At 52.3% G+C, this 50,970-nt stretch overlaps 3 protein-coding genes across 6 annotated transcripts; all 3 read left to right on the top strand.

Annotated features, from left to right (window-relative positions):
• The first annotated feature begins 3,743 nt into the window (after positions 1-3,743).
• On the top strand, positions 3,744-8,653 carry SBSN (suprabasin). The gene is made up of 6 exons (XM_054697107.1): positions 3,744-4,807; positions 5,165-5,251; positions 5,306-5,875; positions 7,534-7,599; positions 7,697-7,741; positions 8,569-8,653. The coding sequence occupies exons 1-6, from the start codon at positions 3,806-3,808 to the stop codon at positions 8,590-8,592; spliced, it is 1,794 nt and encodes a 597-aa protein (XP_054553082.1). The 5' UTR covers positions 3,744-3,805; the 3' UTR covers positions 8,593-8,653.
• A 10,004-nt stretch (positions 8,654-18,657) lies between these two features.
• Positions 18,658-32,742, top strand: DMKN (dermokine). Of its 2 annotated transcripts, XM_037517952.1 has the most exons (21): positions 18,658-18,740; positions 18,996-19,196; positions 19,307-19,366; positions 19,573-19,623; positions 19,792-19,989; positions 20,619-20,675; positions 21,035-21,097; positions 21,326-21,376; positions 23,144-23,206; positions 24,487-24,531; positions 25,451-25,507; positions 25,634-25,681; positions 25,871-25,918; positions 28,247-28,303; positions 28,615-28,662; positions 30,178-30,225; positions 30,345-30,386; positions 31,345-31,410; positions 31,739-31,774; positions 31,881-31,928; positions 32,442-32,742. In XM_037517952.1, the coding sequence occupies exons 1-18, from the start codon at positions 18,687-18,689 to the stop codon at positions 31,402-31,404; spliced, it is 1,251 nt and encodes a 416-aa protein (XP_037373849.1). In that variant the 5' UTR covers positions 18,658-18,686; the 3' UTR covers positions 31,405-31,410; positions 31,739-31,774; positions 31,881-31,928; positions 32,442-32,742. The 2 variants fall into 2 exon arrangements, with proteins under 2 accessions (XP_037373849.1, XP_054553096.1); XM_054697121.1 differs by lacking the exon at positions 20,619-20,675 and having other exon boundaries at positions 31,345-31,434.
• A 417-nt stretch (positions 32,743-33,159) lies between these two features.
• Positions 33,160-43,419, top strand: KRTDAP (keratinocyte differentiation associated protein). 3 transcript variants are annotated; one of them, XM_037518020.2, is made up of 7 exons: positions 33,160-33,290; positions 38,676-38,747; positions 41,538-41,576; positions 41,672-41,713; positions 41,871-41,915; positions 42,997-43,044; positions 43,262-43,419. In XM_037518020.2, exons 1-7 carry the CDS (start codon positions 33,261-33,263, stop codon positions 43,295-43,297), a joined length of 312 nt encoding a protein of 103 aa, XP_037373917.1. In that variant the 5' UTR covers positions 33,160-33,260; the 3' UTR covers positions 43,298-43,419. The 3 variants fall into 3 exon arrangements, with proteins under 3 accessions (XP_037373917.1, XP_037373919.1, XP_037373918.1); XM_037518022.2 differs by lacking the exon at positions 38,676-38,747; XM_037518021.2 differs by lacking the exons at positions 33,160-33,290; positions 38,676-38,747 and adding an exon at positions 40,189-40,277.
• The last annotated feature ends 7,551 nt before the right edge of the window (positions 43,420-50,970 follow it).

Here is a 50,970-nt window from a genome sequence, read left to right as displayed (position 1 = left end):
GTGACCATCTTTCCAGGTCCCTGAATAGGCTTCTACACCATTAAAACAAAAACAAAAACAAAACAAGGGCCTCCCTGGTGGCACAGGTGGTTGAGCACAGTGCTGTGAAGCTGTCCACAGCCTCTGCAGTGCGGGTTTGATCCTGCATGGCCAGGGAGATTCCTATATGGCACAGCAGACCTCTCCTGACTCCCCTGCTGCTCCCCTCAGCAGTGTATTTCAGTCAGTCTACCTGATCTGTTCCCCACTCTCTCTCTGGGGAATCTTCTCACCCTCCCACACCTCTGGCCTGTACCCCAGTTCTTGTATGCATGAATAAATAAATCTTAAAAAACAAAAAGAGAAATGAAAACAAAACTGATAAAAACAAATGGCAGGGGTCTCCCCGTTGGCGCAGTGGTTGAGCGCTGGGTTGTGAAGCTGCCCGAAGCCTCTGTAGCGCTGGTTCGATCCCCGGCCGCCCAGGTGAGGGTCCCACATGGCGCGCAGACCTCTCCTGCTGCCCGCTGCTCCCCTCAGCAGTGTAACTTCGTCAGTCTGCCTGCTCTGCTCCCCGCTCTGGCTCTGGTGAATTCTCTCACCCTCCAGCGTTTCTGACTGTACCCAGTGCTTGTATAAATAAATAAATAAATAAATAAATCTTTAAAAAAAAAAAACAAAACCAAAAACCAAAAAAAAAAAAAATGGCAGGTCTGAATAGACCAGTAACAAGTGGAGAAACAGAAAGAGTTAAAATCTAGGGGCCTCCCTGGTGGCGCAGGCAGTAGAGCGTAGCGCTGTGAAGCTGTCCACAGCCTCTGCAGCGCCAGTTTCGGAGCAACCCACGTGGCGAGCAGACCTCTCGTGTCTCTCCACTGCTCCCCTCAGCAGTGTATTTCGTCAGTCTGCCTGTTCTGGTCCCTGCTCTATCTCTGGTGAATCCTCTCACCCTCTTGCGCATCTGGCCTGTACCCCAGTTTTTGTATAAATAAAATAAAAATGAATCTTTAAAAAAAAAAATCTCGCCTCCCAGGGACTGAATCCCATCCGATCTGGGTGGCTGCTGGGTGACATTTGTAGATGCACAGGGAGCAAATATTTGACAGTCTCTAGGAAAGCTTGCAGATCCCAAGCAGAGTTGGGAAGCCCGGTATACCGAGTTCTGGGTAAGGCGTGTGCTCTGGGGTCCTGGGATTGGCAAGGCACCCACTTCTTTCTTGGGAGTGCTTTGGGGGAGCCTTGAGGCCTGGACTAGTGAAACTACCTGGACTCACAGAGGGAAACCAACACAGTCTCTTTCCCCGAACCAGCAGAAGATGGCCAAGCAAGGCTTTTCTGGGCCAATCTCATGCCAAAGTTTAGATGGGTTTAGATGCCAAAGTCCCAAATCAGTCTCGGCAAATGGAGCACCGAGGAGAGGGGCTGAGGCTGGCGGGAGTTGGAGCAAAGCACGGAGAAGAAAAGAGAAGATAGATAGGGCCTCCCCTGTTGGCGCAGCGATTGAGCACTGGGCTGCGAAGCTGCCCGCAGCCTCTGCAGCACCGGTTCGATCCCCGGCCACTGGCAAGGGTCCCACATGGCGCGCAGACCTCTCCTGCTGCGAGCGCTGCTCCCCTCAGCAGTGTGCTTCATCAGTCTGCCTGTTCTGCTCCCTGCTCTGGCTCTGGTGTATTCTCTCACCCTCCCGCGCTTCTGACTGTACCCAGTGCTTGTATAAATAAATAAATCTTAAAAAAAAATGAACAATGATTAAAAAAATTTAAAAAAAAAAAAGAGAAGATAGATAAAGATGCCCCACCTCTCAATCTCAGGGAGGATTAGGATTCTGAAGCTCACCACTCACCCCTTCCACCCAGCAATCGCCTGGCCTGGGAAACTCCCTCGTTTAGGCACTGGACAGGGGTAGAAAAGCCACACCTGAAGTTGCCCAGGCATTTGGCCGTGTTCCTGGAGCATGAAACTGGGAAACAGATTCGATGAGCTCAAGCTTGGAGAGGTGGCACTACTTAGTCACCTTGGTAAGCAGAGACTGAGAAGGCAGAAGCTCCTGGGTCTCGGGGCCTGGGTGGAGCCAAGTGTCCAGGCTCGAGGGTGGAACCTTGGGCCCCCCAAGGGGAGTGGGCCTTGTCGCCTTTGAGCAAAACCTGAAAACACGTGCAGATTCTCACCACACCTGGACACCTACACACATACCTAGCCACCCCCGCTTGCCCACACCCTGCACCGCGTTCCTTCCTGACTGGCCTTCCCACCAGCAACCCCACCTCCACGCCCCTCTCTGTCTCTCCCTTTGGCACCAAAACCCAAATATCTTTCACCCTTGCACCCAACTGTATCCACCCACTGACTCCCGTTCTGTTCTCAGCCTCCCTCTAAATTAGCGCCAGATAGGTCTGCTACCCCAGGCCTGCCAGCCGCCACCCGGCCCTCCTTCCAAGGCCCTCTCCATGCCCAGGCCACACGCTCAATTGTTTCCCCCGCCAGCCTGGGCCAGTACGTCCTCGCTTGGGGCTTCAGGTCCGGACTCAGGAGGCCCCAGGGGGAGGTGGGCAGGAGGATAAGCTCTTGGCCCCCAGCCCAGGTTCTGACTGAGTCTCCTGCTGCCCTGGGTCTTCGGCCCCTCCCCAGGGCTGCCTCAACCGGCTTTTCAGGAGACTCTGCGTCTGTCCCAGCTCATGGCAATCAGCCCCCTGCCCTTGCCCAAGGGCTGGGAGGCAGGAGGCAAGGATTGTGCGAGGAGAGTGTGATTCTCGGCTCCCCAAACAAGCCGCAGCCCTCCCCCGAGAGTCCCTAGTCTACTCTGGCGACCCCAACACCCTTCCCTCCAGCACCCTATGAGACTCGGGCCTGGGCTCTCTTTTCTAATCCACCTGTTGGTTCAACCTGTAAATATTCACTAAGCCCCAGGCAATGTTCTAGAAGCTAGGGATATAGCAGTGACCAACACAAACATGGGCCCTGTCCTCTGGAACTTTACAACCTAGTAGGTGAGACAGACAATCAAAAGACAATTTGGGGGAAGAGCTATAAAACAAAAGGGTGATATCACAAAGTATAACTGGGGAATGGCTAGGGAAGTAGTTTTGCTTGTTTGTTTATTTTTTGAGAAGGTGACATTTGAGCCAAGAATAGAAGGAGCCAATCGTGTGAAGACTGAGCTCTGCATCCGAGGTAGAGAGAGCAGGAAATGCAAAGGCCAGGAGGCAGGAATTAGCTCAGTGTGTTTGAGGCCCAGGGAGAAGACCTGTATCCCTATGGCTGGAGGAGGGAGGGAGGGAGGGAGAGAGAGAGAGAGAGAGAGAGAGAGAGAGAGAGAGAGAATGGTAAGAACAAGGCCTGATGACAACCTTGGAGTCCTCCCTTCTCCTGATGACCCTCCCCATCTTTCTAGACTCTCATTGCTGGGTTAGTTGGATTCTGCGATCTTCTGAGTAGGGTGAAGATGTTGAAGAACCAGGCTGGACCACAGGGATGGAGGCTGATTGAAGGCGGGGTTGGAAGAGAGGAGGCCTGGCTAGTGGGTGAGGAATGAAAAGAGGCGGTGGTTGGAAGGGCAGACATCTGGGCTCTGGGGTGGAGGGCCTGAGCTGAGAAGGAGTACAGGTGCCATGTGAGTCTTCTCTATGCATGACTCATCCTCTCTTCCTCCTCCTCTTCATTGCTCAACCCAAATCTCTCTGGGAAACACCTCCCTGACTAGGGACCAAGTCAGTGCCTTACAGGGGCAATTGAGTCATGAGGGGTGGGGCTAGGCAGAGAGGCGGAGGATAAATAGCAGCTTTGATTCCCTGCCTCCTCTCTGCATTCTCCCCACCTTCCCAACAACATGCGTCTTGCCAGTGTGGTCAGCTCCTGCTGCCTCCTATTGCTACTGGGGGCTCTGCCTGGATGGGCAGCCAAAGATGACCCCCTGGAGAAGGTCATTGAAGGCATCAACCGAGGGCTGACCAGTGCAGAGAGAGAAGTGGGCAGGGCCCTGGAAGGCCTCAACAATGGAATCACTCAAGCTGGAAGAGAAGTGGAGAAAGTTTTTAGTGGACTTGGCAACGTGGGGAGCCAGAGCGGCAAGGAGCTGGACAAGGGTGTCCAGGGGCTCAACCACGGCTTGGACAAGGTAGCCCATGGGATCAACAATGGTGCTGGACAAGCCGGAAAGGAAGCAGAGAAGTTTGCCCATGGGGTCAACAGCGCCGCTGGACAGGTTGGGAAGGAGGCAGACAAAGTGATTCAGGGGGTACATCATGGGGTGAACCAGGCAGGAAGTGAAGCAGGGAGGTTGGGCCAGGGGGTCCACCATGCTATAGGGCAGGCTGGGCATGAGGCAGGAAGATTGGGCCAGGGGATCCACCATGCTGCTGGGCAGGCTGGGAACGAGGGAGGGAGGCTGGGCCAGGGGGTCCACCATGCTATAGGGCAGGCTGGGGATGCGGCAGGGAAGTTGGGCCAGGGGGTCCACCATGCTGCTGGGCAGGCTGGGAATGAGGGAGGAAAGTTGGGCCAGGGGGTCCACCATGCTATAGGGCAGGCTGGGCATGAGGCAGGAAGGTTGGGCCAGGGGATCCACCATGCTGCTGGGCAGGCTGGGAACGAGGGAGGGAGGTTGGGCCAGGGGGTCCACCATGGTATAGGGCAGGCTGGGGATGCGGCAGGGAAGTTGGGCCAGGGGATCCACCATGCTGCTGGGCAGGCTGGAAATGAGGGAGGGAAGTTGGGCCAGGGGGTCCACCATGCTATAGGGCAGGCTGGGCATGAGGCAGGAAGGTTGGGCCAGGGGATCCACCATGCTGTAGGGCAGGCTGGGAATGAGGGAGGAAAGTTGGGCCAGGGGGTCCACCATGCTATAGGGGAGGCTGGGGATGCAGCAGGGAAGTTGGGCCAGGGGATTCACCATGCTGCTGGGCAGGCTGGGAACGGGGGAGGGAGGTTGGGCCAGGGGATCCACTATGCCGCTGGGCAGGCTGGGGAGGAGGCAGATAAAGTTGGCCATGGGATCCACCATGCTATAGGGCAGGCTGGGAGAGAGGGGGACAGAGTAGTCCAAGGGGTCCATCCTGGATTCAACCAGGTAGGGAACCAATTTGGCTCAGAGGTGCACTATGCTGCAGGGCAGCCTGGGAGAGAGGGGGACAGAGTGGTCCAAGGGGTCCATCCTGGGTTCAACCAGGCTGGGAAGGAGGTGGAGAAGTTTGGCCAGGGGATGCACCATGGTGTTAATGAGGCCTGGAAAGAGACAGAGAAGTTTGGTCAGGGGGTGCAATACACTGCAGGGCAGGCTGGGAGAGAGGGGGACAGAGTGGTCCAAGGGGTCCATCCTGGGTTCAACCAGGCTGGGAAGGAGGTGGAGCAGTTTGGCCAGGGGATGCACCATGGGATTTACGAGGCTGGGAAGGAGGCAGAGAAGTTTGGTCAGGGGGTGCAGCATGCCGCAGGGCAGGCTGGGAAAGAGGGCGACAGAGTGATCCAAAGCGTCCATCAAGGAGTTAACCAGGCTGGGAAGGAGGCAGAGAAGTTCGGTCAGGGGGTGCACTATGCCGCAGGACAGGCTGGGAGAGAGGGGGACAGAGTGATCCAAGGGGTCCATCCTGGGTTCAACCAGGCTGGGAAGGAGGTGGAGCGATTTGGCCAGGGGGTTCACCATGCTGTTGAACAGGCCGGAAAGGATGCGGACAAAATGGTCCAAGGGTTCCATGATGGGGTCAACCAGGCCGGGAAGGAGGCAGAGAAACTTGGCCAAGGGGTCCACCAAGCTGCTGGCCAGGCTGGAAAGGAAGCGGAGAAACTTGGCCAAGGTGTCCACCAGGCTGCTGGCCAGGCCGGGAAGGAGGCGGACAGGTTGCAGCAGAATTTTCATAATGGGGTCCACCAAGCCGGCAAGGAGGCCAACCAGCTGCTGAATGTAGGTGAACAGGGGTGGGGAACTGGGGTAAAGGGGCTGGGGGAGGGAGAGGTTACACTGGGGGCCATTTGTGGAGCTCATGCAGTAAAAGAAGCTTGGAGGGCTTCGTAACTGTGTCCTCCTTTTTCCTCCTCATGTCCCTTACAAAGGAGCTGGTGGGGAGGTTTATGCTGTCTTAATCACAAAGCCCCGTATCATACAATGCGAAAGGCACCCAGTCCCATCCTTGAGCAGCTGCCCGCTTAGTGGAGGAGGTATAAAGAGAGGCACATGGGTCTCCCCGGTAGCGCAGTGGTTGAGTGCTGGGTTGCGAAGCTGCCTGCAGCCTCTGCAGCACCGGTTCGATCCCCGGCCACCAGGCGAGGGTCCCGCATGGTGCGCAGACCTCTCCTGCTGCGCCCGCTGCTCCCCTCAGCAGTGTACTTCGGTCCTTCTGCCTGTTCTGCTCCCTGCTCTGGCTCTGGTGAATTCTCTCACCCTCCCGCACTTCTGACTGTACCCAGTGCTTGTATAAATAAATAAGTAAATCTTTTAAAAAAATAAAAAATAACGAGAGACACAGGAAGCTTCTCTTGGTGAACGGGAGACAGTTGCAGAGGCCAAGCCTATTCTAGCGCAGAGGGGTGTTGAGCAAGCCCAGAGCACAGCATGAGGTCGAGGACTAGCTTTTGGAGATAAGTCCGGGTCTGTTTCATCTTCATAACAAGCCTGTGAGGTAGTCTGGGTGAGGATGCTGACTCCTTGATTCTTAGATAAGGAAACAGAAGCTTGGTGAGGTCTGACGGGGTTTGCCAAGGTCAGGTGGCTGGCGCACAGCTTTGGTGAAAAGCAAGTCAGCGTTCTTTTTCTTCCGGCTCACTGCTTCCTCAGAGGAGACCTCCTGGAGGATCTGGGATCCCCATTTCTGTGCCAGGAACAGACCTGGGAAGCCGGGAGAAGCCAGCAGTGACATTCATAGAAGAGCAGGCACCAAGTCGGGGATTATGGGGACAGGAGAAGGCTGACCCTGGCCCGCCTCAGCCCCTGCTCTAATCTCCCTGAGGAGTCTTTGGGACGCCATCTTGAAGACTGGCGCAGGCCTCAAAGCCCAAAGCTGCATAGGCTGCAGGGTGGGGAGCCAGGCTGGGGGGCAGTAGGGTGGGGAACCGGCCATGCAGAAAGCGTGCAGGGGAGGAGAGAGGCCCCTGGGACAGACTGTGAGAGGCCAGGAGTGGGTGGCTTGTTACGGGATTTGAAATCTGTGGTAGTAGCGGGGAGGCCCTGCTGAGTATCTGGAGGCAGGATTATGGCCAGGGAGCGACCTGCGTGAGAGAGTGGCATGTATAGAGGGGTGCATTTGAGGTCAAGGCTAAGGTCCTGGTATCTGCGTGGCTACTTTTAGGTTCTTTGCAGTCAGGCCCCTTCTCAGTGACTGGGAGGATCTCACTAAGTGAAATAAAGGGAAATAGGGGAAGACAGGTCAGTGGGGGGGGGGTGAGGGCAGACATCTTTCCCGACGGTTCTTCCCATCTCAAGCAGAGTTGAGGGCAGAGGTTAGCCTCTGCCTCCCACCTCAGCCCCAGTCACCCTAGAGGGGAGCAGGTGGCCGGGGAAAAGGAGACTTGGGAGAGCCCCCAAAGACTGAGGGGTTGTAATGACGGCCTGCACTTCACCCACAGGGCGGTCATCAAGGCGGATACACCGGCCAGCACGGAGGGGGCGCAACCACAACATTAACATCTGGAGTAAGTCCCAGGGGGAGTGGAGCCCGGCTGGGGTCCTCCTAAGTGGGTGGCGGGATGGGTGGTGCTGATGACTGACTCTCCTGTCCTTGAATTCCAGGCTTCGGCCAACAAGCCCTTCATCAACTTTCCAGCTCTGTGGTGGGTAAGTGCCCACGTGGATTCTATGTTCTGCTCAGTCTTGGGAGAGAGTCTCACACCCCCTTCTCACTGCCTGTTCGCAGACAATGGCACCCAGACAGACTCTCAGCCTAGGCAGACACCCCCTAACCCGTCTTCTAGGCCTGCTCTTTTCTTCACCTTGTCTTTACTGACATATCCGGTGTTCATCTTTTGCATGCCTTCGGTTCCCACCAAGGCAAACACGAGCTGGCAGGAGGGACCTCCAAGGGCCCTGGGGCATCTGGGAAACAGGAGCTGCTGAAATCACCCTTCCCTGCACCCACCTCCTCTCCTCATCACCTCCCAGGCATCCCTCTTGCCCGCTGTGGCGCTGCCTCGCCTGCCGCAGCCATGTGCAGTGCTGGGAACCCTTAGAGCCTGTCCCTTCCCTGGCTGACAGTCTGCCCCTCAGCTGCCCCCTCAGCTGCCCCCTACTCAAGTAGACTGCTGGTGTGCAAAGTCCTAGCTCCTGTTTGCACTGAGCACACCAGCTGCCTGAGAAGAGGACAAAGAGTGGGGGCGTGCGGCAACCCTAGAAACAGTCCGGAGCCCACAGGCACAACCTTGTTTATTCCTAGGCCCTGGAGGCAAATGGACCAGGCTTCTCGGTTCCTACAGGTCCCCCTCACTCCCCATCCCTGGCACCTCTGGGCCCCCACCCCTGCATCTTCCTCCAGATGTTCCTCAGAACACAGAGGTTCCCAGGCCCGAGCAGCCAGGCTCTCTGTGTCTCCAGGGAGTGAGGGCAGAGGTCTCGGTCTTCCAGGACCCCTGCGCCCTGCATTCACTTTGTCTCCTGTTCTCTTCCAGAGCGTCGCCAACATCATTCCCTAAACTGATGCACTGGCCTTGCTGAGCAGACTGACCTTCCTGTGGTTCTATCAGCTGAAATGACTGGAGGAGCTGGGGGTGGGGGAGGGGAAGGGAGCCATAGTTATCTGGTCCCCTAAAGGGGCTGTACTGAGATTTGTGAATAAAAATGACCACTGTACCCTCTCACCATGGTGCGCTGTGCTCCCTAAGAAGGGCTCCGTGGGGCGGAGGGGTGGGGGGTGGCTTGTCTTTTCTCATCGTGCCACTTTGCAGAAGATGCTGGGGGCTCTGAGGCACAGAACAGGCTGAGCTGGAGATTTCAGGCTGCTCAGGTGTGAGAGGGCAGTTGACAGAGACAAGCCAGGCTTCACTGGTGTGAGGTGATCCCGGCACTGGGAGGGACATGTATGCCGGGAAAGAGCCATTCTAGGTCAGGAATGGGATGGAAGCACCAGGGAAGAGAATGACTGAGCCTAGGTGGAGCCCATGGAGGAAGGCATCCTCAATCAAGGGGTGTGGCACCCAAGGCACCCAAGGCATGACAATGGTAACTGTGTTTATTGTGCAATTACTACCTGCCAGGCTCCCTGCAGGGCGCTTTGCATGCATGACCTCACCGAATGGCCCAACCACCCAGTTAAGTAAGAAGTACTGGTATTGATCCACTTTCCAGAGAAGCCCTGGGAGGCTCATGCTAGGTCAGAGTCAGCGAGTGGGGGCAGAAACAGCTGCCAGAGCTGCAGAGGATGTTCTGTGAATACAGGGGCTTTCCTGTCTCATGTAAGTCGTGAGGGGAATCGGTGAATTAGGACGAGAGGAGAGAGACCCATGGAGGGTCTCTCTCCACCATGGGGTGGTGGTCTCCTGGGAGGAGGACCCAAGGCTCAGGGGGAAGGCACAGGGTCACAGGAGTGAGGCAGACTGCATTCTGAGCACCTGCAAGCTTCCAGATTCTACTGAAGACCAGACATACCCTGAACCATTCATGCCTTCCACACCACAAAGGCAGAGTTCCTCTCCTGATCCCCACTGTGGGGATCGATGAGAAAAGGGAAGCTGGGGTGGGGAGGCCCTGGCCAGGGTAACCCATGGAAACCCAGCAGGCCTCTCTATTGTCAGGACCAGGCCCTTCCACAGTGGCCTATGGAGTCTCTAGAATACCTGCCAAGCCGGGGCTGGGTACTGGGTCAGGACCAGGTACCTGGAGCTAGCTGACTTCCCCTCTGGGGCCACATATTCCTCCTATAGAAAGGGAGGCGGGGTATCTGCAGGGCTACAAACATGGCTTTTGGCTCCAAAAATCCATCAATGGTGAGGCCAAAAATGGTAGAAAGCTCCTGCCCTTGGGGAAATAACAGGCTTCCTGGGAGAGGAGACATAAAAACAGAGTATGAAAACAAATGCAAAGCAAGGTATCAATAAAACCTAGAAAACAGGCCAGGGAGGGAGAAGCCTGCTTGAGCCCTGACATTTTATATTCACTGCGTTTTTTCCTCATTGGTATTTTTTTTGTTTTATGCAGAAAAGCAAGAGGTTTCTTGACAGATAAAGAGAAGGACAGGAAAGCACTCTGAGCAGACGGGGTCCGCTCTTGTGGGACAGTATCAGTTCAGTTCCCTCCCCTGGGTTCCTTCCCTCCCCCTGCAAGATTTTATCTTGGGGCCTCCCTGGTGGTGCAGCAGGTGGAGCGCTGCACTGTGAAGATGTTTGCAGCCTCGGCAGCGCGGATTCCATTCCGGCCGGCCAGGGAGCTACCCACATGGCGCAGCAGACCTCTCCTGTCTTGCCCGCTGCTCCCCTCAGCAGTGCACCTTGGTCCTTCTGCCTGTTCTGCTCCCTGCTCTGTCTCTGGTGAATTCTCTCACCCTTCCGCGCCTCTGGCCTGTATCCCAGTGCTTGTATAAATAAATAAATCTCTCTCTAAAAAAAAAGAGACTTAAAAAAAAAAGATTTTATCTTGGGCATTTCACGGCAATACCTGCAGCCCATGGGTTCTGCCATAATGGTCTCCTCTGCTGCCTTTATCACATGTCCATCCACCCAGCACATCTTTGATGTCTTTCGAAGTCAGAGGTGGACATGCGTTCCCCGCGTCTTAACTGACAGAACCGTTCATTCAGACAACTACCATTCAGTGTTGGACGCAGTTTCCTGGGGCCTGGAGTTGTCCTTTCTGAAAAGAGATGCTCCCGGGAGTTATTCTGTGTTCCGTTATGCAATAACCGTAATAAATTATGGTTTTATTTGAATGCGCCCTTCCTGACTGGGTTTGCTTGATGAAGGTCCCAGAAGGGCCAGAGAGATGTGGGGTGATGAGTGTACACTAGTTGGCAGCTCTCAACCCGGGAAGCTTCTGGCAAGGAGAGCTTGCTGGTGTTGAGGGCTGAAGAGGCACCAGCCTGAAGGCTGTTGTGCTGATCTCTGCATGGGACTAATCTCCTTGCCTCTCACCCCAATGCGGGCTCCTCACCCTTCATCTTTGTCTTCACTACCTCGACCAGCCAAGCTGAGCCAAGGGACACCTGTTTCCCTCAAGGGACATGGATCTTTTCCTTCATCGTGTTTGTGACAATTTGTCCTGCTGTGTGCTTCATCTTCATTTTCTTTCTAGACTAAGAGATTCCAGAAGGGAGGTCAAGGCCAGGCACAAACGTCGGGCAACTAGGGAGGGGACAGGCTGTGAGGAGACTTGGGAAGGCCTGTGGATTGAGTGTGAGCAAGAACGAGGCACCAGGGCCTTAGGGGGAGCCAGGGGAGGGAGGAACCCAGAGAGGAGGTGCCGGTTTCTGCCAAAGTGGAAGAACAGGGAGAGGAGTCTGGGCCGCACCCTCTCAGCCATCTTTTATTGGGAACTCACAATGTATGTGCTAAGTACTTGCAGATGTGATTCATGCACTTCACAATCACCCCAGGGAGCAGGCACAGAGACTGCCCCTCACAGGTGATGAAGTCGAGGGTCAGAAGGGAGAAAGTTGACTGAGGCCTCCCAGCTGGCTCAGGGGACCCTAGTCAGGAGTGTGTCCCTGCCATTGAGCTTTGCTGTAAGGTGGCCTGCTTTTGGGGGACCCCTCCAGGAAGAGGAGGTGTGGAAGGGGGCTACTTCAAAATAAGTCCTTGGGCCTCCCTGGTGACTCAAGGGGTTAAGGCGCAACCTATGAAGCTATCTGCAGCCACTCAGCACAAGTTTGACCCCCAGCCAGGGAGCTACCCACATGGTGCAGCAGACCTCTCCTGTCTCGCCCGCTGCTCCCCTCAGCAGTGTATTTCAGTAGATCCGCCTGTTCTGTTCCCCATTCTGCCTCTGGTGAATCCTCTCAACCCCCACCTCTGGCCTGTACCCCAGTTTTTGTATGCATAAATAAATAAATCTTTTTTAAAAATTAAAAAAAAAAGTCCTCTTAAACATGTTCCTGACTTTTATCAGCCTGATTCACAAAACTTGCTGAACTCCAGTGATCATTCACAAAAGCCTTTAATCCTCATACATTCAAAACAAATACAGAATTATGTGATCCCGAAATTCTATTTCTACCTAGATACCCTATGTCATTTAAAACATGTGTCTGCATAAAACTTATACATGAATGTTCATAGCCTCATTATCCACAAGAGCCAAGAGTGGAACACAACTCAAATATCTATCAGTTGACAGCTAAGTGTGATCTGTTTATCCAGGGAACAGGAATAGTATTTAGGCATAAATATGAACAGATGAAATACCAATGCAGGTTGCAACAGGAATGCATCATGCAAACACATAGTAACAGGGAAAGAAGTCAGACGCAAAGGGCCATGTTTGTATGATTGTATTTCTATGAAATGTACAGAAGTAGAAAATCTACAGAAACAGGAAGGAGATTAGTTGCCAGGGGTTAGGGGGAGAGAGAAATGGGAAGTGACTGTGAATGGGTAAGGGTTTCTTTCTGAGATTAAAAGATATTCTGAAATTAGAGAGTGGGGATGTACCCTTTACAATGGTGAATTTTGTGGTGTGTGATTCATATCTTAATCAACAAAATACGTTTTTAAATAAAACAAAATAAGCTTCTGCATTTGGCCCTTGCGGGTGTGTGTGTGTGTGTGTGTGTGTGTGTGTGAGAGAGAGAGAGAGAGAGTGTGTGTCTATGTCTCCAAAATTAAATAGCATCCCAGAAAGTATTCCAACCCAGCACCACCTGGGTGCCCAGCACCACCTAGGACATCCACAGAGAGCTCCTGTGTGCCAGGCACTGTTCTAAGTTCTTTGCATGCTTACCTGATGTAACCCCACAACCCCCCTCACAGTCAGGGAAACTGTCACACAGCTGGGCTGAGAACCTAGGCCACAGGACAGGAGCTGTGGACAAGGTGTACCAGTAAATGCCAGTGTGAGGCCCAGGACCCTGTGGGAGGGAGCAGAGACCACCCAAACCCACCTCCCCTCTACACTGAATTCAGCCTCCTCCCTGGTCTCCGTCTTACCCCCCTGGGCCCCTAGGAACCCTTCCTCCACTCAAAGCCCCCTACTAGTTCCTCTTCCTTCACAAAGTCCTCACTTTGGTCCCCAATGCCCCACGATCTGGCCTGGTTACCTTCCCTTACTCTAATGCTTCTCATTTTCCTGCTGGCTCCTGTCCCGATGGTCTTCAAATACAGTAAGCAGGCTCCTGCCTCAGTGCCTTTGCACGTCTGATCTTTGCTTGGACTCCTGAGCCCAGACAGCCTCGTGGCTCACTTTCCCTCTTCCTTTGGGCCTCAGTTCATGGGTCACCTCTCATAGAGCACTTTCCTGACTGCCCTACTGAAAACACCCTCTCTGTTTTTATTTCTCCACCCCACTTATATTTCTTCATGTTCTTCGCTGCCTGATATTGTTCCAATTCCACCAAAGGAGATTTTTGGTGGTCTGGTTCCATGTTGCACCCCCAATGCCTAGAACCGGCAGAGCAGAGTAGAAAGTCCTTAAATATTTGGTGAATGAGTGAAGTGGTGAATTAGAGAGAAAGGTCCAAACCAGAGGGTCTTGGCTAAGATGTGAGTGAAAAGGATTCCCGGACCTGAATCCAATGTGAGTAAGAGGGGGCTTCCCTACACTGGTGAGTAGGGACACCAGCAGGGCGTTTGAGGATTCAATTTAATTCTGCCACGATCTACCAGGAGGAAGCCTGAGTCCACAGGGAGAGGGCTCCGTCTCACAAGAAGGCCCTGTACTTCAAAGCCAGTCTCGAGCCTCAGTTATTTCCTGTGCTTGCCACCAACCAGCTACAGATTGGAGGTGCCCATCCTCAGGTTGTATTAATTTGTGAGAGCATCTTACAAAAGCCAGGAAACCTGTTTACACAATAGATCCCTAATTTATGACAAAGAATACCAAAGGACAAGAATCAACAGTCAAATGAAGAGATACCCAGGCCAACGGACGGTCTGTCCTTGTGTCCTTCTGTCCTAATCTGGAAGCTCTCTGACCCCCATCCTCTTGGGTTGCTTTGGAGGCTTCATTACTTAGGCCCCATTGATTAAATCATTGCCCACTGACAATTAAACTCCACCTCCAGCCCCTCCCTACTCACCCCTCCTTGGTGGTCTGGAAGTATCTGGGAATTCCAAGCCTCTCATCGCTGGTTTGGTTCTCTTGGCAAACAGCCCCCATCCTTACTTGCTTCCAAAATTCACCTTGTTCACATCACAAAAGACCTGTCTCTCTGGGTAGTTAAGAAATTCCAAGGACCTCAGGGAGATAGGAGGCAGGAACTGTAGATGAAGACCAAATATATGTGAGCAATATCTTTTGGTCAGCTGAGTGAGCAAGTAGCTATTTCTTATCAATCATCTTCAGTGGACATGACAGATCTGTGGATGTTGCCATGTGCTAGAGTGAAGGCAGCAAGGTGATGTAGGAGAAGAAGCTGTTTGGCATCAGAAAGGTCAGGGTGAAATTGTAACCGGAAGACAGGCATTCGGGCCACATGTCACCACTGAATGCCAATAAAGTAAAGACAGGAATTAAATATTTAAAGTGCGCTTTAATCAGACAGCCAGCAATCTGGAAGAGGGGGCTTAACACTGTAAAGAAGCCGCCTTCACCTTTCATTTCAGCTGGCTTTTTTTTTTTTTTAAAGATTTATTTATTTATACAAGAACCGGGGTACAGGCCAGAGATGGGGGCGGGGGGTGAGAGGATTCACCAGAGACAGAGTGGGGAACAGAACAGGCAGACTGACGGAAATGCACTGCTGAGGGGAGCAGTGGGTAAGACAGGAGAGGTCTGCCGCGCCATGTGGGTTTCTCACCAGTTGGCCGGGATTGAACATGTGCTGCAGAGGCTGCGGACAGCGTCACAGTGCGGCGCTCAACTGTCTGAGCCACCAGGGAGGCCTTCCAACTGGCTTTTTTTTTTTTTTTTTAAGATTTATTTATTTATTTATACAAGAACCGGGGTACAGTCAGAAGTGTGGGAGAGTGAGAGAATTCACGAGAGGCAGAGTGGGGAACAGAACAGACAGACTGACAAAATACACTGCTGAGAGGAGTAGCAGGAGAGGTCTGCGTACCATGTGGGACCCTCGCCCGGCGTCCGGGGATCGAACCGGCGCTGCAGAGGCTGTGGGTAGCTTTGCAACCCAGCGCTCAACCACTGCGCCACCAGGGGAGGCCCTCCAGCTGGCTTTTTATAGTGAGTTGAACAAAGAGAGTTCAGCAGTTAGTGGGCTTTCACCGCTGCCAGGAGATTGCGATGTCCAGCCCCTGGGGCTCCTTGCAGCCCTCCATCCCTGTGTGCTGAGGCCGGTCTGCAGATAGCACTGGACACTCTTCCAGATAAGTCCTTGGGCTGGAAAATTAACTCAGAGCAGACAGGCCACAAGCAATATGTGTGTGCAGATTTCCTACCATACTAGCTTCATGTCTCACCCTGTCTCCTCCCCATCCCTAGCCCCGATCAAAATGATCACACTCCATTTTTCCATCATAGGACCTTGCTTGGGATCTTGTCTGGACTTTACTTACCACCTCAGTAAAATGGGGATATTTACCTCTCAAGGAGACAGTGAGGACTCAGTGAGGTCATGCATGTAAGAACATCAGGTATTTCATGAATGTGCCTGAAGACTGATTTGAGGTCACCCCTCAGGTCTGGAGAAGTCCGGGGCAGTTTTTCCCAGAGGGCAGGAGGCTTGAAAATGGCTTGGAATGGGGCCTCCCCAGTGGCGCAGCGGTTGAGCGCTGGGTTGCGAAGCTGCCCAGGGCCTCTGCAGCGCTGGTTCGATCCCCGGCTGCTCCCTGGCCACTGGAGGAGGGTCCCACATGGCGCGCAGACCTCTCCTGCCGCCCGCTGCTCCCCTCAGCAGTGTACCTCGGTCCTTCTGCCAGCTCTGCTCCCCTCTCTGGCTCTGGTGAGTTCTCTCACCCTCCCCTGCTTCTGACAGTACCCATTGTTTGTATGCATGTATGTATAATTCAATCAATCAATCAATCAATTAAAAAAAAAAACTAGTGGTGGGTGCTTTTATTTAAAAAAAAAAAAAAAGGAAAAAAAAATGGCTTGGAATGACTCTGAGTCACCCAGTGACCTTCCGTGCTGATGTGCCCCGACCCTCTCTTGCACACTTGCTAGCTCCATTTTAAACAAAAAGGGCATGGGAGCTGAAGTGGCTATCGTGTACAACCATTGTCTGCTGCTCACCATGTTTTTCGGGTTCTTTCTGTGTATGGGTGAGTTGCCCTGGCTTTCCATTAACAGCAGTGATATAAAGCACTCTCTTTAAATATACTTCTTTTCTTAAAATACACTTAAAGGAGGGCCTCCCTGGTGGCACAGGGGTTAAGATGCAACCTGTGAAGCTATCCACAGCCACTGAAGCATGAGTTTGATCCCCGGCCAGGGAGCTACCCACATGGCGCAGCAGACCTTTCCTGTCTTGCCCGCCACTCCCCTCAGCAGTATATTTCAGTCATTCTGCCTGTTCTGCTCCCTACTTTGTCTCTAATGAATCCTTTCACCCCCCCCCACATCTCTGGCCTGTACCCCAGTTCTAATATGCATAAATAAATCTTTTAAAAAAATACTTAAAGGAAAGTGGCTTAAAGAAGAGTATTTTCCCCTTCATCACCCACCCTGGGGGCTGCAGACTGGCTAGTGATACCCACCCCCCTCCTGCCTCGCTACCCAGGGCAGAACCAAGTCACTTCTCTGTGGAGACAATGAAAGCTTTGAAAGGCAGGGAAGGGAGCAAGACACTCAGACTCAGAGCTGGGAGCCAGGTCTCAGGAGTGAGGCGTGCCTAGGCTTGGCGCCGGCTCTGCCCATCCTCACCGGGCTGTCTCTGAGCCACATTCTCTGTCTCTGAGTGGGGTAATAACAAACCCCATCTCTCAGGGCCGCCTGGGGCTTCAAGTCCTGCGCTGGGCACATAGAAAGCTCTTGATAAATGAGCGCTGCGGTGATTATTATTCCTCTGCCATTACTATCATTAGAGAGTAAGAGGGAATAACAGGAAGGCAGGAGCTGAGGAGGACAGACAGGGGTTGTGTTTGCATGGTAAGAGGTATTGCTGTTTCAAGTTGGGGTGCGGGTGTTCGGGGTGGAGGGAGAGACTGACTGAGAGACATTGAGAAAGGCGGATGGAAACCGGCCCCTCCTAACCGAGCGATGGAACCCAGTGATATGACCCGGTGCCAAGTGGGAGGACCCGGGGATCCCGGGAGTGGAGAAGCGGCCCTCTTGCACAGCAGGGATGGGAGATGCAGGGAGCACCTCGAGATCTGCACCCTGAAGTGGGCAGTGGGTGGGGAGCGGGCATGTGGCTGACCTAGGTGCCCAATGCTGACCCCTCCTCCCTCAGTCCCTCCTCCCAAGCCTCACCAGGGCTTGGGAACAGCCAGGGCCTGGGTGGGGTCGGCTGGTGTGGTCTCAGGAGGCTGTAGGATGGTAAACAGGATGCCTGGGTCAGCTGCTCCCTCCCTAGGTCTCTCCCTCCCACTCATTCCCTGGGGGAGGCTGACTGGCTCAGCTCCCCTGCTCCGCACCCAGCCTGAATTCTAACTGAGACGCCCTGATGACCATTCTCGGGGTGGTGGCCTCAAAGCCCGGGGTCCCACTGAGGGCTTCCCACGGTTCCCAGACTCTCTCTGTGGGTTGCCAGGGGTGGAAGAAGTGAGGACCCTCAGCTTTAGGTAGCTCCGTGTGGAGGGTGGGGTGGGGAGGCAGAAAAGGGCCACTGACATTGAGAGAAAATTCGAGAAAGGGTGCCTATGTCTCATCCCGGGCCCCCTCCAGCCCCCCAGGCTGATTGCTGTCCTGTTTCTGGGGTGGCCTACCCTGTTCCTCGGAGGGGGTTCTACCTGCGACCCCTCTCTCTGAGGTGCCTCTGCCCCAGAGCTCCCAGGAGATACAGGTGAGCCTATCTCCTCAGATGCCCCCACCTCCACCCTGTGGCCCAAATTCCTGGGGTTAGGAAATCGGAATCCTTTTGCAGCAGTCTCGTTCCATTTCTCCCTCCCTCCCTCCCTGATGCATGGACTCTCTCTCTGTTTCAACACAAACTCTCAAACTCACAATTACAGCTCATTACCCTATCGTGGCTGGCTTTGAGTCACTAGGGGGAGGGATCCTGCGCTGCCCAGCCCTGCCACCTTCTCTCAAGCTGCAGTATAAGGAGTAGGGGCAGGAGGAGGACTCTGGGAAGGCAGGGGAGTCTGGGAAAGGAGGGAGAAGCCTGCAGACCTAGAGGGAAGGGAGAAGAAGTCAGAAGGAGAAGTGGGCACAGGAGGGCGTGCAGACGCTGAGAGAGGGACACAGAGAAGTAGACTTGGAGGGGAGCAGACACTCAGGAGAGAGAGGGGAGCAGCCAGAGATGAAGCTACAGGGGTCCCTGGCCTGTCTCCTGCTGGCCCTGTGCCTGGGCAGTGGGAAGGCTGGCCCACTGCTGAATGGAGTGGGGAGAGCTGGAGCAGGTGTCGGGGAGGCCCTGGGACAAGGGGCTGGAGGGGCAGCCGGTTCTGGAATCGGGGGCCCCGGGGGGCCCGTGGGGCCTGGGGTGGGGGAGGCCGTCTACCGTGGGGTGGAGGAAGCAGCCCACGCTATTGGAAACGCCGGGAATGAGGCTGGCAGGCAGGCTGAGAACATCCTTCGACAAGGAATGGATGCTGTCCACGGCTCTTGGCAGGGGGTGCCTGGCACCAACGGTGGCTGGGTGAGTGTGGCTGGGAAGCGGGTGTGGAGGTTGCGGCTGCTGGGCAGAGAATCCCGGGCAGCAGCTGAGAGGATGAAAGGGCTCTTCCTTGTGGCCGCCTGGGGCTGTCTCCTGTTGTGTGATGCATCTTCCTCCACCACCCCGGGGTCTCTCTCCCTGCCTCTTGCTGCGTCCGCCTCTGACTCCTCTCTCTCTCGGCTGCTGGCCTGCCCACCGCTGTCACCACACACACTAAGGGTGGGCATGTCCTTGCAGGGGACATCCGGGGGCCACGGCTATCAGGGTGGCCTCAACGGTGCTGGAGGCTACAACCAGGGCAATCCTGGAGGGCCAGGAACCCCCTGGGCCCAGGGGCACTTTGCAGGCTCCGACGGCAGCTATGGAGGCAACTCTCAGGGACGACCCTGGGGTCCAGGAGGCAACGGAGGACCGTACAACATGGGGACGAACCCTCAGGTACAGTGACCACCCAGCCCTGACAGCTGCCGCCTCCCTCCATTCAAGCCGGATTCTCCACGCCTCTGTCATCCTCCCTGATCCCATACGCTGTCTCACCCTCCCTGCAGGGAGCCGTGGCCCAGCCTGGTTATGGCTCAATGAGAGGCAACAACAACCCCAATTCAGAGGTAAGAGGATGAGCCAGTGGAAGAGAGGCAGTCGGGGTCGTGCTAGCGCTCAGGAGACCCAGAGGGAAGGCAGGAGGTGACTGGATGTGGGGAGATGGGCATGGGGAGGTGGGGAGGGTTTGGGGGGCAGATAAGACCCAGCCACCCCTGAGGAGCAGCAGAGCATGGCTCCTGGCATTGGCTCATCTCATCCCTTCCCTCCACAGTGCACCAACCCCCCGCCGTCCGGCTCCGGTGGCAGCTCTGGCAACTCGTGGGTAAGGGGATGGACAACCCAGGGCACTTTGCCCAGGGACGGTATAGAGAATCTTCTAAAGCTGGGCAGGGAATATGCTGGAATAAGACAGGGAGGGCTCAGGGTGGGAGGGGACCAATCTTGGAGTTCTAATCCTTAATCCTTGCTCTGGTCTCTTCCTGCTCCTCAGGGAACCAGGGAAAATGGCGGCAGCAATGGCAATGGAGGTGGCAGCGACAGCGGCAACAATGGTGGCAGCAATAGTGGCAGTAATGGTGGCAGCAATAGTGGCAGCAATAGTGGCAGCAATGGTGGCAGCAATAGTGGCAGCAATGGTGGCAGCAATAGTGGCAGCAACAGCAATGGCGGCAGCTCTGGGTCCAGCTGGGTGAGTTCTGCTCCTTCTGTGAAGGCAGAGTCAGGACTGAGGCCCACGGGGTCCTCCAGGAGGGAGGTGGCAGCCTCAGGAGGGTGGTGGCATTAGCAGAGTTGCCATCCTGGGGTTCCCTCAGCTTCTGCCCCCACCTTCCCAGCCTCAGGCCAGTGGTCTCCTGACACTCGCACTCCGATTTTTCCAGGAGAAAATTCTTCTGCTTCTCCTCACTCTTTTCCCTTCTCTTCCCACGGCGACGGTGGGGGTGCCTTTCTAACCTGTATTCGTGCAGCCAGGTCCACTTGGGGAGTCTGCTTAGCGCCGGGGCTGGCAGACGAAAGAAGGGAGGTGGCGCAGGAAAATAGGATGCTTGTTTGGGAAGGTCTGGGGAGCACAGGGCAGGGCTGCACGTGAGCAGGCTTTAGGCTGTTTACAAGCTGGGGCGCAGATGGCGATGATGCACACGAACCCCCACCGTGGCAGGAGGGCCAGGAGGGAACCCGGCCTGGCAGCAGGATGAGGGGGCACACCTGGCTTCCTGGGGCGATGGGAAGGAGTCAGAGAGATGCGGGGCCCAGCCAGGTGACATCGATTGCTTTCATTTATTGCTCCTTGTGCTCCCCGCGCCCCACCATCCCGCCTAGGACCGACCCTTAGACAATTCTAGGAATTTTGATCAAGGCAGCTATGCAGACTCCCAGGTAAGGATTCTAGGGTTCCCTTCCCCTTCCTAGATTCCAGGAGAGGGCGAGGGGAGAGGCGAGGCAGGAGAGGGCAGAAGGAGCCCCCACCTGCCACAGGTGCCAAGGTCAAGATGCAGGCGGGACTCTGGAGGTCTTTCTACCCCTGGCACACAGTGGCGGGTGGGGGGCAACAGCCCAGAATGCGTGAACCACCTCCCATTTCCAAATACCCTTGGCCACACCTGGCTTCTCTGTGCTCGGAATAACTTCCCTCAGTGACCCACTGGGGGAAGGTTTGAAGGTTGGAGGGTGGAGGCTAAAAAAAATCTTAATTCTGTTGGGAAAGATTTGGACCCCAAATCTTGCTTTCCTCTCAGGGCCCCAACTCTGGCTCTTCCTCCGGTGGCAGAGGTGGAAATGGTGGTGGAAACATACCCGGGGTAAGTGCCTGCGGGGGACACACGTCTGTTCAGATTCCCCTCAAACTGGGGAAGAAAGATGACTTGAGGCCCCTCTGATTATGGGAGAGGGCCAGTTGGGGCTGAGAATGGGGTTGGACTGCTGCTGGGGTGGAGGGGATGTGGGCCACCCCCAGGTTGGCACTGCCAGGGTTTGGGGACTGGCAGTGGTATCTGGGTGGAGACTGAGAAACTTCTTTTCTCTCACAGTGTGAAAACTCAGGGAATGAGGTGCGCGTGTCCGCAGGATCTGGGGGCCAGGTGAGAGCCGCACCCACTCTCCACCCTATTCCTAACACTCACCCCATCCATAGGGCATTTGCAATTTTAGGGTGAAGAAACCCCATGACTTCCGCAGAGGGAAATACTGCTTCCTAAATAATAATTAATTGCAAATCCTATGCAGTAGACCTGGCTTTATACCACAGATGAGAATGTGAAAAATCACATGAAAACCAGTCCTTTAAGAAACATGGTTTCAAAGTTTCCACACTTGGCATTAAACTAGTATGGTGACCTCTGGTGACCTCTTTTTTAAAAAAAAAAAGATTTATTTTTATTTATGCATACAAGAACTGGAGTGTAGACCAGAGTTGTGTGTGTGTGTGGGGCGGCGGGTGAGAGGATTCACCAGAGACAGAGTGGGGAGCAGAACAGGCAGATCTGCTGAAATACACTGTTGAGCAGTGGGCGAGACAGAAGAGGTCTGCTGCGCCATGTGGGTCAGCTCTCTTGCCAGGCATCGAACTCATGCCGCAGTGGCTGGCAATAGATAGCTTGATACCACTGAGACTTCTTTAACCCCTGAGCCACCAGGGAGGAGGCCCCAGACCTCTTTGTCAGAGTTTTGAAAGAGGGTTTTGAAAGTCTACATGTCCTCCTAGTTCTTCTGGAAATGTCAGCACCCACAGCGCTGACAGAGGAAATGTTACGCTAACGTGCACACGAATCACCTAGAGGTCTTGTGAAAATGCAGGTTCTGATTCAGCAGGCCTGGGTGGGGCTGAGATTCTGGTTTCTCATAAGCTCCCGGGTGAGGCTGGCTGACGCTCTGACCTGAGTGTGGACTGCATGGTGCAGGGCCAGGCCTGATGGAGAGCCAGGCAGGTGGGTGGGGGTGCTGCATTGAGAAGGCTCGCTGTGGAGCTCCTCACAGCTCAGGGTACTAGCCTTGTATGGGTATATTGCTTTTAAGAAAATTTCTCATTGTGACAAAGTAAAGATGTTTAAAAACACAAAAAAGAAAACTTTAGAACATTAAAACAAAAAAGAAAGAAAGAAAATTTCTCCCAGTTGGTAGTTCTCCAGTTTTCTATACACAGCGAGCCTTAAATACATGATCAGAGAAATCAGCCTTTTACTCTGTGATTTCTGCTTTGGAAATATAAACGTCTTTCTTTACCTCCAGCACTACTATTACTTCTATAATTTCATATGTTCAATTTAACTCTTTAACCCAATGGATTTTTATTTTATTTATTTTTTGCCGCTATATTGTCTAGCTCCACTCCTCGATTCCACTAGATTTACTCACATCTTGGATCAGAAGCATGTGACCCCTTACAGAGGGGAAACCAGATATAAACCAGATATAAACAGAGGAGAAAAAAGTATTAACATCTAACTACATCCACACTTTCCCCCCAATACTTACAGCCCTGTGTATTGACTCATTTCCACTACTACTTTAAAGTGTCCCTTGTCGATGTCTTAATATTTTGAGAGAGATGCTAAGGGTCGTCTTTTGTTTAAGTGATCTATTCTGGGACAGGTGCCATGCTGTTTTATTCATGGTAGCTTCATAGTCTATTCACATTTGCCAGTACAAGTACTCCCTGGCTGCTACTCTTCTGCAGTGTCTTTGCACCTATTATTAGAATTTATTCTTCCAAATAAACTTCAGGATAATTTTGACAAGTTGAAAAGAGAATTCCATTAGAATTGTTAGAGGAATAGCATCAAATGTTTATACACATTTTAGGGATGAGCCTAAAGGAATGATCTGTGTTTTACTCTCTCATTCCTCAGGGATACAATCCTCAGGGCTTCAGAGGAGGACCAGGAGGCCCCAGTGGCTCTGGCGACATCAGGGTAAGGAGAACACAGACCTTAGAGTGGAGGCTGTGTCTGCACTGGGATGAGGTTGGCAGTAGCAATACTAACCCAGCAGCAATCTCACATCCCAGCCTGGTCTGTGTTTTAGCTCTGGAAATGAGGAGGCACTGATGGCCTGGGATTCATACCAAATAATGAAAGCAGGACTTGAGAGGATCCTATTTCTTTTTTATTTTTTTTTTTAAGGACCATTTGTATTTTTTCATTTGTTTTTTTTTTCATGTTTCCATTTGTTTATTTTATTTATGCACTGTAAGCTCAAAATAATTGTACTCCCTACTCTTATATTAGGCATGATAGTATCCTTTTGGAACATTAAAATTTTTTATATTAACTTTTTAATTTTTTTACATCATTGTTCATTTTTAAACAATATTTGCTTCCCCCCACCCCCTCAGGTGGAGTCCCCATAGAATTTCCTTCACCAATGTACCCGTGCACCATCACCGCAGTCCCCTGTGCTCCTCCCTCTCCCTCTGATCCCTCTCCCGCCTCCTCCCCTGCACTATGTCTCTGCACACTACTGGAACTAATGAGAAGAGGATCCTATTTCTTTTTTTTTTTTTTTCCCAAAGATTTATTTATTTTATGCATACAAGAGCTGGGGTACAGGCCAGAGGTGGGGGGCTGTGAGAGGATTCACCAGAGACAAAGTGGGGAGCAGAACAGGCAGACTGACTGAAATACGCTGCTGAGGGGAGCAGCGGGTGAGACAGGAGAGGTCTGCCAGCCGGGGCCAGGGATCAAACTGGTGTTGCAGAGACTGCGGATTTCTTCATAGTGTGGTGCTTAACCCCTTGCGCCACCAGGGAGGCCCCAGAGGATCCTATTTCTATCTTAGGGAACTCCTGCTGTGCCTCCTCAGCTCCCACAAGCTTCAGCTAGCGCCCCCTTTCTGCCTAATGCAAAACATCAACCCAGGTTGGGCCCTGCAATTTGAATCAATTCAGTAGAACCAGCTGGCAGGTTCCTATCTCAAAACCAGGGTGGGGGTTCAGATATTTTGGCGGCCAACCCCTTCCTGTTGGGCTTTGGGCAGCTTGCAGAAATGAACATAAACAGAGAGGGTTATGTTACCAATAACCGTCATGAGTGGACAATAACCCGACCCACAAGAGCTTGCCAGGGAAGATGTAGCCACCTGTGATGAGGGTCTCTCTGGGGCTCCTGGGAAGTCTCCCTCCACATGTGCTGCTTATCCTGAGTCCTGCCTGCCTTCCTCCCCACTGACTCTGCTCCATTTTTTGTCTCCCCAGGAAATAAGCAATCGCTTTGTTGGGGGCCCCCAAGGCAACTACCAGGTGAGCAGGGATGGCTTTAGAAGGGGCTATGGGTGTGTGTGGGGGTGGGGGCAGAACAAGCTGGGACTGGCAGAGAAGCAGAGATGTCACTTTCCTGTGGCTGCTAATTCTGTGTCATGCGATCCCCTGGTCTGGCTCTGGGTCAGGGATCCCCGAACCCTCTTTGATTCATTCATTTTCTTCCAACTGGGTGAAGGAACTGAACATGACTTTTCTGTGAGGGGGAAAAACAGACAAAAAAACCAGAAGAATGGCTCGGGGAGACTTTTTAAATAGCTGTACTTAATTAAGAAGGTAGAGCTGAGAAGGGGAAAGGCAGTGCACTTTGGCTTGGAAGATCGGGGGTCAAATGCCAGCTGTCTTCAGGCAGTCAGCTGACCTGGCTGAGTCTGGGCTTCCCCTCGGAACGGGGACAGCGAATCCTAACTCGCTTACTGTCCTCAACGGCTGCTGAGTTTTCTGTATCACAACCCAAACAAGGGGGTTCAGACACCAGAATCCGATGTAGAGACAGATCCTGAGGAAGCTGCTAGACAGCTGTGTTTCAATCTCCTCACCCGTACAGTGGAGACTTTTCCATGCATGCATGCATGCAGCAGGCTAAGCACAGTGCTTGGCACACAGTGGGACTACACATTAGTAGCCATGTTTGGGGGGGCAGGGTATGGGGTGAAGCAAGAATATGAATACGATTTAAGGGACTGGGGTAGGGTTATTCCGAGAGGCAAGTGCCAAGTCATTCCAGGAAGGCTTCCTGGAGGTGGGGCTCTTAGGTGCTGTGCAAAGAAGAGAAGGCGGCTTTACAGAGAGCACGCAGAGCCTGCACAAAGGCCAAGATGAGTGGGGCAGGAGCCAGTTGATGGTTGGCATGTGGGGCAGGATGCATGTGCCTTGAATTTCTGTCTTCCTCGTTGCCCAGGGACAGGGACAAGGGTATGGTGGAGGAAGTGAAGCTGCCAATGGATTAAATACCTTGGTGAGTAGAGCATCACTCCATCCGGGACAGGCGCCATGGTGGCCAGCAACCCCTGCCTGTCTTGCCGCCACATCACTTGCCCTGACTCTTGATCACCGAGTGAGTTCTCCGTCTCTGATTCTTTAGAATTCGCAGACAGCTCCTGGGCTCTTCAACTTGGACACTTTCTGGAATGTGAGTTCTGCCAGATCACTCTGCTCCCTCTTTTGGAAAACTAATCCCTTGCCCCTGACATGCACAGGCTGACGGTGTCTTTCTATAACAGCCGTCAGCGGGGGCCTTGCTCTCGCTCGTCCTGAGACCCTGCGCCAACTTACTGAGGAGCCCACTTGGTCATTCTCCTTTTTTTTGGTTTCTCTGCAGAATTTCAAATCCAAATTGGGCTTTATTAACTGGGATGCCATCAACAAGGTAAGGGCTGGAAGGCCAAGCCATGCCGATAAACAAAGCTAGTCCTCTGCTCGGTGAGCTGGGAAGAAGGGAATGGTGGCTGCTAAGAGAACTTTTTGGCCCGGGCTTATTCAGTTAAAAGACAAAAACAGGAGGAAGGACAGCAGGGGCCTGAGAAGAGAGGGAGAATTTTGAAGTGGCTGGGAATTCGGGGTGAGACATGTTCATGCCTCAACATGCAGACCTGAGCAGGCCTGACCCTCAGTTTCCCCTTCCAGACCTGGAAGGTTCGGGGGGAGTAAGCAGGTCTAATCCCTTTTTTTTTTTTTAAAAAAAAAAAGATTTATTTATTTATTTACACAAGCACTGGGTACAGTCAGAAGCGCGGGAGGGTGAGAGAATTCACCAGAGCCAGAGCGGGGAGCAGAACAGGCAGAAGGACCGAAGCACACTGCTGAGGGGAGCAGCGGGCGCGGCAGGAGAGATCTGTGCGCCATGTGGGACACTCACTGGCGGCCGGGGATCCAACCAGCGCTGCAGAGGCTGTGGGCAGCTTCGCAACCCAGCGCTCAACCGCTGCGCCACTGGGGAGGCCCAGCAGGCCTAATCCTTAGGGGTATGGGGCAAATGACACTCAGGTGGATTGGCACAGAGAGAGCAGGGGGATGGAAGCCAGGCAGTAGTGGGCGCTGTGCAGACAAGCCCCTAGGAGATGGGGGGGGGAGTGAGCAGAACCCCTTTTTCCTTCCTTCGTGCCCACCCCTTCTTCTGAAGGGGGAACTCCTAGACAGACTGGCAGCTGCGCCTTCAGGGTGGAGGCTGGGCTGGAAGGAGGAGATGAGGGCAGACCACCAGGCCGAGGGCGGCAGCCATAGTTGGCTGCTCACAGAGTGTGTGACACGGTTTAACAATATGAACTAGTTACCGAGATTTAAAAAGCCTCAAAAGGACTTGGAATTCTGACTTCTCTTGAAAAATCTGGCAACACGGGGTCCCTCCCACCGCCTTCCCAGGCTGGCTGGATTGGCTGCCATGGAGCTTGGCCCTGGGGCAAAGAAGCATCTATGCCAGCCTGGCCCTGGCAGCTGCTGAGTCGAGCGGGAGAATTAGGGCCACGGCACATCTGTGGTCTTTATGGAGGACAAGAGCTTGCGATGGGCTGTGGGGCAGAGTCAGCCCAGATTTCAGGAGAGAGGAAGCCTGTCCTTTTGGGAATAAGGTGGGGTGTGAAAGAGGGGTGACGCAGCTGGAGTGGGAGTTCTATTTAGATGAACTGAATGGATGAGAGACAGGTTTTGTGTTATAGTAAACAGTCTGCAGCCAGTGAGTGGGGAGACCATGAGGAACTGCAGGTCTGTTAGGGGAACTGAGGCATACACAGGCACTTCCCATGGGGCCAGGACAGACCTCCAAAGGTTTCTGCACCCCTAGGGGGCTGTAAAGAGGGGGTTCCTGGTTAGGCAGGATTCCCCTTGGGGTGGCTTCCCCTTTGGAAGCAGACAAGAGGGACAGGACAGAGAAAGGCAAAGAAGAGAATGGACAGCCCCAGCGTCTTCTCAGCAGGGGGATAGGAGTGCCGAGGACTAGCTCATGGGGGGGGGGGCATGAAGACCTGACAAGTCCAAGGGCATTCAAACCCAAATTGGAATATCTGGATTTGACTGGATGGCAACCCTAGGCCAAAAGGTCCCTTGCAGATTTCTGGAGCACTGGGTCCATTCTGCCCTGGCCACACACAGTCTATTCCTCCTGAGTTCCCAGTCCTTGAGCGCCCTCTTGGAACTTTGTCCAGGACCAGAGGAGCTTGTGCTTTCTGTGACCCCCAGACAAGGAACTGCCAGATGCATAGGGATCCCTCACCCCTTCCTAACAAGCCCCATCTCATTACTAATTTCAACACTGGCCCTTGAAATAAACCTTCCCTGCCCCACCCTCCTGGCCACTGCTCCTTACTTATGACTCCAGGGGGTGTGCAAGGGGTGACTTTACCCCACAGCCTTGGGAGATGGGCTGGAGGTAGCAACGCAGGGGTGAAGCTGGGCAGCTCAGGGGAGGGTCATGGTCCTGAGGTTTGGCTGCAGTTGTATTCTGTCAGTTCTGGGGAAACTGGGAGAGAGAGGAGCCCCTCGAATGCGTGGGCAGAGGGAGGCGATGGCTCCAGAGTTCAAGTCTCTTTTCCCTTCTTTTTCCAAAGACAGTTTTCAGGTATCTGCAAGGCAGCCAGTTTCCATTCAAACCTTCGTTGCAATACAATTCTGAAGGTTGAGAAATGGTGGAGGCAGGCCTGGGGGTTCAGGAGAGCAGGGGGTCATGTTCCAGGCTAACCTGTGCCCCACTTTCCATCCATAGGGCCATGCCCCACCCCCCAGCACGCGAGCCCTCCTGTACTTCAGCCGACTCTGGGAGGTAGGAGAAGTCTCACTTTCTGATTTTTGGAAGCCCTGGTGACTCTGGTCATCCTATCCCTCCCCACACCTCCCTCAAAGTGGCCACCCTCAATGCCAGCCTACCAGTCACGGAGTCCCCCTTTTATTTTTGAGATGGTAATCACACCCACATCTTATCATCAATACCATCTCAAAGTCCTCTAATGCCAAACCACACCTGCCTCCATGGCCTGTTCTTTCACAAGACCTTGAAACATTCCCAAGAAGCTCCTGCACCCCCAACCCCTGCCTTGTCTCCCCTGGCACACTCAAGGCTCCTTCTCTCTCCAGGATTTCAAACACAACACTCCTTTCTTGAACTGGAAAGAAATTACTCAGGTAAGGGGGGGGGGGCGGGGCATGACCTCTTGTTTTGGGGTCAGGAGGCTCAGTGCCAGAGCCATGGGGTTCTGGGCCCTTGGAGTGGCTTGAGCGTTCTGTCTCTCAAGCGCAGGTGGCTCCCTCCCATCCCACTTGCTTCCCCTTATGCAATGCTGCGAGGCGAGGCGCTGGAGTAGTGGGGTGGGAGGTCCTTCCAGGATAAAAGCCAGTGGTCAAGGGGTGGGCCTAAGAGAGCCAGCAGCTTCACAGGCACCGAACATGAAGCCAGCTACCGTCTCTGTTCTGCTGCTGCTCCTGCTGGGCATGGCCTGGATCGGGGGAAGCCACAGCTGGGTGGGTACTGCAGGGTGGGCAGGTGGAGGGCACCTTGAGGTGGGGAGAAGGGGCTTTGGAGGGAAAACTGAAAGAAAACAGGAGGAAAGTATATGTGGGAAAGCCATGGTCAAGGTCAGGCAGGGACAGAGGGTCCGAATAGCTGGTTCTGGGAAGCATGGGCAGGACCTCTGGGTCACACTTAACAGCAGGCCTTGAATCTACATGGCCGGTCACCTTTGGGAACAGGTCATCTTGGGCGCCAAAGCAGGGGTGGCTGCTCACTCATTTGATCCTGGGCGGGTGGGCCATGCAACGGCAGACCTGCCCTTCCAGCTGAGTGTTCTGCGCTGCATGCTTCTCAATTCCTCAGGACAATCTAGAAATCAGATTTTTAATTGTTCTCAATTACTGTAATTAAAAGTGCAGACCGTGGCCAAAATCGAGGAGCAGCTGGTGACCAGCCAGTTGGCCACCAATGTGCTAGAGTTAATGTGGGGTTAAAATTCAGTGTCAGGTGTGGAGAAGAGGTTAGTCAACCCTGGAGTTTCTAGCAGGGATGGTGGCACAAACTAAACTTAGGAACTAAGTCTTCCCTAGGACTTAGCATTGTCCCCTGGCCTTGATGGGGGTCAAGGCAGCTGTGTCTCAGTGGAGCGAAGTCAGCAGCTTCCTCTGCTTTCTCCTATTTCTCCCCTTTAACCCAGAGCTAACCTAACATACTCCTCTTAGCCTCTCTGGGGAACACTTTCCTTCCAGGGGCCCTGTAGAGAGCAGCATTTGTGATCAGGGTTGAAGGGCCTGTGAGGGGAGCAGATCCTAGCGTGGGCGAGCCATGGGCGCTGTCTGGACTGCACTGCTGTGCCCTAGGGGAGCTCGTGTGGGCAGCACCTGCCTATCATTCCAGCTCACTCTCAGGCCAGCGCTGCCAGGTGCATGGGTGGGGGTGGCATTGCCAAAGCCTGTCCTCTACTGTCGCCTCCCGTCACCAACACCAAGTGTGGAAACGTGTCCCGTATCTATCTGGGCCATCAGTTTCCTCACTGCCTTCTCTGGAGGCCGTGCTGATCACGGACCGTGGACAGGGAGGGTGGGCAGATGGGCGGGCAGAGCCCAGGCTGCAGGGTGCTGGAGCCTCGCAAGCCTGGCCAGGCCTGACGGACCTTGGGGACACCCTAACGCGGCTCCCTCTCCCTCCAGGGTGCTGAGGCGGCATCGCTCCAGAAGCGGTCAAGCGGTTCTGATGATGTGAGTCTCCCTGCCCTCAGACTGCCCTTGAAGGCCTTTGGTGCCTCTCTGCCTTGTTCCTGGGTCTGGGCCAACCTGAAATGCTCTCTCCTTCACAATTCTGTTCCCTCTTTCCTCAGGATGACTCGCCATTGGACAATGATGCACACGTGACTTCAACGGTAAGTGAATCGACACCCAGAAGCCCCTTCTTTTCTTGGCCTTCCACCCTCCCCTCCCAGAGAACCCTGGAGGGCACTGAGGGGAGGAGGAGGCAGGGGCATTTGGGCTAGGACCATGGGGTGAGGGGAGGGTTGACCTAGAAAGGAGATTCTAGAAAACACAAGACACAGGAAGGGAGAAGGCAGGGGCTTCCAGAGAGCCCCAGCCAGGGCAGGAGGAGGGATGTTTATTCTAGAGCAAAAAATCTTCATCCCTTCTCCCCTGCCCCCCTCCTCCACCCCATGCACCCCTGCTGGCTTCCACAGAACTATAATCACAACCAGCAGGAGAACGCCAAGCCCCTTGGGGCACAGGATAGCAGCTCCAAGGTTGCAGCTCCCAGCAGCTTGCAACTGGTTCTCTAGCAGGGCCTCCACAGGGGGGTGAGGGAGGAAGACTTCGCCCCCCAGGCTCCTTGAGGAAGGTTAGCGGAAGCCCCAACCCATTGCTGAGGAAAGTCTGGCCTCTCCAGCCTTTTGTATGAAGACACTCGGGCTCCCTGAGGGTAGAAGGCTGCACCCAGCCACCAGGAAAGGTTACCCGGGGGCAGTGGCTATATCACATGCCTCGGAGAAAATGGGGAACAGTAGCCTCTCAAAGAGGATGAGCAGCTCCCAGGCAATCACAGGACACATGCCAGAGCAGCCTTTCTCTGTCCAGTCACTCAGCTCCAGGGCTGGCCTGGTGGGGGCGGGGGTGGGGCAGGGGACACATTGGCACTGAGGGGAATCTAGCCCAGTCACGAACTCTTGGTTGGTGGGAAAATAAACACTTCACCCCTTTATGAAAATAACGGAAAAAATGTGAGAATTTTGTTTCGTTCAGTGGCAAAGAGCAACCTTATCAATTCAGTAAATGCATGTGCTGAATATTTATTAGACTGGTGAAGAAATACAGGTATTTCCCTCCATCTCTCAGAACAATAAAGCCCCTGCCCTCGGGGAGAGGACTTCTCCTGAGACACTGTCCGCTGACTGAAAGGAGGTGAAGATGCTGTTAAGACTAACTGTGGGTATCCACTTAGCCAATTTCCGACCACCTGGCGGGCAGAGGGAGGAGACCTTCCTAACCTCTTTCCGCTCCCCACGGTCAAAAGCATCTTGGGTAAAATGTACTCAGATGTTAAGTCTGCTATGGAAAAACAATATTCCAAAGGCAGAATGTCCACAGTTCCACCACAGGTTCCCTGAGATCATGTCCTGGTCTGAGCCTGCCCCTGCCACAGGCCCTTCCCGAACCCTGAGTTCAGGGCAGGGTACAGGGAGGTCCTGGCACCCCCTACATCACCTCTAATCTCACCTTCTCTCTGCAGGTGGAAAACCAACCAGCTCTTCCCTCACATTCCTCAGTAAGTATTGGGGCCGAGAAAACCCAGCTCCTGAGCAAAGAGTTCTGAAGCCAGAAGGTGAGTAGGGGCAGTGCCATGTCCATCCAGCTTTCTCCTTATCCTGCAGGCTTCCCGGGCACAACCTGACCTCTTGCAGTGTGTGAAGTTTTGGTAGGTAAGTGTCAGATGGAGCCCTGCATGGCTGCATCCAGGAACTGAGGCCTAGTCACCCCTGGGGGACAGGGCTGGGGTCCTGGTATTGCCATTGTGGTGCGCAGATGCGCTAAAGGTTTTAAGGGGAAGAAAACCCCAGTGTGGGTATAGAGAGAGAGGGGAAGGAATGGTCTACTCGGAAAGCACCTTCTGAGTGCTGAGTGAAGGCCTGTCAGAGGGGGGATCCCGCAGGGACACTAGACTAGAAGATGGCACTAGACTAAGAAATGAGGGTGCTGGGGCTGGGGAGAGGCAGACCTTTCAGATGTAAAGGCTCAGAGGAAGGAAGATGGGTGTCCCAGTGGGAAAGAGGTAGCAGACTCCTTTGGCAGAGCTGCTGGATTTGTTTTAAGGAGGAGATAAGTGAGGGGGGTCTGCTGAGAAACGAGGACACAGGGAGTGTGGGGTTCCTTGTCACCTGGTGCCAACTCAGGAGTGACTGCATTCTACCATCTGCCCTTCTCTTTTCTTCTAGAAAATGACGTCCACTGGGGACCGAGGCCCTGGGCAGCATCCCCTGTAGCGAGCCTAGCTGTGCCCTTCAGCCCCGGTGCCACCTGGTGTGGGTGCCGACACCTGCTTTTTCTAAGATGGGGCCTGGTCTGCCTCCCCCTTGCTCCTCCCTGCTCCGCGGCAGTGTCTTCACTACCATTGGGCTCTTTGGGCAAACCAGCCACTTTCTTCACATGCTCCATTTTGTGACCTGAAGCCATGGTGACGATTCTTCAGGAGCCTCCTACTTTTGCATTTCTCTGCGGAAATAAAACATAAATCTTGTTTCCCTGCGAATGTCTCAAATTTTGTCCTTTATTTTTATTTTTTTTTTAAATTTTATTTATTTTGTGTAGAAGAACTGGGGTACAGGTCAGAGGTGCTGGGGGTGAGAGGATTCACCAGAGACAGAGTGGGGAGAAGAACAGGCCGATCCACTGAAATACACTGCTAAGGGGAGCAGTGGGGGAGAGAGGAGAGGTCTGCTGCGCCATGCGGGTAGCTCCCTGGCTGGGGATCGAACATAGGCTGTAGTGGTGACAGCGCTGAGACTTAACCCCTAGGCTACCAGTGAGGCCCGAATTTTGTCCTTTAACACCACACTGATGGCCTGGATCTGGAGGTGGGGGGGGGTGGTTGAAGGTATATAATAATCTCTTTCCCTCCTGGGAGTGACATAAACAATGGGGGGCTGAGAGGGTAAGACCTGGCTTGTCCTGACATGAAGTAGCTGGCGGATCGTTCTTCGCCTCGTTCTTCTCCATGTGTAAAAAACAATCTTTGCCCAACTGAGATCTATATAATGGACTTGCAGCACTCGAGGTGGTCAGCGGTGAGTGGGTAGATGGTCTGAAAAAGCAACAGGCAGCTATTGAAATCAGGAGGTGGGAAGTCAAGAGGCCTTTCAAAGGAGCAGGCAGGGACTGGGAGGGAGGCACAGGTGGAGAAAGAGCCTTGGCCTGGTAAATGCACCCAATTGTGGATGAAGGTTGGGTTGCGGAGGGTTGGGTGACATGTTTAGGAAGTTGGGGGGTGGGGTAGGTTAGGCTCACACCCAGAATGTCATACATAGGTGCTCTATGACTCCAGGAGAAGGGACTCTCCTGCATAATATGCCAAGGGGCCAGGTTTGTCATTAGCCGGGAGCCCCTGGGACAGGGGAGCAGCGTTGGCAGTTAAGAGTCTCTGCCAGTGGGCCTCCCCTGGTGGCGCAGGTGGTTGAGCACCGCACAGTGAAGCTGTCCACAGTGCCGGTTTGATCCAGGCCGGCCCGCCAGCGAGGGTCCCACATGGCGAGGCAGACCTCTTCTGTCTCGCCCGCTGCTCCTCTCAGCAGTGTATTTCAGATCTGCCTGTTCTGTTCCCCGCTCTGTCTCTGGTGAATCCTCTCACCCTCCCGCACATCTGGCCTGTACCCCGGTTCTTGTATAAATAAATAAATAAATCTTAAAAAAATAAATAAATAAAAGAGTCTGTGCCAGAGTCCCAGCAAGCCCTACAGTTTGCTCAAATTAAGGAACCCCACATCTCCGACATCCCTGTACAGCACCAAGGAAGGAAAAGAGGATGTGAAATGTGCTCCCAGCCCAAGTGACTCGTCTGAGACTGCAGGATCCCCTGGGCAATGACCCCTGTCTGCCAGGGCGATTGTTCCACCCCCAGGCCTAGGCCATTGTTCACTCCCAGGGCCTCTGGGGCACAGGTCTGGCTTGGGCAGGATTCAAACAGTTGATAAAGAAATACAAGAAACCTGGGCCAGCGAGAGAAAGAGGATGACTCCTATGTTCTGCGGCCCCTTCTCCTGGGGAGGCAGCAGAAATAGCTGAAACTCACATCTCCACCAGCCAGCCGATGAGGGATGGAGGGAGAAGCTGAAAGGGGTCGACGTGGTTCTGGATTCCTGGGGCACTCCCGGCCCAAAGGCTGAGCTCCCCCCTTTCAAGTTGGAAGTGCTGTAACAGGGTGGTCCCAGGAAAGGGGGAGGTTCCCTGCCCCACCCAAGTGAGGGTGGAGCTGAGCAGGAAGAGGAGAAGCTGCAGAAGAGACTGAGGAAGGAAGCAGGATGGAGCCAGGAGACCTGGAGGAGGCGCATGGAGCCTAGAGACACGTGAAGAAACTGCGCTTGTCTTTTGGTCGTGGACGGGGTGACACAGATGTGGGTGAGACCCGTGGGGAGGTGACCATGGCAGCTTTTATCTTGATGTTGATTTTGCTCTTTTCCTTCCGGGCTTGTCCGGTTGTTTGTGACCCTTTTCTGTGGGTCCCCACTGGAAGATGCTTTAGACTTGGGCCAGGCTTTGGGGCCTTGCTCTGGGCCAGTCCCATTTGGATGGACCTTTACCCACGAGGAGACGGGTAACTTTGGGTGCTTTATTTAGAAACTAGACTCTTTGCCTTTCCTGTATTGTTTCCTAGTTTTATTAAAGTTCCTTCCTATTAAAGTCTCATGTTTTGTGTTGATGCGGCGGATGGCAGAACCCATTTAGAATAGGCAGGTTTGCGGGGGTTTGGGCTGCCCCTTTCCTTGTCCTATAACAGTGCCACCCCAAGCAGGCCCAGGCCCTCTGTGTAAAGCGCTGGCTGATAAAAGGGCAGGTCAGGCCTTTCTCCACCTGGACTTCCGACACAGCTTCCTGAAAGCGCAACTTTCCTTTTTACCCTAAAATCCATTTTCCCATAACCACCAGGGAGGAGGACCAGCCATGAGATTTTTATCCATTCTAGAATAAAATCGCAGCTCCTGGCCTGCTCAGGGCGACCTGGCTCCCCTCCCCCATGCCCTCCTGGCTCTGCTGAGACAGGCCCCCAGGAACTGAGTTACCTTCTGGGACCCTGGACCTTCAGAAGGTTGGCGTTTGCTGCTTTGGGTTTAAATTCCAATGTCCCTCCCCGAGGCAGCCTAAGCCAGGATACCTGCCCAGTCACTGTTACATCGTCGTCCTGTTTTAATTTCTTTACAGTTTGTCATTCTCTGAAATGGTCTTGGGTCCTCATTTTTGTGAGATTATGCTTTCTCCTCCGCTGGAACATCAGCTCCGTGGGACAGGGAACTCATTCATCTTCCATTCCCACCACCAAGAACCAAAGCAGTTGTTCAATAAATATTTGTGAGGGCCTCCCTTGGTGGTTCAGCGGTTGAGCGCTGGGCTGTGAAGCTGCCCGCAGCCTCTGCAGCGCCGGTTCGATTCCCGGCCGCCGGTGAGGGTCCCACATGGTGCGCAGACCTCTCCTGCCGCCCACTGCTCCCCTCAGCAGTGTGTTTCTTCGTCAGCCTGCCTGTTCTGTTCCCTGCTCTGGCTCTGGTGAATTCTCTCACCCTCCCGCGCTTCTGACTGTACCCAGTGCTTGTATAAATAAATAAATAAATCTTTAAAAATAAATAAATATTTGTGAATGACAGAATGGAAGGAGGGTGTGGAATGGAGTGGATCCAATCCAGGAAGTCTTCCTGGGAGAAGTTTAAGCAAAGGGAACTCAGGGACAGAAGGTGGGTGGCAGAGGAAGGGACCAGACCTGCCAGGCAGCGTGGCTGCTCGCTTGGGTGTGACTGTGACACTGGCAGGGAAGGAAAGGATGCCCTCCGTTCAGCCTCCCAATACCCCGCTTCACCCCCTATCTTGCTAAGATTCTAGGCTTTTCCCCTAGGTGTTCTCCAAGGTCTGGGGGCCCTAGTGTGCATCCTCTGAAATCCTCCATCCTCTCCTGGACCCAGGAGGCTGGCTCCCAGTGCCAAGGTGTGACTGCAATGTAGCAATCAGGGCTGGGTCTTGCCTCCTACCCACACTCAAGTTCTGGCAGATTTGGACTGGGGAGGGGCAGGCCTGTGTGAAAACAGGGGTTTACTGGTATGCTCAGGAAGGAAGCTAGGGACTCTATTAACCTGGAGATGGGGTGATACTGGGTTCTGGGACTCTTGTATTCCAGTCACCCTGATGTGATTCAGCCAAAGTCAAGCTGAGACTGGCACATGCTCCTTCATCCATTACCTGAATTCCTGAGACACTCTTCTGATGAGGATCCCCCCCTCACCTGCCCTACCACTGGACATTGGACCCTCAGGGAACACAAATTCACTGAGTGGGACAGATTGGGGAACAGGAGGGAGCTTGGAGAGGGACATTAGAATCCAAGGTTAGCACTTATCCATCAATGGATAAGTGGATAAAGAAATTGTGGAATATATACTCAACAGAATATTACACAACTGTGAAAAAGAGGAAATAGTGGCATTTGGGACAAAGCGAATGGAGCCCAAGGTGATTATGTTAAGTGAAATAAGTCAAAAAGTGAAAGACAGATATAGGATGGCTTCACTCATCTGTGGAATACAAATAACCAAAAAGCATACACAGGTATGACAGAGTGGGAATAAATCTTGAACTCAGTGAAAGAATATAAAGGTTACCAGAGGGAACGGGGAGAGGGAGGGTGGCATGGGGAAGGGCACCAGAGGGAGTGTTGGCACAGGTACTTTGGCGGAGGGTAAGAGGTAAGTGGAACATGTGTACAGATGGGCAAGCAAAAATGTAAACCCCCACACATGAAAATAAAATTAAAAAAATAAAGTTAAAAAAACAGGCAAAAAAATAACTAAAAAAATAAAACCACAAAACCCAACAACGTTAGCATTTACACTTGGGTCATGGAAAGCCGAAATCACCCTTGAAAGTCCATCAAGAAGGCACCAAATGCCACTATTTGCTCTTTTTCACGGTTGTGTAATATTCTGTTGAGTATATATTCCACAATTTCTTTATCCATTTATCCATTGATGGATAAGTGCTAACCTTGGATTCTAATGTCCCTCTCCAAGTTCCCTCCTGTTCCCCAATCTGTTCCACTCAGACAGATCCCAGTACAGCTGTTCCCCCCCAACCTGCCCCCCACCACAGCATAAGAATGGAACTTCCTTGGTTGTGTGCATGAACTGGTTGGCTTGGGTTGGAGGCTTCATGCAAAAGTGCCTGTCTTTAAACACCAGAACTGGATGATGTAAGCTTATGCTTGGTATGGCAAGATGCTCATTCTATAAGAAGCTTCTGGAGGCAAGCTTGGTTTTGTTCTGGGGCACAGTCTCATTAAGTGCCAGCAATGTCTTGGTTCTCTTTCTGTTTTGCCAGGAGTACACAGATTATTTTATGTTAAAGGTTTATTTATTTATGCACACAAGGGGTGGGGTGTAGGCCAGAGGTGTGAGGTATGGGGGGGAAATTGAGACGATTCACCAGAGACAGAACAGGCAGATCTACTGAAATACACTGCTGAGGGGAGCAGGAGGTGAGTCAGGAGAGGTCTGCTGCACCATGTGGGTAGCTCCCTCACTGGGGATCGAACTCGGGCTGCAGTGGCTGCGGATTGCTTCCTAGGTTGTGTCTTAACCCCTTGTGCCACGAGGGAGGCCCCAGGAGTTCATAGTTTAATTCATTGAAATGAATGCACTTAAACTTGGAGCTACCACCTACGGCTGTGCAGCTTGCCCACCAGGCAGGGGCACCTGGCTAAGGCAGGTGATGGCAGCTACCTGCAGCCTGCCCCAGCCCTCAGAGCCTGGGTCTAGCACCAGGTGCGATGAGGGCAGGCCAAGACCCTTGAACGAACGACACCCCTCCATGAAATGGAGGAGCAATATCGGTGCAGGCTCTGGAAGCCCGCGCTTCAAACGTTGGCCTTGACTGAGTGACCTGGGCCAGTGACCTGACCGCCTATGCCGTTGTCCCCTGCTATAGAATGTGAGTCATTATAGCACCTGCCTCCCAGCATCACTGTGATATGAATGAGATCATGCATTTAGAGCACTTAGCACAATGCCTGCCACATAGCAAGACGTCAATATATTGACTAACGTTATTACCAGCAGCATTAGCTTTAGGTGGAGAGGAAAACATGGACAAGTCAATAGGTAGCGAAAGAACTCTAGAACCTACGCGACGAGGGTGTTTGCATGTGTTGCTTGGGGTCACCCATGCCAACGTGTTCCTCCTTACCATGTGTAATTGGAGTTGATTATCAGTTGAATATCAGTTCTGCTTGTTGATTCTTCATTCCTTCCGCTGCTGGAGTTGACGACAGCTGAGGGAATGGTGGCTAATGAGCTCCTTCAGTCATTGTGAATTAATTAGTAACACTTCATTGTGCCGTAACATAAAGACTTGTGTCCTCCAGAAAAAAACATTTGGGAGGTGCACCAGCCGCCTCATTTTCTCATTTGTCTCCTCAGGTAGCACCGACTGCACAGGCCACTGGCCAAGGGTCATCTGTGCTCAGTGGCTGTCCTCAGCACTCTCCTCAGGTAGCTTTGCAAAGGGCGAGATGCCATTACAGAGACAAGGGGGGTTTCGTGGGGCTGAAGAGGGACAGAAGTTGGAGACTGAGGTGCAGATGTAGCAAGGGGAATGGACCAAAGTGCCAGCTTCTTGGGTTCATAAAGATGGTTCGGCTGGCCCCAGCCTGTGCCCTGTGCCTGTGTGAGGTTGGGCTACAGAGGCCCACTCTGAATCTCCTGGCCTCACCAGGCCATGTCCCAGCCCATCCCTGTTCCACCAAGAACCGGTCGGGCCACCTGAACCTCATTGTGGAGAGGGTTGCTTGATTAGGATGTTTTGTCACTTTGGGGCGATACATCTCCCAAGCTGAGGGGGTGGGATGAGCACAATGACATGGAATAGCACCCAAAGTTCAGGACCCAGAGCTCGTTTCCAGTTGACCATCTCGAAGATCTGTTTTTGCCCTTTTTGTGTGTGTGTGTTTTCCTGTTCCTTGTCTTCTTGGATTCTTAAGACCCAAGAGTAAAGTTCTGAAGACCCAAGAGTAAAAGATGGGCAGAAGGATAATGAGGGGTCCAGCTCCAAGGGAATAAGGGGTACACCTTGGCGGAAGGATGCTTGAATTCTAAGATAGCCAATTAAAGAAACATTGATTCCACCCGCATCTGGTGTGAGGCACGGTCCCAGGGGGTGTGCCGGAGCTTAAGGTATCTTTCCTGACCTCAGGGAACTTACTCTTCTGAGAGGGAAATGAGCGACTCTAAACACAATGCCAGAGAGATCCTAATGAATTGACAGGCCAAATCTGCGATGGGAAAGATAGGGGTGTGTTGGGGGGAGGTGATGGGAGAAATCAGGGTACTCCATCTAAGACGGATATTGGCTTCTGAGAAGGAGCGAGAAGAGTGTTTTAGGGATAAAGCGGGAGAAGCACAGGCAGATGCTTGGAGGAGGAAAAGAGGGGGTACTGGGTGAAGAGTCCAGCTGGGGCAGCGTGTGAGGTGAGGGCAAAGGGAATGAGAGCAGAGAGGCTGGTGGAGCCGGAGCGTGGCGGTCTCCATCCAGGCTCAGGAGTCCAGGCAGCACAGAGCAGGGAAGAAAAGAGCTTGACTGTAGGGAAGCAAAGAAGAATGGAAGGGAGAGATGCAGAGACAAAAGGAGAGGTTACTCGGGTGCCATTGCCCATCCCTTGGAGGGACAGGTCCAACCTGTCCCCATCCCAGCTCCATTTGCATGTGGGGCCCATTGCCGGCTCAGCTCCTGAGCGCCCCGGGCAGAATGTGAATTGAGAAATCAGAGGTAAGTGGGGAACAGTCCACACCTCCCCCTCCCAGAGCCCCGGGGGTGGGTGACAGGATCTGAGGTTGAGTCAGTGGGGTGGGAACCCCATTTCTGCTCACATCCACCTCCCTGGGAATATAAAGGGCCAGCAGGGAGGCCCCGCCTCAGAGCACCCCATACTTGACACCATGAAGATCCCAGTTCTTCCTGCTGTGGTTCTTCTCTCTCTCCTGGCGCTCCACTCTGCCCAGGGGGCTGCCCTGGGGAGCTCTGAGGTGAGCGAGTCACCTGGGCCTCCTCTCAGACCCATCCCTCCCTAACTCAATTTCCTCACCTTCTGTCATGCTAAGTGGCTGTTCTTAGCTTTGGCTGTTATCTGGGACTGAACGGGCACCTGGGCTCTGAGGACTGGCAGAAAAGAGGCAAGGAAGCAAAGGGTTTCTGGGAAGGCCGGTGGGGGTGGAGATGCTTGTATTTCTGCAGCGGGTGATGTGGGTGAGGCTGGGGGACTGAATCCTGGGGGGCTGGGGCCTGAGGTTGGTCGTCTGTGGTCAGCATCAACTTTGCTGTCCTGGAGCTTCCCTGGTGCCCAGGCTCCCCCTCAGGAGGAATCCCGAGGCTCTTTACCCCCATCATCTCCCCAGGTGGGGGGGAGAATGTCTATGCTGGATTTAAAGGCCTACAATAGGGGGTGACAGATGCAGCTGCTTAGATGGAGGCCAGTGGTGCCAGTAGCAAGAGGGCACTGGTGCCTGGGGAGGAGAAGTCCAGCCCTGGAGGGGCTATTCTCGCTCCATCTGGTGGCTGCTAGGGGTGGTGGTGGTGGTGGTGATGGTGGGGTGGTAAGAAGGGGACGTTCCCAGCCTGGCATGGGGTTTCAACTTTTAGGAGAAACTGGAAATCTGGATTTCCTTATGAATTCTTACTAATTAAAAATGTTTGATTCAAATGAAAAAACAAGCCAAATTACTACGAAAGATGCAACTATTTGGGCAGCTGCTGCTCATGACAGCTGATGCAGGAAGGGAGGAACAGGGACTAGGAAGGGGGGGCTGCAGTTGGGAGCCTCCAGATGAGATGCCCTGAGGTCATGCGTCAACACTCGGGTCACCAGATGGAGGGATGATAAACTCACAGCCCAGTTAGAGGCAGCGGGGCGCCTCACAGCTTAGCTGCCACCTGCATGCTGCTCTCCCCACTCAGTTCTGTGGGTGAGGTGTGGGTGCCTTGGGGACACCCCAAGTCCACTGTGGGCCAGTTCCTGGTCCTGGGAGGATGTCTGGATGCTTCTGTGGCCGCCGACCTGGGGTGTGACTTCTCTGTGCTCTACGTGCCCCCTCCATCCCTCCCTTCCCCTGCCCTTCCACCTCCCATCACTGGAACAGACTGGGGTAACCCAGGCCATGGGCAGAGCGCAGGCTGTGGTCTTGGGGACCGGCCTGTGGAGGGGGGGCAGAGCTGGCTGACAGGGCTTGAGGACAGAGGTACTTGCTATCATGTCATCATTTGGCTCCTTTCTCTGCTTCACTTTCCAGGAAGCAACCACGCTCAGTAATTATGCCTCGGGACCTGAGGTAAGCAACCTCTTCCCCACAATCCAGCTGTGAGTCTGTGCCCCGCATTTCCATGTTCCTCAGAGACTTTGATAACACTTGCTTTCTTTGCCCAGGCCTTTAACTCTCAGTTCGTGAACCTGGACAAATTGAGATCTGTAAGTACAATTCTTTAGGATACGCCCATAAAGACCCACATTACGGTGGGGGTGGGGGTGGGGTTGGGAGGGGAAATGAACGCTTTGTGGAGTGCTCCCAAAGCCGCCACAGTCCCTTCACCTTTTCCTGACCCTCCTCTGCTCTCTCTCCCCACAGGCTTTCAAGACTGAAGAATTCCTGAACTGGCATGCCCTCTTTGAGGTAAGCGCTTGGGCACCCCTCACTCTCCTTGACCCATTGGGGTTCTAGCCCATCGGGGTCTTTCCCAAGTTCTGGGAGGGAGTAATTTCCTTGCTGTGATGCTGCCCAGTGTGTTGTCAGCTGAAGAAAGTCCCCCCGGGAGGCTGCTGTGGCCTAGAGGGTGAAATCAGTGACAGAGTGGGGGTGGGAACTTGCACCTCACGCCTCTGTGTACTTTCTGTGCAAATGTGCAAGTGTCTTCAGTTCTCGGAGACTTGGTTTTGTCACGTGTGATGGGGGGATGAGGCTTGTTCATACTGTTATAGGACAGGGAGAGGGGTAGCCCAAACCCCGCAAACCTGCCTATTCTAAATGGGTTCTGCCATCCGCCGCATCAACACAAAACATATGACACTTTAATGGGAAGGATCTTTAATAAAAACTAGGAAACAATACAGGTGAGGCAAAGAGTCTAGTTTCTAAATGAAGCACCCAAAGTTACCCATCCCCTCGTGGGTAAAACTCCATCCATATGGGGTCGGCCCAGAGCAAGGCCCCAAAGCCTGCCACAAGTCTAAAACATCTTCCAGTGGGGACCCACAGAAAAGGGTCACAAACAACCGGACAAGCCCGGAAGGAAAAGAGCAAAATCAACATCAAGATAAAAGCTGCCATTGTCACCTCCCCACGGGTCTCACCCACATCTGTGTCACCCAGTCCACGACCAAAAGACAAGCGCAGTTTCTTCACGTGTCTCTAGGCTCCATGTGCCTCCTCCAGGTCTCCTTGCTCCATCCTGCTTCCTTCCTTAGTCTCTTCTGCAGCTTCTCCTCTTCCTGCTCAGCTCCACCCTTCCTTGGGTGGGGCAGGGAACCTGGAACCTCCCCCTTTCCTGGGGACCACCCTGTTACAATACCTCAAGAGGTGGCCGTGAAGACCAGATAGAACCACGGCTGTAAAATAGTCCAGGGCCCACGCAGCATAAGGGCTCAGGAGCTCTCAGGGATCGTGAAACAGTAAACATCACTAGTCTGCAGGTCTGTGCAGGGATGGGCTCATCTGTCTTGTAATGCCTCTCTCCTGCTCTCCCTTTCTGTTTCAGTCAATCAAAAGGAAGCTTCCTTTCCTCAACTGGGATGTCATTCCTAAGGTGAGAGGGGATGGGCATTAGACGGGTAAGGAGGTTGGGGGCACATGGGGCCACTGAAAGGAGGAAAAACCTCACCAAAGCTAAGGGGACCCCACCCACTCCTCTTAGCAGGAATGGGGAGCACTTTCCAAGAGCACCCGTTCTGTCTTGGGCATCCTGGTGGAGCACTGCAGCTCCCCTAGGGCCCCAAATCTGACCCTCTTTTCTCTCCCTCCAGCCAAAAGGATGGAGGAGTGCAGCTCCTGATGCCTAGTGACGTGACCTTCAGCTCCCAGCGCTGCTGACACCCACTGGAGGAGCAGGCGAGCGTGGGACCTGACCACCAGCCCACACTCCTGCTTTCCGGGATCGTAACTCCAATAAAATGGTTTCCATTCAAACACCTCCTGCATCTGCATCTCTGTCCTTACCCTGCTGGGCTCTAGAAAGAAGTTAAGATGGCATGGGCTCTGAGGCTGGGAGGCAGAAATCTTGAATTCTGAGAAAGGAATAAGAATGGAGGGAGGAAGACAAGATGGAAATGGCAAAAGAGTCCTTGTATCTTAGCTCCTCAGCACCGGCTGCCGTCCCCGAGGAGCACAAAGCTAGGAGTTGCTGGGTAAGATGCCCAAGGGATCAAAGCTGCTCTGGACCCTCTGGCCACTCCTGCACCTGCCTTCTGGGGGAAGCTACATCCTTCTGTGGTGGCAAATTGGTGCCAAAGAGCTATCTGGGCTCAGGACCCAGCTTACCAGTCCATCTAAAATCCTGTGTTTGGAATTAGGTAGGTTATAAATCAAGAAAATCAGGGCGAGGGGGCCTCCCTGATGGTGCAGGGGTTAAGTTTCAGCACTGTGAAGCTGTCCGCAACTACTGCAGCATGAGTTCGATCCCCAGCCAGGGAGCTATCCACATGGCACAGCAGACCTCTCCTGTCTTGCTGGCTGCTCCCCTCAACAGTGTATTTCAGTCAGTCTGCCTGTTCTGCTCCCCGCTCTGTCTCTAGTGAATCCTCTCACCCCCCAAACCTCTGACAAACACCCCTGTCTTGTATGCATAAATAAATAAATAAATCTTTTTTTTTTTTTTTTTTTTTTTTTAAATGAAAACCAGGGTGTGACCTTGGGCCTTTCTAAACCTCCATTTCTTTATCTGTGAAATGAGTGTGGACAGAAAAGAGAATGATAATGATTACCTGGCAGTGTTGCGACAAAGGTCAAATGAGATGAGATCCATAGGCCTGTGCAGGGCTGGGCTGGCCGCAGGCTCTCAACAACCATGTGTTCCCTCCACCCCAGATAGCTGCAACGGTAACCCACACACTCCCCAGCCCACCCATCCAGCTACTGGTAAAGGTCTTGGAACACAGAATGAATTTGTTTTGGTTCTAGCAAACAGATGGAATCCCATGGGCTCTTGGTGTCTATCTGTGTACCGTAAGTACAGAATTAGTTGGAATTATGTCTTGTTTTTCTCTCTCTCTCTTTTTTAAATAATGATTTATTTATTTATACAAGAACTGGGGTACAGGCCAGAGGTGCATGGGGGTGAGAGGATTCACCAGAGACAGAGTGGGGAGCAGAACAGGCAGACTGATTGAACATACTGCTGAGGGTAGCAGCGGGTGAGACAGGAGAGGTCTGCTGTGTCATGTGGGTAAGTCCCTGGCCTGCCGGGGATAGAACCCGAGCTGCAGAGGCTGCCGACAGCTTCACAGCGCTGTGCTCAACCCACTGCGCCGCTCAACCCACTGCGCCACCAAGGAGACCCTGGTTTTGCTTGAAAAATAGAGAAGTCAGAAAACAGTGTGTGCATGAGTGGTAGCTACCCTTTTGACTCCACCTGGCCTCGAGGTTGGTAAGTTCTGCTTACATTGCCTTTGGCCTTTGCAAACAATTGAGTTTGCAATCATGTGGCCAGTGGCTTACTTGAGGACTATCAAGGAAATATACACTTGTGCAGGGGAAGGAAAGCCTTCCTGCTACCCTCCCCAGCTCTGTGACTGGCCTGAATTTAGTTAGATTGATAGGAGAAAAGCATACCAATTTATTTAATTTTTTAAAAACATCTTCACGGGAGTCTTCTGTAGGAAAATGAAGACTCTAGGGGCCATTGGGGCCCAAAGCTTCTATATCTTTCTACACAAAGCGTGATGAATTGTGGGGATGTGACAAGACAAAGTGGCTTGGGGCAGATGCAATAAACTGTGGGACAGGGAGGAGGAAATACGTGGGGGATGCAATGGAAGATAAGGGTTGTTTTAGGAGGTTTGTTTGTCTAGGCTGGAGTCGACTCCTGGTCTCCGGTGATAAGAGTGATCGTCTCTTCCTGGTACAGGGAGGGCACCTTGCACCAGGGAAGTTTTATGGCCTGCTTTTAGGTCGCGAGGAGGAGGTCAGTTGGCTTTTTCTGCATCTGCTGTGTCTCAAGAGCTTTCATCTCAAAATAGTCTATTTCCTACAGCAACCTATTTTGGGGTGGCACTTATGACCCTCTTCATTTGATTCCTGCCTTCAGAGAGCAAAGTCTAGATGAGGGGGGCTTATTCGTGCTGTGTGTCACCATGATGGACACACACAGAGGAGGGGCACAAACAAAGGAAGCATTTTGCAAAGACTGCGGCTCATTTATTGGGTGATAGAAAATGCAGTAGAGGAAGAAGGAGAGGAGGTGCTTAAGATGCATTTGTAGAGCAGTTAGGTTTCAGGGGAGTACCAGCTTATCACCTAGAAGTCGACAGGGTCTCTGGGATGAAGCAATGACTCCCCAAGTGTGGTTCTGGGGTCAGCAGTGTCATGTGGGAACTTGTAAGAAGCACAAATTATTGGGTCCTGCCCCCCGAGTTATGAAACAAGAGGTTGGGCATGGGGCCCAGCAATCTGTGTTCTAACAGACCCTCTGAAGCTTGAGGACCACTGAGAAAAAAGAAACTCAGACATGATGAAGGTACAGTTAAAGCTAGTAGTTATCTCTTGGGGGACAGCTGTCGTGCGGTGGGGGAGCCCACCAGGTTGGGGGGCAGAAGACTTCTTTATGTGTACCTTAAATACAGGAGAGGAAAGAAATATCTTCTAGTTGTTGGCTAGGCTTCTGCAACAAAATACAGGTTAACAAGAGAAAAGCATATAAATTTATTCCACCTAAGTTATATCGTATGAGAATCTTTATAAGGAAGGGAAGACTCGACGAGGTTATTAAGCCTATGTGTTTCTGTGCCAGGGCTGGAGAAAAGTGGAAAGTCGTGGGAAAATGGATCAGACAAAAGAGGGATGAGCTTAGAGTAGGAAACTGGTTATTCAGGTTGGGGGTGGGGGCAGGAGTGTCCCTTTGTCTTAGAGATAAGGAAGAGTCTTTCCTCCCGTCTGGAAGGGCATGTCTCACCCCGAGGGCTTATGACCTGCTTCAGGAGAAGGTCAGACAGTCCTCCCTGCACTGTCTTAGATTCCATCAGCCTGAGATAGCCAATAAGCCAAGACACCATATTTTGGGGGAGTGTGTCCTGAACCCTGTCAATATACCCAGGCATGTGGTGTTTCATAACAGCGCATTACTAAATCAGAGATTGTCTGAGTAATTTGAGTGCTGAGGGAAGACAGCGTAAGGAAGTCATTTGACTCTCTTGAGATTGGAATCGGAAGAACAAAAGTGGCTACTTGGGAGTCCTCCCTGGTGACCCAAGGGGTTAAGCACTGCACTATGAAGCAATCCTCAGCCTCTGGAGCACGAGTTCAATCCCCCGCTGGCCAGGGAGCAACCCACATGGCGAGGCAGACCTCTCCTATCTCACCCACTGCTTCCCTTAGCAGTGTGTTTCAGCCAGTCTGCCTGTTCTGTTCCCTGATCTATCTCTGGTGAATTCTCTCACCCCCTGCATCTCTGTCCTGTACCCCAGCTCTTGCATGCATGCATAAATAAATCTTTTTTAAAAAAAGTGGCTACTTGCTCTGTCAAATGAACGCCAAACATGCCCTGTGGGTCAGGTAATTTAGAGGATTCAAAGAAAGGAAACGAGGGAGTGTGGCCCAGGGGTTAAGTCTCAGCACTCTGACCACTACGGCTTGAATTTGATCTCCGGCCAGGAAGCTAACCCACATGGCGCAGCTCACCCGCTGCTCCCCTCAGCAGTGTATTTTAGTAGATCCACCTGTTCTGTTCCCCACTCTGTCTCTGGTGAATTCTCTCACATACTCCCTCCTTCACCTGTGGCCTACACCCCAGTTCTTCTATGCATAAATAAATAAATCTTAAAAAAAAAGCAAAGAATGGAATACTAGACAACTATTCTCTCTGGAAACTGACCTGTGCAGGCCGAGGAAGCAGGCAAGTAGTCACAGGTTCTGTGTGCTCCATAAAACATAGAAGCATCTCGAATGGACATGATTTCACCCAGTGAATGGGACGGAGAGCTTTCCACTTAGCTATGGAATGACCTCTAAGATACAATAAAATGGAAAAAGAAAGTGGCACAGCAACATCAGCGAATATTGTGCTGACATCTTAAAAAAAGAGAAATGGGACAAATATATGCAGGAAATATCTCTAGAAAAAAACCCCAAGAAGTCATAGTGAGCCTCTCTGCAGAACTATGTGCTTTTTTTTTTTATATTTTATTCAAGCACTGGGTACAGTCAGAAGCGCAGGAGGGTGAGAGAATTCACTAGCGCCAGAGCAGGGAGCAGAGCAGGCAGACTGACAAAATACACTGCTGAGGGGAGCAGCGGGCGGCAGGAGAGGTCTGCGCGCCATGTGGGGCCCTTGCCCGGAGGCCGGGGATCGAACCAGAGCTGCAGAGGCTGCAGGCACCTTGGCAGCCCAGCGCTCAAGCGCTGCGCCACCAGGGGAGGCCCAGAACTATGTGCTTTGACTTTACACCCTTTTGGATTTCGTGGGAAAAAAAATTTTTTTTTTACCATGTACACTATTATATATTCAAAAGAATCATTAAAAAAAAAAAACACTAAAACTCTAACAAGACAAACACACACAAAAAAATTCTTTGCATTTTAAGGCAGCAGGCCTTAACTAATGAATACTTTGCATTTTAAGGTAGGAGGGTCAGCCCATGAATTGTGTCTACTCTGGGTCTGTTCATTTTTACTGAGTGACATAGAGTTCCCATACATTTACTACACCATTTAGCTACTCATTTACAACCCTTTTGCTGTTGGTCTTGGGACCAACAGCATCAGTATCACCCAAGTGTGTGAGAAAAACAGAATCTCAGCCTCTACCCCAGAGCCAAGGAATCAGCATATGCATTTTTAAAAAAGATTTTATTTTTATTTATATAAGAACTAGGGTACAGGCCAGAGGTGTAGGAGGGTGAGTGGATACACCAGAGACAGAGTGGGGAGCAGAACAGGCAGACAGACCAAAGACACTGCTGAGGGGGGCAGTGGGCGAGGCAGGAGAGGTCTACTGTGCCATGTGGGTATCTTCGTGGCCGGCCGGGAATCAAACCCATGCTGCAGAAGCTGCGGACAGCTTCACAGAGCTGCGCTTAACCAGCTGCGCCACCAGGGAGGCCTAGCATATGCATTTTTAACAAGACTCCACACCCCTAACCCAGAACTTTGAGAAACACTGCTGGTGGCATTATGTTCGATGCTGCGTAGAAGGCCTTCAGGTAGCTTATGATCCAGCAGGAGCTAAGGAATGTAGACAGGCTGAACGTGGACACCATTAGAAAAGATGGGTTTAAATCTGTAAAGAGACAGAGAAATTATTTTTGAGCCAGGTTACGGAGCTGGCACTGAAGAATTCATAACGGGGACTAAAAACAGATTGGTTATCTTTGGAGGTTGCAAAGTAACATTTGTTATTTTGAAAACCGGTAAAGGGACTGGGTCAAGCATTTATTGTGTCTTTCCTATAAGGATTATACCTCAGGGTAAACAAATGGATTTTCTTCATAAGAGGGTTTTTGCAGCTAAGAAATACAGAATAATATTAGTAACATAATATCATTTTGCAACAGATAAATGATCAGGTTAGCATCAATGACTGCTAAAACCTCAGAGGAACACTGATGGAGAACTTTAGGTGTGGGGGTGGGCAGGCTGAGCATCTGTGAACTGTGGATCCACCTAGCGCTGGAAGAAAGATAAGGAAGGACACCTATTGCACCCCAATGTTTATAGCAGCACTATTTATGATAGCTAAGCTATGGAAACAACCCCAATGCCCAAAAATAGATGACTGGATCAAGAAGATGTGGTACATAGACACCATGGAATATTACTCAGCAATCAAAAAAAGATAAACTCATGCAATTTGCAGCAACATGGATGGAGCTGGAAGGGATCATGCTCACCAAAATAAGCCAGAAAGAAAAAGAAAAATACCGGATGGTCTCACTCATAGCGGGAATTTAGAAAACCTAAATAAGGGACCAGCAAAACGACTAACTATAGTAAAGAAAAAATCAAAATCAACAAGCAAGTATAAACCAGAGACACACTATGGGGTGGGGGGGCAGGGTGGGGAGAGGAAGGATTAGGGTCAAAATAAGGGGGGGGGTGTGCAAGTGTATGGGGAATATAACCAAAACGAAAATGCATACATTGTGCAAAAATGAAAAATGATGTAAGAATTATATAAAATAAAATATTAAAAAAAAAGACACCTATCAAGTATCCTCATCAGAATCAACCCAAATGTGATTAATTCCTTAGAATTTAGGTCTAACTACCAGTTTGCAGGAAAAAAAGGTAGAGAAGAACATAGGAAAATATTGCAGGGAGAAATGAGCAACCCCCCCACCCCCGGCATTTCCATAGGAAATTCTAGAACACTAACAACCGACTTTTAACAAAAACAGTGCAGGGAGAAGACAAGTGGGATGGAGCTTAAAAATGAAAACAAATTTAAGGAGCATATCACTAAAATGCAACATAAATATCTGGCCTATATCCTCATTTGAATAAATCCATTCAAAAAAGATCTATGAGACGATGAAGGAAATTTGAACATTAACAGTTTAAGAAATTATCCTGAAGTTTTTTTTTTTAAACTGTATTTATTTATTTATTTTATTTATTTATACAAGCACTGGGTACAGTCAGAAGCGCGGGAGGGTGAGAGAATTCACCAGAGCCAGAGCGGGGAGCAGAGCAGGCAGAAGGACCGAAGTACACTGCTGAGGGGAGCAGCGGGCGGCAGGAGAGGTCTGCGCGCCATGCGGGACCCTCCTCCAGTGGCCGGGGAGCAGCCGGGGATCTAACCGGTGCTGCAGAGGCTGCGGGCAGCTTCTCAACCCAGCGCTCAACCGCTGCGCCACCGGGGAGGCCCATCCTGAAGTTTTTTTTTAAGATAAAAGTAGTAAGATGTAAAAAAATGAAGATGTAAATAAAAATGGCTTGTCGTTATGTTTAAAAAAAGAGTCTTTACCGTAGAAGTTCATCACGGTTAATTTACAGATGAAATAATAAACTGGCATTTGCTTCAAAAGAATCTAGTGGGGTGAGGATGTTGGGAAATAAGATTAGTAAATACTAAAGCCAAGTGAGGTTTGTTATCTAGCTTTTTCCCTTTTGTCTACTTTGAAAATCTCCATAAGAAAAAAAAATGTTGAATATCTTTTTTTTCAAGTGTGCTTTCATGCCTTCAGAGCAAGGGAGAGGACAGAGGGGTGTCCAGCCCCCCCTCTCTCCCAGTGAGCAGAGCAAAAGCCCAGAGCTGGGAGTGCAGGGACAGGGACACTGGAATTCATCTCTGCTATCACGTAGGTGGTGGCGGCCGGAAATGCTGGTTGGGCCAGTTGATGGAAGCAAAGCTGAGAAATTTCCACCCCATCCTGTGGTCAGTGAAGAGATTCTGGAAGGTGATAACAACCACAGCCAAAATTGCAACAACGTTTACTCTTATTTGGTTCTTATCACAAGCCAGGTTTTATGCCAAGCATTTGCATCTATCATTAGCAGATCCAGGTAACAAAGCTGTTAGCTT

This window comes from Talpa occidentalis, unplaced genomic scaffold (genome assembly GCF_014898055.3).
Source record: "Talpa occidentalis isolate TD23 unplaced genomic scaffold, MPIMG_talOcc4v2.1 talOcc4.17, whole genome shotgun sequence".
Taxonomy (NCBI): domain Eukaryota; kingdom Metazoa; phylum Chordata; class Mammalia; order Eulipotyphla; family Talpidae; genus Talpa; species Talpa occidentalis.
This window is presented reverse-complemented; position numbering and strand designations above follow the sequence as displayed.

What these genes read in the sequence shown, in the direction of transcription:
- SBSN (XM_054697107.1), top strand. Translation starts at nt 3,806, where the DNA reads ATGCGTCTTGCCAGTGTGGTCAGCTCCTGCTGCCTCCTATTGCTACTG. An exon ending in TGCAATACACTGCAGGGCAG is followed by an intron (nt 5,252 to 5,305) that starts GCTGGGAGAGAG and finishes GGGTTCAACCAG; the next exon opens with GCTGGGAAGGAGGTGGAGCA. An exon ending in AGGCCAACCAGCTGCTGAAT is followed by an intron (nt 5,876 to 7,533) that starts GTAGGTGAACAG and finishes CTTCACCCACAG; the next exon opens with GGCGGTCATCAAGGCGGATA.
- DMKN (XM_037517952.1), top strand. Translation starts at nt 18,687, where the DNA reads ATGGATGCTGTCCACGGCTCTTGGCAGGGGGTGCCTGGCACCAACGGT. An exon ending in GCAGCTCTGGCAACTCGTGG is followed by an intron (nt 19,624 to 19,791) that starts GTAAGGGGATGG and finishes CCTGCTCCTCAG; the next exon opens with GGAACCAGGGAAAATGGCGG. An exon ending in GTGGCTCTGGCGACATCAGG is followed by an intron (nt 23,207 to 24,486) that starts GTAAGGAGAACA and finishes TTGTCTCCCCAG; the next exon opens with GAAATAAGCAATCGCTTTGT.
- KRTDAP (XM_037518020.2), top strand. Translation starts at nt 33,261, where the DNA reads ATGGACTTGCAGCACTCGAGGTGGTCAGCG. An exon ending in ACCTGGACAAATTGAGATCT is followed by an intron (nt 41,714 to 41,870) that starts GTAAGTACAATT and finishes CTCTCCCCACAG; the next exon opens with GCTTTCAAGACTGAAGAATT. An exon ending in ACTGGCATGCCCTCTTTGAG is followed by an intron (nt 41,916 to 42,996) that starts GTAAGCGCTTGG and finishes TTTCTGTTTCAG; the next exon opens with TCAATCAAAAGGAAGCTTCC.